Below are 72,089 nucleotides of genomic sequence, written 5' to 3' on the forward strand. Positions count from 1 at the left end.
TTTTGTGCTTGGTAAGAGTTGATGAAGGGGAAGACTTGATTGAATATTCAATTGATTTAAAAACATTTTTTTTTTGTTTTGCAAATTATTCTTAGTTTCATATTCCCCAAACCTCATCACGAACCGTTATTGGAAAAATTATTTTTGCCAGATATAATTTCCCAAACCTTTGACACTGGATTTGAATTGAATACTCGATGGAAGAATATGCAGAATACCATTCTCATAATTATAAGTTAGAAATGAATCTAATTACAGATATCTGTTATGAGTAAGTATGCATAGATGCAACTGTAATTGAGTTTGCTTATTACCATATGTATAATAGCAAGTAATATATGGGTATTTAGTTAAGAAATTTCAGTGAAAACGTAAATTATCAACAATTGAAATATGCAATATTCATGATGACAGTCAAAACAACAGCATTGAGTAAAAAGATTTATTCTGCGTGTGTGGTACCAATAACACAACTCCAATATCAATAATATCAGGACAATTCTTAAGTTTAAATACTAAAAAAAAAACAATATATGTATGTAATATACATGACTGATAAGAAATAAACAGTTAAAAACTATTTAACGTCACGAAATTGTAGAAGTCTATTTACTCGGATAATGCGCTTTGCTAATTTTCTCATTTAAATATTGGTTTTCAATAAATGTTAAAGTTAACAATTTGTTTTTAAATACCGTTTCGAATCCTTTAGGATTTAGTTCAGTGATATTGTATTATAGAAAAAAAAAATATATGACCAGAGATTAAAATCGCATAAATCTTTCATAATGTAGCCTAGTTTTTAAAATTTTCAACTTTAGTATTAGGCTTGCCAGGAATGGGTTATGTTAATTTATTAAGAGAGGGATTTAAAAAAATAATAACGCACTTAAAAAAAATCTATTTGGAAAACGTTTTACACGAAATATGCTAGAAGTGCTAGCAGCCAAACGTATTTTTCTTTTGTACATAAATATTTTCTATCATAATGCAATACAAAAATTTTTGCTGATTCTGACTTAGTTATAGGGACAATAATATCTTCAAAGTTTATGCATCTAAATAAGAAAAAGCGTTAATAAAGCTTTGTTCATGTGGAATCTCAATTATTTTGCAAATATTTTTTTTTAATTTCCAATGGCAGGCCAATTTAAAAGAACAAAAAGGATAAAATAACAAGAAAAACAAGGCAAAAAGAGATAAATAGAATAGAATGCATAGTGACATACTTAGCCCATACGGGCCCTAGCCTCCCAGTAGCGTCCACACACAGTAATGGAGATGAGTGCAGGACAGACGGAAATATAGGGCAAGTCCATGTCCTCCCCAAGGCGACGGAGCTTGCATTTAGGACAGTCAAAAATGTTTATACTAAAAAGATGTTTGGCCAGACAGTCATGGCCCGTTACAAGTCTAAAGAGAGCAGCTGCCTTAAACCTGGGCTGATTTGAGATAGTTAAAATATGGTTGAACCAGGTTTCGTGTATATTGCTTTTACGGAAATTCTCTGAGAGCATGCTCCGGAATTGATTTCGGACCAGTAATTTAAATGAGTGCAGAGAGATGGAGCAACGAGATGCTTGAGCAATAGTGGTTCCTTTCTTGGCCAAGAAATTAGCTTTTTCATTACCCCAAATCCCGTAATGTCCCGCAATCTTTTGCAAATATAGAAGCAAAGAGTTTCTGTTCTACAAACTGTCAGAAACTAGAAACTATCTCTACTTCAATGTTTTAAGACACTTGACCCTGACGTGTAATATCTCGGGTAGTTTTCTGAATAGTTACATGTCATACCAATTCCGTAAGAAAAAGTTTACTTTGAGGATATTGCATTAAAGTAATTGCCGAAGCTTACCTGATTAGTAAATAGTTTAAATTACTCATTAAAAATTCATTACGTCTGATGGTTTCGATCAAAATTACTTTTTTGACATATATTTTACCTATTATGTACTAAGCTTCGGACACGATCATGTTCTATGACGGTTGATCAAACTACTTTAAAATGGTAAGAAAAGAATTTTATTTTTCGCTCAGTAGCCTTGATTTTACCCTTTCTACCCGAATGGGATATATACGTCCAAAAAGATTAAACTTTATTCCCTAATGGATAAACAAATCCCAATTTTGCAGAGGAGATTTTCGGGAAAACGGGAAAAGTGGAAAACGTCAAACTCATATTATACTTATTTTAATATGTCAGCATTAACATAAACTGATTTTCATAGTTAAATTTTAATGCTACAAAAATCGGGTAGAAAGAGTTAAATGACTAGTTCTTATCAGTCATTCAATGATAAAATCATAAGAGTTCAGGTTATCAAATTATCAGTGCTCTTAGAATTCTTAAAAATTTTTAAATGTAGTAGAAATGTAAGAAAAGAAAATATATTTTAATAAATTTGTAGGCACCATCACGCCTAAATTTTCCAAATAAATATATATAGTTGTGAAATCCAAAAGGTTACACATCTTTAATATAAAGTAGTGAAAGCTGTTAAAAAGAATTGCGTTTTTATTATATTATTAACATTACTTTTTTAACTTGTAAAAGGATAGTACGAATTCTGCAGATATTTTCAAATGCTTAATTCGATGATACTAAACTAGATCCTGTCCCTACAGGGACTCCCACCAGTCCCAATTTCCCTACTTGGGACAGAGAAAGCCACTTTAGAAAATAAAAATTTCTTAAAGCAAATTTACTTCAGATTTGAATTTTTTAGAAGGAGAAAACTTCAATTCGACAGCACGTCATTCAACAGCAGGTAATTTTTATTTTGACTCTTGATTCGCACTGGAAAAAAGTAAATTGCGGCGATAAAAATAAGAATAGGGTTCATATTGTTTAGTTAGAGATGTCTCAAGTACTTAACGTCAGATCGAAATTCAAATGCGGCGTATATGTTTTTTTTTTTTTTTTTGAAAACAGCATACTTAATGATGCAAAGATCAACCCCTCATCCAACCCCTGGGATGAAGCAGGATCGGTTTCAAAATTGTCAGTTTCAAAAATTCAGAACCCCTTTTTTCGTAAATTTGGATTTTATGGGGAAATATTCCAATTTGACTTTACATTTTGGTTCCCAGATGGCACTGTATTCAACAAAAATAAAATATAAGAAAAAAAATTCGTATTTAAATGTCTCAATTCAGACATAAAAGGTTAAACAAAATATATATCACTTAGATAAACCGTATAAACTGTCCTTTTTATGAGAAAGCATATGGCAATATAAAATAGATATTGTGCAAATAATTGTGATATTATTTAATCTAAACAAATTCTCGTAAGAAGATTTAGATTCTAAGTAACATTTATGAAGCTTTGCGATAATAAGAATATAAAATATTGGTTATGAAACGACACGCTGTAAGATAAACTAAGTATTAAATATTTTAAACCAACAGATATAAACGATAAACGTTTCGCTTGACTTACTGGACGATTTAAATATCAAGCAATACCCAAGGGGTGTAATAGTTTCTGTAGTTTATCGATTTCATAATCAGTAAGTTATTAGAAATAGTAATTAAAGTCGGCTCTTTAAATATCAAGGGCTGGTCGTTATTATTGAAACGGTTCTAGAGGATTATCGAGCTTCAAGCTCGAAATCACTCTTAAGTACTTATAGAATACTATATACATTTTGATAGCTATTTGGAAAAGTGGCCTGGCTTAAGTGCTGATGAAATTTTTATTTTAAAACAGTAACTTCTTTTTCGGAAAAAGTCTAGAGTTACTTTTAATTATAATGTTAAAACATAATAGGAAGCTCTTATATATTGAAAAAAAAATAATATAACATTGATAAATTATATATTTTTTCATGTACATTCGGTATAAATAGACTTTTTAAGAGAATAAGCATATTGTTCTATGCAATCGTATCGCAATTTTAATAACCTCAAGAATCCTTATTGAAGAAAGTGTGATAAAAATTAGCCCAACTGGTTTGATATCCACCAAAACACTGAGCTTGACTCCGTAAGCAATAAATCATGTTTTAAAAATTTTTAACTCGCTCTTTCTCGAAAAATGATTAATCAGGTTTTAATATTTTTTGTGCTTTGAATACTTATTAGTTACCCCATAACTTAATTTTTTAAATTCATTTTTGTCAAGGACTCGAAAAGTAAATGTTTAATGCAAATATTATAAAGCACTCTACCAAGATAGCAGACAATCTTATTGCAAACATTGTATTTTCATTTCGTCTTGGTTGTCATAAAATAGTTGACTAATAAATCACTTTTAAAATTGGTATGCAAAGCTTGTTTTCTTAAAAATTGAATAAAGGCTTGCAAAAACCTTTACAAAAAAAATCAGCTTTTCGCTTTTATTTGTTTTAACTTGTTTTAACCTTTTTTTTCTCACTTTAGCTTCGTTCAGGCTCTCAAATGTAGCATTTTGTTTGCGTAGAAAACTTAATGATCCGAAGAACTTCCATTGATTGCCTGCGCAAATAAACCTTTTTTCAGTGATAGTAATAAAATATAAAATAAACCTTGAGAAAGTGAACTTATCCTTGATTTGAAAACGCCTTGTTCTCTTGATTTGCAAATGATGATTCATTCTTGAATTCAGACTGTTTTTCTATTCTTGTACCGTGAAGACAGATTCAATCTCGATATCAAAAGGTTGTTCATGAAAACTAATTGTGAACCTAATAGCGTGTAAACTATCATAGTTAAATTTAACATTAATTCAAACTTGCATTATTTACTTACTAAACATTTATAAGCCATCTTGGGTTTTGCAATATAGGTTTATGCTGTTATTAAAATCATCCTCACACTGCTATCTGGGTATACATACCTACAAATATTTCTCTTCACTCCGAATTGGAGCATAGGGTCTATCATAGCCTACTTTCTCAATCTATTTGTGACCAGATATTTTGCCTTTTTCCAAGGTTTTCCTATAGTTCTCAATTCCTTTACAATCGTCCTGAGCCCAATATTTTTAGGTCTTCTTTTTCCTACTGCCCTGATGATTTAAATCAAAAACTTGTTTTACTTTAAATTTTTATGGCTTACGTAGAACATGACCAATCCATTTCCATTTCGGTTTTTTAATTTCCAGATCAATCGATTTCTGGGTATACTGGGTATACGCTGTACTATTTTCAGCTAAATACTTATTGAAAGGATTTATTGAAAGTTACTTACACATTAGTTGAAATAGGAAATGAGAGTTTTAAGTATGGTAAAAAAAAATGCTGGTTCTCAAGCACGTTGATTCAAATTTATGTTTTAAGATGACTACATAAGTTTCTGAAACAAATATGAACTTGTATGTTTATTTGCGAGTCAACCGTAAAACAAACTTTTAATTACAGAATATGATTTAGAATCTCATGACATCTAATTTACTAAAGGGTGTGCAAGATAACGACAACTCTAATAAAAAGCAACATTAATTTCCGAAAAAAAAGAAAATTTTACTTTTTTCTATTATATTTCCATCTGATAGAAGCGATAGCTCAGTGGTTAAGACACTGAACTGTCAACGTACAGGACTAGGATTCGATCCCTAGCGTCGGCTTGCAGCCACCTCAACTACAGATAGATTGGTTCCAGATTGTCTGGAAAGTCATAGCAGTTGAAGAACGATACTATGGTGACAATGATGACGGACATGATGGTGACAGTGATCAATATTGTCACCATCATGTCCGTTAGTCACGGCATTATGGAGCCTTAACCTCTATGATACTTCTGGCTCTCAAGAATTTGTTACATGAATTCTTTAACATTTTTATTATTACATTACATTATACAAACTATTATTACTTAGCATAAAGTAATAAAAAATATAGGGTTTATGATTCGATCTAAGGTGTGCAAAAACTATATCATTGTTCAAAAACTGAATAAATTGTTAAGTAAGCCATTTATTTATTTAGCTTACTCAACTTAAATCTTATTGTACGAGATATTTATGTTTACAAACAAACAATAACGTAAAGCTTTTTTTCTTCTTAATCATTATAACAAACGCAGACGAATGTTATTCAAATATACAAACACTGTACAACAATATTCGCGACAATTATTTTTATGCAGGAAAACAATGCAGCTAGAAAAGCGGAATTTAATATACTGTAGATTAAACTAGACAATTACAATGAGAACATGTAAATGCATATTCATAAACATGTTAATAACTATTATAATTAGAAACATCTCTCCAATCTTGTAACATACGTATACATATATCTGTATTAAAGCCTCATCTTCAATTCATGAAGCCTTTTCAGTGATATTAATACAAGCAAATTTTTGATAAATAAATAAATAAAGTCATTCTGCGCTTATTAGAGAAAGGGATATTCTAGAATTATTCAACTGCTCAAACAAACATTTAAATTATTAAGTATTAGATGCGCATCAAACGCAGTATTATGCAGTATCATTGTAATTAAACAATCAGATAGTATATCTGTAAAATCTTGTCAATCCTTAAAATCCTGGTTTTAAAGTCATTTTGTGCTTTGAGTACTGAGAGGGAAATTATTGATATATTCAACTGTTTAAGCAAACATCTAAATTATAAAGCATTAAATACGCATCGCTAAGTATCATGCAGTACTATAATTAGACAATCAGATAGTAATGTTTTTTTTTTTAATTTTTTTAAAATTTTGTCAATCTTTAAAATCGTATTCTTTACGCCTATTACTGAACGAAAAATTCTAGAATTGTTTAACTTTTAAAGCAATTTTTGAAATTATAAAGCTTTAAATACGAATCCTTAAGTATTAGGAAGTATCATTGTCAGTATTTTTTTTTCTAATTTTCCTTAACTGCTTTTTCTAGCTTTATCCTACTATGGACTTTAAACTGATCGATTTTCTTTTCACAGAATTCTAACTTTTTTATTGATAATTGTGACTGTATAAAAAAAAAACTACTTATTTTTTTAAAGTATTTAAAGTGAAGAATGGAATTTTTCACCGTTACATCAATAATAGTATAAAAATTTGTTTGTGTCAAGTATATGAACGCACAGGCTTAAAGTTATCATCTAATATAGATTTGAATTTGCTTTTTGTGCATGCACAGGTTGAATTTTTGTTATTTCATGATTTAATAATTTTCTTTCCATTGAAAGGTTAGAGGGAAAATACTATTTAATAATTTTGATTTCCCGCTTTCACACTATACGAGAAATATTTTCACTTCCAAAAACACCAAGGTTAGTACTTGGCGAGCTTTGAGCATCAAGAAGAGCCAAATAAAACATCACGAGTAGTTTGTTTACAATCTGGCATAAGCTAGCAAGAGTCTGTTGTTATTTTAAAAGCTAATATTCATGAACATAGACAAAAGTTCACCGCTTAATATGTATGTATGATTTTTAATCTGTGTAATATGGATAATTATATTTTTGTTTTTAAATCTCTGAGCATTGAATTCACTGAGTTCATATTATATAATTCCATTCCTCTTCCATTCTGCTAAGACTAATTCGAATTACTCTAAATATTCTCTCTGTGATACGCGGATGTTTGATTTTATAAACTAGTATTTTTTTAAGAGTTAGTGTATACATGCATTCTAAGTTAATGAACCTTACCTTATATTGCATTGTAAAAATAACTTTACCGAGTCTTATGTGTATTTTATCTGAATGTTATTATAAGTTTTGATATTATTAAATGACAGATATGGTTGCCTGATACTTTACACCAAATAGTGTAAAAGAACATTGGTGTTAGTAAGAAACTAGATCCATGTGAGTTATCTTTGATCTTCTACTATACCACTTTGGTGAAAAGTAGTTGTCACCATTTTTTGGGGTGGAGATACATCAAAGTTTTTTGCAGTGTAGAAGTTACGAAATAATTGAATGCGTAGAAGTCTAAAAAACAAGTAATAATTGTTATTTGAGACTGCCATATACAGATTGTTCCGTAAATACCGCTCTTAATATACATTTTTTAGAAACCTCTTAAATGAAGATAGAAAATCATGCTCAGTTTATGCTGTCAATATTAATTTTAAGCGAGAAAGAACAGAAATATCATTAGAAGTTAACACATTATTAATGAAGACATTTCTGAAGATATCAGAACATGTTAGAGTCAGGATGTAACAGAGTATAATAGTATATTTAGTAGTATACAGAAGCCATAAACATAATTAATCAGACAGTCAAACTAGTTTTTATGCTTCTCACACTACTTTCGTCACTATTGATTTGATAGATTTCGATAATGTTTTTGTTTCTTCCACATTTACATTTCATTTTCTGATTCCTTATATGTGTATTTTCTTTACTCCATTTCTAACAAGTATACAAAAAAAATATTAATGGAGTTAATACAAAAAACCTGTGAAGTTTCAGTTTTGTTTTAACCCGTTAGATTTAAAAAAGAATAGTGCTCATCTTCATATTTAAATTTCAAGCGGAGGATTAATTGATTCATAGAATTATTGTAGATAATTAAAAAACATTATCTAATTATGCATAGTATTGAAAACCATGGTGCATAAAACAGCATTTAAAACAACTATATATATAAGTTTTGTTGTTTCGTAACAAAACGCGTCGCTCAAATAATAACAATAAAGTCATCCAATTATATATAGTATTGACAGCTATGGTGCATAAAACATGTAGCATTTAAAATATCTATCTATGTAAGTTTTGTAGTTACGCAATTAAGCTCGTCGCTCAAATAATAATAATAAAATAAATATGCTTCATAAATATTTCATTTTAACAATGAAATGCAGTGGAAAGGAAAATACTTGAAAAGGAATCAAATAATTGCAGCTATATGTCTGAAATGTATGAACAGTTGAATATTTAATTGATTATCTATTGAGGAAACTTTAATCTGTAACAGTAGATTAGAATAATGCTTTTATTTTATTTTCAATATTACACTTAAACTATGCCTCGTAAGAAAGAGGCAATTATATATTACGAATATTTATGAATATCTATGATATATTATGAACATTTGAATACTGCAAAATATAACACAAATCTTTCTCTTGTTTCACATAAATAGAAAGAGCCGCGATGGCTCAGGAGATAGTGCATTCGCCTTTCAATGAGGTGAACCGAGTTCGAATCCCCAAGGATGGCAGGTCGATGCGAGTTTCGCATTCGGCTTACAACCCCCACCCCGTGCTGACGTAAAATATCATCAGTGGTAGAGGGTTCATGGGTTAGAGTCCTTTTGCCGTCATGCTAACCGTGGGAGGTTCTCGTGGTCTTCCTCTTCATGTAACGCAGATGCGGGTAAGTTCCCTCAAAAAGTCCTCCACGAAGACAAATTTCCGAAAATACTTCATCCAGGAGTTCCTTTGTCTTCTGGATTGGATTCACAATTACAAGGCCACGGACTTGAACATTAGTAGTCATAAACCCAAAAAATTGAGTCGGCTGTTCAACGACGGTTATAAGGACAGGAAAATAAATAGAAAGCAAAACTTTTACTATTAATCATAAGGGAGTCTTGAAAATATGGAAAATTGTGATTCCTCATTTGAATCCCCAAAGCACTTTATTTAAGATGATTATTAAAACCATTTTACATAGTTTTTCCAAATTGTATGTAACTTCTTCATTTTCAGCAATTCTAATTGAATTGGCATCAAAGGAAAATTCCAGGAAATTTGTAATGAATCAACCTGTAAAGTTACTAAGTTACTAATTAATATGAAAATGAGATTAAAGAAAAAAGCGTAATATATCACTAATCTGCAAAAAGCCCTTGTCACTAAGCGACCTAAGTAAAATAGGTTTGATCACATAACTACTGAGAAAAGTTCTTTATTTATGATGCATGTCTTTTTTTTGTTCTCGCTACGGAGACATTGTAATTGATAATCCAATATATATACGCATAACATATCTTACGTGGCTCCCAAATTTTGGCTGTATTTCTTTTCCGCCGGTGGCAACGTTTGCTTTGTTTTGTTTACGTTACTATTTCCCTTACTCGGCGACGAAAAAAAAGGCTCATTACAACTTCCCAAATGGCAACGCTAGAAAATCGACCAATGATTGCCACTAAAAATATCACATGCCAAATCTAGCCAAGGTGGCTCAACATGTAGCGCTTTTAAAAACGAAAACGGAAATAACCAGAGAGCATCAGCTGCGGCAATCTCATACTATTAAACTAGGCAGAAATGAGTAGTCTTTGTCGATAGATCTCTATTTTAGTATTTTGTCGAAAGCGCTTTTTTTCACGAATTTATATATTACGAATTTATTTGACGATTTTTGATTTATATCACGAATTATACTATAGTACATTTCTAATAGGTTTAACGAATTACGTGCCATTTATTTGAATTCAAATTTATTTCAATGACTTAGTATTTACTAAAAAGATGCAATTTTTTTTTTAAAAAAAAAGTTTTTATATGGATTTGAATGATTGTTTTGAATTCCTAGAATTTTGTGCATTTGCAATGCACCTAAGTTAGTAGCGAGCGAAGCGAGCTTGGTTTGCGAATCAAACCATATAAGATTGCGTAGCAATTTTTGGGGGTTGGTGAGCGTTAGCGAGCAGGGGGCTCAGCCCACTTGTTACTATCGAATTTTTCTCAATTTAAAATTCTGGAAATTTGTGAAGTACTGTCTAGGAAAAAATTACGAAAGTACAAATTGTCCAATGCATCAAGCCTTCATATAAATTTTTCAAAACATATTAATAATATAAGAACTAAGACTCGTAGCTATATTGCCCAACCCTCATTATTTAATATGCGTATTAAATCCATTTTACTTAATGTTCCAAGATTGTGTATAAATTTTTACTTTCTCAATAATTCCATTTAAATTGCGACTTGTGGAAATTCCAGAAGTTCAGAAAGTATAGTCTTGGAGAAATTAATAAGGAACAAATTGATATGAAATTGTGTATTTAGAGAAAAATTAAAAGTAGGTGAGAATCATAGTACTACCCAAAGACCTTTTTCACTAAGCTGACCAAAACTGACCTGTCAATGAACTGAACAAAAAAAAAGCGTGACTCGCCCCAGTACTGCCCTTTATTTAATGAAGTGTATCTTTGTGTTGGTTTTGTTGCGGGGGATATAGTATCTTACTTATTAATTGGCTTCTAGCGGAAGTAAATTTCTAAGTGAAAGCAAGTTAAGTTCTAATTGAATTTGCTTCTAGTCGTAACTGTAAAAACTAATGAAAAATTCCTGAAAAAATCACTGAGTCAAAAATTTATGTAAAATAGTGACCAAAGAAATTATTTTTCCCTAAACTGCCCAAAGCCCTTTATTTAAGATGTTTATCTTTGTTTTTGGTATTGTTGAGGGAGAAGTTGTGTGTAATGGGGGAGAAAAGCATTAATTTTTCAATAATTGCAATTTGCAAAAGATTTTCAGAACAATTTCAGCTGCAGTCTAGAAAATCATATTTCTTTATTTAGGAGAAGAGAATGGAATGATAACACATAGCCAATCACAGAAGACTTCTGGTTAGTAATGCACAAAACAACCAATCAGAATTGAGAACGCATGTGCGTGAAAAGGTAATAATTTTAAATAATGCTGTCAAAAAATGCAAAATACAAACTGACCTCACATAAAACTCAGTGGACTTCGAATCAAATAATTAAGAAAATACTACTATTATGTTTATAAAAAGGAAGATTTATTAACTCAGCAAAAAAATTATAACATCGCCATTCCAAAAAAAAAAAAAAAAAAAAAAAAAAAAAAAAAAAAAAAAAACACACTTGTCACGTAAAGCTATTATTTATGCAAACGATTATATATGATTATTATGAAATAAACTTTATGCAAACGATTGTTTATGACTTCAATAGATAAAAGTGTCATTAACGCAATATTATCCAGTGTTTATTAATAATTTTGAGTGGCAATGTAAAAACATAGTTGTTGTAAAGTTTTTTTAAAATATTTGTTTTGATGGAACTCAGTTATTTATTTTAGAATTCCAATATATTTTAATAGCTCTGATAAATCGGGTAGAGTTATTGGAAGAACGAAAAACTCTCTCAAAAAACTATTTACATTCCAAATTATCAAAAAATATTGAACAGAGTTTACTTATATCTTTTATAAAAAATGTATCGCCGTGAATATCTTAGGCGATATCAACAGCGACATACCGCTGAACATAATTTAGCAGCACCAAAATTATCTGGAAAATAATCATAGTGCTATCAATACGAGACGGCGGAATGCGCGGCAAAGAAACGTTGAAGAGTCAAGACGTTTAAATGAAAACGAATATCTTGGTGAGTCTTTATCAGACATTATACCCCCTTTTTCCGTTGGAACATTTAGTGATGAATGTATAAACTGTGGCGCTCTTTCGTTTCCAGCAGAGCATGGCAGAACGAAATTTAATTACTGCCATCATGGCAAAGTTGAGCTCGCCAATCTGGAATATCCAGAGGTATTAAAAGATCTTTTACTTGGCAGCCATTCTGATGCAATTAACTTTAAACAGAATGTTCGATCGTACAACTTTGCATTTACAATGGCAGCTTTTTGCCCATCTCATGAAATTTCTTCTAAAGGGATCAGTTGTCTTACTTTTAAATGCGATGTCAATGTTACCGCGACAACAAGCTTGATCCCTCCTAATAATCAAAATCACAAGTTTGCTCAATTTTATATTAGTTTATAATATTGTTTGTTTTAAAATTGCTTTATATAAGTTTATAATGCTGTTAATAAGCACCTCTGACATTTTACAATCCTATCATATTCTCTCTATGTGATGTTGGCGCAGAAAAATTACCAGCTAATCTCCAGAAAAAGAACTTTAATTTTGTTCGGGAAGCAAACAAAAATGTAATTGCGTAGCAATTCTCGAGGGTTGGCGAGCGGTAGCGAGTAGGGGGCGGAGTCCTCTAGTGAATTAATAAAAATAACATTGAAATTGCTTTAAATTAATATAAATACTATTAAAAATGGCATTAAGTTTGTTTGTGGTGATTTCACCTTATAATTTTCTTTAAACTTATATGTATTCGATGCACAGATAATTTGATAAAATATTTCACTATCTATCTAAACCAGTTAAATTAATTCTGACAAACAGATAAAACTTATCAGCAAATTTCATATTTCCATTAAAACTTTTCTTTTCCTTAAATTCAAGTTTCTAAATCCTATGTGACGTGCTTACAAATTTACTATTTTTCTAGGATACACAATTTAATTTGACAATCCAGAAACATTAAAAATAATTACATTTATTGTTGAAACTTTTATGTCTAAAATGCATAAACAATGCTTAAAATGGACATAATTTGTCAAACTATTTCGCTCTTTATCCGATTTTGTTAAAGTAAAACAGACAAATGAAAACACACGTAGCTATTAGACACGCAGTTTATACTCTACGTACTTTATATTCACAAACTATTAGACACGTAGTTTATATACTCCGCACACACGTATACACTACACGTAGTTTTTAAATTAATAAGTTTCATTTACTTCTTTACTTTCATTTGCTGCAAGTATATAGAACTCATAAAATAAATTAAAAATACAGAGAAAACATTGAAAATAAGGAATAATGAAAGGAAGAGAAGAAAAATTATTAAAATAAAAAAAATTTTAAAATTATTCGAAAAAAATTTTTTATTTAAAAAAATATAAAAAAGACGGAAAACAAAATAATGAAAAGATATAAACTCATCATCAGCTCACATGATTACATCCGTATAAAGGAGTGCTTCCTAATAGTGTATCAATGTAGCCAAAGCAAAATATATCAGTGCAAAATAATTTAGAAATAAGATTGCCAGATTACAAAATATGAAAACAGAAAAGTAATTGGGAGAATCCTTTAAGGCACGTTCTTACTGAATTACTGAAGCGCGTATGTTTTATTAGTTACCTTGGATTGGTTTGAAAATGGATGTGCGCAAGGTAATAATATTATACTGAATAATTTAGAGTATATACATATATATATATTTATATATATATATAATATATATATATATATATATATATATATATATATATATATATATATATATATATATATATATATATATATATATATATATATATATATATATATATATATATATATATATATATATATATATATATATATATATATATATATATATATATATATATATATATATATATATATATATATATATATATATATATATATACTAGCGGACCCGACAAACGATGTCCTGTACACACGTCTTTAATTGGAAAATTTCAAATTTTTTTGAATAAGCTGTAACAATCTGGATCATTTTGATGCAAATTTTTATTAAAAAGTTATCATATTATCTAACGTCATTACATATATCTTATCACAATTCGACCAATCGATAACGTGTGAGTATGTGTATACTATCAGCGAAGTTAAATGTAGAGGTTGTTTTAAATCAAATCTTAAACTTATTTTAATTAAAAGTAAAAAAGTGAAAACTTAAACTATTTTATAACAGATATATTTTTTCAATTAAAAAAAACTTAAGTTATCGTAATGCCATTAGATGTACAATATTTTTGGTTAATCCTTCAGGAGCATACACAAACAAATTCGAGGGTTCTCCAACTCTGGAACACGCAACATATAATTGACCGTGAGAAAAGCACGGGTTTTCTAAATATAAGCCACAAATTGTCATTGTTTGACCTTGTGACTTAATTATAGTCATAGCAAATGCTAAGCGGATTGAAAATTGCAAACGTTTGAATGGTATAGGCGAATCTGAAGGAATCATTGGGATCCGCGGTAGAAGTACAACTTCACCTTGAAATTTTTCACTTAAAATAGTGGCTTCCAAAGTGTTACCCATGATTTTTTTAATGACCAGTCGCGTGCCATTACACAATTTCGGAGCATTCAAATTTCCAAGCAAAATTATAGGTGAACCAATCTTCAATCGCAAATTATGGGATGGCATTCCAGGTAAATCCAGTGAATTTAAAAACTCGGCTGGATAGTTGACAACTTCATCAGGATCAACAACAGTGTCAATCGATTTGAATGTAATTTCACTACCAGGCAATGATTGTTGTACTTTAAAATTGATTGCGTCAACATCTAAATTTGTTGCGGCTAAAATAGCTCGCTCACGTAGCCATGCATGATTAGTATAATTATGTGGCAAATCTGGAAGGATACTTTTTATTAACTCCTCTTTGGTAGGTACCATGTTGCAAAAACTCTGTGGGAATCGAATATATTGTGTATCTTTATACAATTGAATTTCACCATTGCCAATGTCTAACAGTTGTTCAGAGAATCTTGACGCTAATGGATCATTTTGAAGTTGAACACGCATATTAAGAGTAAGGCATAATTTACTGACTTTTCGCCACAGATTAGATTCTTTCAAACATGCGGTTATTTCGTCCGCATATATCGCATGTGGAATGAGGGGTAATGTTTGTCTGAAATCACCTGACAGCAGCAGTAGAGCACCACCAAAAAGCCGAGTATTATCTTTGATATCTTTTAGGGACCTGTCGAGAGCTTCAAGCGAATGCTTGTGGGCCATTGTACATTTATCTCAGATAATAATTTTACATTTTCTCAAAACTTCAGCCATGCCTGAATGCTTCTTTATGTTTCACATTGCTTCGGGATTGGTATGAATATTCAAAGGTAATTTAAGTGCTGAATGCGCTGTCCGTCCACCATCAAGTAAGGTTGCTGCAATGCCTGATGAAGCAATTGCCAATGCAATATGATTTTGAGATCGAATGAGCGCAAGTTTTAGTGAGATGAGGAGTGTTTTACCAGTGCCACCTGGTGCGTCCAGAAAAACAAATCCACCTTGCTGTGCTGCAATTGACACGTTAATTTGATCATATATATTTCGTTACTCAGCAGTAAGCAATCGTTCATTGTTAGCAACAAAAGTAGCCAGAGAAGTCATATCGAACTGGTGTTCACGTTGAACGTCGCTGTTGATGATATCTGCTGCTTGGTGGATTGGAGCTGGCATGCCAAAATTTATGAGTAGCATGTTCGAAATAAGAATACAAATATCCTCAATCATTATTAATGCCTCCTTATATATTTCTGCGGAGAATTCAATACTGAGATTTTGATTAGTAATTCTAATCTGATGCAAAATATCCTCACTCATTGAGTCTTTACATTTATTCCACAGAGCAGATGCTTCAGACGGAAAACACGCTGTCAATATTATTGAAAATAATTGACGAATTTGCTGTGGAGCTGATCTCAGTGCTGCATCTGCAAGTGTGAGGTCCCAATGATTATCATCCTCCAATAAATGTAACTCACGACACGCATCAAGGAAAGTGCCGTATAAAGTACCGTTGACTTTTCGCAAGTATTGGAAGGATGTCGGTCCAGGAACGTTAACCAATAACAAACGCAGAAAAAAGTATTCGCGTTGCTTAGGATGAACTATATATAATCGTCCTAAAGTATTTGTCATAACTATGTCGGCAAATCCTGGGACTGGAGTGCCTCGTTTCCGTGGTTCCCAACTTTTTGATTGTTTATTCCATGTAAAACATTTAGGAACATCAGTATACATTAATGTCTTTGCAAATTCACCAACAATATCTTGTCGATTACAAAAGTTGAAAAATTCAGCAAGAGTTGTTTTTGGAGCTGTTAAAGCTTGTTGTAGTGCATTCTGTTCTGTGAAATAAACACGCTGTCCATTTTCAAGATGCACAGCCAAATGTACAACAGCAGGATCCCTTTCATGTATAGGAAATGTAAAAATTCGCCAAATAGCTTCATTACTACTTATGTATCGTCCCATTTGATAATGTGTTATTTCGTCATTCTTATTTACATTTTGAACAGCAAATATAGCTTTATCACTGCCCTTATGAACGTACTTACAAATGTACTTGATAGACTTCACCGAACTGCATAACTCAACGTTTATGTGTGCTTTATAGGTTTTGCACAGCAATGGTGAGCATGGAACCACCCAGTGATTATCGATGTCAACTCTTACACCGTTTGATAGACGCAATTCATATAATTGACCACCATTGTCTACATCTCTACGACGGTAAGATGGATAACCATCGATATTGGTCATAGTGTCAGTTTGACATGGTTTAGGAAATCGTTTCGTACATTTTCCATTATCCATACATGGTGGCATCATGTTGAGAGTACCACATGGACCATGGATCATATTAGTAGTCACAATGTCAAACAATTTTTGATTAGCATTCGGATTTGGAATTTCCGCTGAAATAATTTCGTCAATTTCTTCTGGGCGTACTTTGTCCACCAACCAAATCAAAATATTCGCATGAGGTAAACCTCGTTTTTGCCATTCAACAGAATAAAGCCAACATCGTGTTTCACCAAATACCGAGTGATGTGTAATCAATTTCATCAGAGATTTCAATTTTTGTTTGAACACACGTGCAATGATATCATGGCGATGCATCAATGTTTGACCTGATAACAGCAAATTTTTAATTTCATCCCAGTTTGGATTACACGTAAATGTGATAAAAAGATCTGGTCGGCCTTATGCGCGTACGTAAGTCATGGCGTCTTGAATATATTCTTGCATATGACGCGGACTACCAATGTATGATGATGGAAGAATATATGCGGTACCTATGTTGTCGATATCATTCGTTGCATCTACGTTACCGATTATGGCGTCACGTAAATGAATGTACTCCTCAGAACGAAGTTTCGCTTGATTAAATTTTATATAACGCAATCTCTCACTTTTGATTTTTACATACATATCAACAATGTACTGATGAAATAGCTGTCTACATCGGAGAATGTTATTATCTTCATTTTCACGAATCATCAACCGGTATGCGTAGAAGTTCATCGCACTAACTTTCTCGATTAGTTCTTCACCTGTAAATAAAACTATTTATAAGATAAACAGAAATAATTGGTTCAAAAAAATTATAAAATAATCTATAAGTTGTGCCTGTTGTTGGATTCCTTTGTTTAATATTTAAATGATATCCATCTTCTCCTTCCCAAAATATCAACGGATATTGCAGTGCGTCGTAAGAACGATTATTGTCTTGAATTATTTATATTGTATTATCTCTGCGTTGTATGCGAATATCTCGACGTTCACATGGGTCACCAGCCATAACAACTGCAACTTTATTAACAGTTGGAACATTATATGTGCCTGCGTGCTCTCCATAGGGCACTTTGTCTGCTTAAATAAAAATGGCGTAGTTGTCGTTTTGCAGTCTGTTGGAAAGAGTCTTGAACAATCGTATCAATTGGTAAAGGTTTTGCAAGAACGTTTCCAAAATGTCCAGAATTTCTCGTTCCTCCATCTGCTTTATATGGTTGTATACGCATCGTGTATGAGTTTGTTGCTCCTCATCGCCCATAAAGTAAATTTGTAAGAATTTTGGATCGACATTAGGCATTGGAAGCCATGAACCAATTTGGTGGTACACTTGACCTTGAATCTTAAATGTAGATTCAAAATTACGACCATCCTCATTATGAATAATTTTTGTTGCTCCAAATGACGTCATTTGAAAGCAAGAATTGAATTTACGAATTTTCCGCAAAAACAATTTCGATTGAGATGCGGTTCCAGCTAATAATGTTTTCAAAGGTTCCGGTGGTGGATTTAACGGTGGAAGTGAAATTTTCCCAGATGCGCAACATAAGCCAGCTGATCACCTTTGTACTTTAAAGCATGACAATATTGACACTTGTTGTCCATACTACCGATTAAGATTAATGCATGTGACGAATAGTCTATTTCAGGGTCATATTCAAACGCAAGACGATTAAGTGATGCTCGTATCAATGCTCGATTATCTTGCATTCGCCGTTGGTTACGTTCTCTGTTTTCGTTGGTCGCTCGTTGGCGTGTCTCTCGTTGTCTTAATGCACTTGCACAAAGACGTTGATTGCGTTACTCTGAATTTTCATTTTCACGCGAAGATGCAACTTGATTTCTTGAATTCACATTATCCGTCAAGTGTTCTTCAACTGTTCTATTCAATCGACGATCATGGACAAATTGTGCGTTTCGAGTACGTCGACCATTATTTCTTGCTCTTCCGCGAAGACGTGGCATTTCTTTGTAAAACAAAATACTATGAAATAGTACATAAAAAATATGAGTAATTTATTGAAAATGATATTTTAATTAAGTAACAGGACTGAAAAGATTTATTGTACCAAATTTTAGATAAAAAATTTGAAATTTTATTTTTTTTGCTTTTTTTTATTTACTGTTTCAAATAAGAAATTTTAAATAAAAACAATTGAAAAAGTTTTATATGAAATCAATTAGCTTCACAAATAAATTTATAGGTTACAGTTGTTGTTAACCAACGCGCGTATAAATTCAATCTAAAATTATAAAAAATACTCACTTCAATTCCGCACTGAATCTACAAAATGTGTAGTTTTTTACATTTTTAAAATGCACACTTCAAAACTCTTCAAACATAATAATAACACGAAATTACAAATTCCATTCAACGACTCTTTTTCCTGCTCCCTATTAAATAATATGTGTATCAAAGCAAATTAAAAAAATATTTACAGAAAAACAAAAGCTTTATGACTTTTATTATTTTTATGCTAGTGAGAACCAAAACAATATGGAAATGAATGAGGGAAAACTGGATCCTACCACGTGATTTCCCGGCCAATAAAAATGTAGCGTTAAACGTTGAATGCTTTCTTGTTGGAAGTCGCATAAGAAGTAGAATTTTTCCCTCTCAATAAAAAAATTAATTAAAAAAACAATTGAAATTAGACCGAATTGTGAATCTAAACCATTCTCGAATCCTTCTGAAGGTACACAGAAAATTTCATTTAAATCGGTCCAGCCGTTTAGGAGTAGTTCAGTAACGAACACAAGCATATATATATATATATATATATATATATATATATATATATATATATATATATATATATATATATATATATATATATATATATATATATACTAGCTGTACCCTGCGTGCGTTGCAACGCTTTCAGTTTGAATTTAAATTTTGTATTTAAGTGTGTAAATGAGATTTGAGGATTTGTGATTATGATTTGAATAGAGAATTTTATTTAATGGTGAAAAAACCAGTGATAGTCTCAACTGTTAATTCTCCAGGATATCGTTAGTGCATTTTCAAACAGACATGTATGGTGATGCACACCGACCATGAAACATATTTTGGATGATAATCTGAAATAATTCTGGATCAATGGCGTCATGAATATTTCTGCTGATATGAGCTGACCAATTTGTCCTGGTGTGAGTTTTTCAATAAGCCAAATCATGTGGCAATTCTCTTTTTCTGCCGTTCAATAAAATGCATCAAACACCGTGTCTCTCTAAAAACATGACTTTTCGCAATAAAACCAAGTTTAGAGCTTAATATTTGTTTAAACTCACTTGTGATAATGCATCATGAAGATCCGATGATGTTTGCCTAAGTTACTAAAGCTCTTTAATTTTAGCTCAAGCAGGATTGCATGTGAATGTAATAAATAACTTTAGCTGTCCATATGCGCACCGATGCTTGTAGCAGCACCGAATGAAGTCATTTGGAAACACGAATGTACTGACCTATATTCGCCAAGAAAAGTTTCTATTGATTTGCTTGACCCGATAACAACGTTGATAATGGCTCGGCTGGCGACGTTAAATCTGGTAGTTACACTTTGCCTCCAGAACAGCAAATTCCAGCTGTTTCATTCTTAAATTTGAGAGCACTACAAAACATACATAATTGATCCATTTTTCCGATGATGACGCTTGGGTGAAAGACTATAGTTGGTTGTCGGATCATAGTGAAATGCACTGAGATTCAAATCAGAGTATTGGCAGCGTCTGAATAGCGAAGTGCGCTCTTGATTGATTTTTATTCTTGCATCCCGTTGCTCTGATGTTTCCAAGGAACAGGCTTGAGTAGTGCGTAGTTGATTTGTTAACAGTGTTCTTTCCTGTTTCTCAGACGTTTCTAAGGAACGGGCTAAAGCATTGTGTGCAAATATTCTCTTTCAAACAAAAAGAAATGTAGAAGTTGACAGTGGTCGCAAATTTACTAATTCGAAAATTCACGTATTTATTTTAAATAATAAAAAAGCAATAAAAATGAAATAAATTAAATAAGAAATATAATAATGATAAAATTTAAAACAAAAATCTATTTTTGGTAAAAATATACTTGTGGGTGCCCCTTGACGAAATTGGTAACTTATGTTTATCACCATGTTTATCACCTGTTGTTTATCACCTGTTTATCACCTGTTTATCACCTGTTATGTTTATCACCTGTTTGCGCGGAACACCGCGGTAACAGGAATGGCTGCCAAAACATAATGATATCTTAATAATACATTGGAAAATTTCAGTAAGACATCGGCCAAAACTTTATAAAATTGCAATGAACCCAATGTAAGCAAAATTAATAAACCCAATAAAATGCATTTTGAATCGAAATAAAAATTAATGGAGTAAGCACAGAAAGAAAAGGAAAAAAAACATCTCACTTATTCATTAAGCTTGAATTTCCTCAGTTTTAGGTGCACAGAATTCTCTAATAGCAGTTAGATACTGTCTAAATTTATCATGAATAGAATCTGTGTTCCTCCATCGCCACATAAATTCGGCGAAATACGAATTGAAAATGGCGTCTGTGGTATCGGAATGGCGGTGACATTTTTTTCTAAAGTCCTTTTTTTATGACTGCCCACATACCTTCGATCCTATTGATCAGAAGCAAAAGTAACCAGCCGGTATCCAACATAGAACTAACGGACTTCTGAAATTACATATACCGTTGAACATTTAAAAATAACGCTGAAATTTAAACAAATCAGAATCACGATTGGGATTCAACATCGGCCAGCTTGGAGATCAACCGCTATCACAACTTGGTGAGAGTCAAGGGTCACCCTCAAATATAGTCTACTCCTATTTTTTAAATGAAATAATTAAAATGAATGTGAATTCGCAAACTTTGTAATAATAAACAATCTAATAGTTTTCAAATGACAACTGTCAGCAATGAAAAATTGCATACTGAATTGAGCTAAAATTGCATACTAAATATAAATAATTATTAAAAGCGTGCAAGATGAATAAAATTTGCTTTTGCCTTGATTTTTATTAAACAGTTTTCACAATACTAAATCCGTGATACGACCAATAATTACGAAACTTATTCTCGTTGATTTTACGTGCTTGTGCTCACCTGAAATAAAGAACCGAATTATGATTAAATATTAAAGTATATGTAATTTACTTTTCTAAAAGAATAGAGCTATAAGATAGAAAATATCACTGTTGTTATCTTCAAGATATTTGAAAACTGATTCGTGTACAGCAAAATTTAAAACAATGGCTAACTTTTAACCAATCAGAAAATTCCATTTCGATTTTCGCTGATACCGCTGGAACGGTTTGTGGCAGAATGTTCTATTGTGAATCTAAACCATTCTCGAATCCTTCTGAAGGTACACAGAAATTTTCATTTTAATCAGTCCAGCCGTTTAGGAGGAGTTCAGTGACATAGTGACATACACACGAACAGTCGAAATATATATATAAAGATATATATATATATATATATATATATATATATATATATATATATATATATATATATATAACATTAACTCTGACGAAAGTCTCTTGTCAGCAAAATTTCGTACAAGACTTTTTCTTTTAAATTCAAGTTTCAGACACTACGTGTGACGTGCTTACAAATTTATTATTTCTCTAAGACGCGTAATTTATTTTGACAAGCCCAAACCATTAAAAACAACTCTATTCAATGTTACAACTTTTATGTCTAAATATATAAGCCTACTCTTTTTATTGTAATCTAAAATATATATATGACTTCCATTTCATTTCTGCAAACAGTTTTGTTCCTGCAGTGGAATGAAGACGGGCTTTTTATATCTAAAAGGATTTTCTCGTTTCTCAGAAGAATTGAATTGTATTTCTCCAGAAATAGTATAGAAGTAATGGGATTTTATATAGGCTTTGACATAAAATTCTTAGGCAGAAAAAAGAATAGGATAAAATAAAGTGATTTTTAAAATTAGAGTTTCCAGACACATTTTTTTTTTTTTTGCTTTAACTAAAAGTATGATCCATAAATTGGGTAATATTGTTTGCGTGATACAATGTATACTAGTTGGTGTTTCAAAAATAGAGTTAACTTGTACCGAATATTAAATTTCATTTTTTTATTAAATTGGATTTACATTAATAGGAGAGGTAGAGCTAGTGAAATGATGAAAAATACCGCTGAAGGTTATAAGATATTTTTGCGCATTGTGGTGTTATCTAGAAAAAATGCCGCAAACATGAGAAGTACTTAACTGGAAAACTACTAACTTGAATGCAAAGCTAAAAATTTCTATTCATTTATTGTTTAACACTATCTTAACAGATTTTTTTTATCAATGATCTACATCATATAGTATTTGACCCTTTGACGCAGAATTTATATAAACTTATTTTTCATGTTTCTTTTTATTACTTTGTATTAATTTAGGTCATAATAAAATAAGTAAAAATATTATATTTAGTATTTAATATTATAATAATTTCTGGTTTAGAAATACTGCATGAAGCACAGGTGCCTTTCTCCGCGTTAAAGCTATAATCTTTCAAACACGATTCACTTCCAAACAGTAATTTTTCAAATATGCTGTTATTTTGATATAAGAGAAAAATTAATTCATCATCGAAACGTTGAACATTTGTAGTCGTAAACCCAAAAATTGGGTCGACTGTTCAACGGCGGTCATAAAATAAAATTAAAAAAAATTCATCATCGAAATTTCTTTCATTTGCAAAAACAATTATGGATAAATTTTTGAATTTGAATGAGAAGAAAATTACGAACTACTTTTTTTGGAATTGATATAGGAAAGTTATTTTAGCAAAAATTATAATTCTGATATTCTAACAAATTTCTTTTAGTAACTGTTAGACAGTTTTTTTAATAATTAAAAGATACCAAAATACAATTTTAAATGTAATTAGAGCACCAGAAAAAATATATAAAAATGCCATCTGTGCACCAAAGGGTTAGAAGTAAGTTAATACGTAGGATGTGTTCCTTAAAAAATAAGTTATATCTATCTATCTATCTGTCTATCTATCTATCTATCTATCTATCTGTCTTATCTATCTAATCTATCTATCTAATCTATCTATCTAATCTATCTATCTAATCTATCTATCTAATCTATCTATCTAATCTATCTATCTAATCTATCTATCTAATCTATCTATCTAATCTATCTATCTAATCTATCTATCTAATCTATCTATCTAATCTATCTATCTAATCTATCTATCTAATCTATCTATCTAATCTATCTATCTAATCTATCTATCTAATCTATCTATCTAATCTATCTATCTAATCTATCTATCTAATCTATCTATCTAATCTATCCATCTAATCTATCCATCTAATCTATCCATCTAATCTATCCATCTAATCTATCCATCTAATCTATCTATCTAATCTATCTATCTAATCTATCTATCTAATCTATCTATCTAATCTATCTATCTATCTATCTATCTATCTATCTATCTATCTATCTATCTATCTATCTATCTAATCTATCTATCTAATCTATCTATCTAATCTATCTATCTAATCTATCTATCTAATCTATCTATCTAATCTATCTATTGACAACGTGATCAGAATTTGTCGAATTACGTAAGGAAGGCAAATGAAATAAAAACCAAAAGTTTGATTGCCTGTTGAAACTTAGTATTGTTAATAACTAACTGACATCTATTTAAAACAGTTTTTGAGAACATGGTACTTTGGTTTGCATGATACAAATTCCTACTTGGTCAGAAACTTAATTTTTTTTTCAATAATAAGATGCACACGTTCTAAATTTCAATCCTGGAACTAAAAATCATTAGAAAGGAAATAAATAAAATTTTAGTTCTATTTTCTTAGTAAGAAACACAGAATAGCTGAATTTTGTCCGTTCATCCAAATCCTTCAGCAATCCATTGACTTTAAATGTTTTAGCTATATTTTATGGCATTCATGCCGATTCAGACTTAAAACTGTACACTAGTATCATTGTATCATTTTTTGTCAGCTGATTCGGTATAAGATTGAACGATTCTTATTGGACATTAAGTGTATCTAATCAGCCCGAATACAATTCGCATATTATAATTTCATGTCACTATTATAAGATAAAACCTGCCAATTACACTACACTTTCACAAATAATTAATTCTGAAGATGAACTCAATCAAAGAAATGTACATTATTTCTTGTCGGCATTAAGAACATATCAGTCTGAGTCTTAATCATTCCGAGATTTGTGTATGAGTTAAGTTTTATTTCAGTTTTAAGATCAACCATGCTGGTTACAGTGGAATGGCATGATTATTTTTATTTAGGAACAAGATTAACTGTAAATAAGCTTAATTGTTTGCTGGTAAATGAGTTTAATTCAGTCCAGGATGTGTACATTATAGCACAGTTACTACCGGCATTAAGGTCATTTCATTCTAGAAAAAGCTCATTTGTTCAAATTGTTTTTCATTAAACTACTTTTCTTTTGACATTAAAAGCAACGCAGTATTAGAATAGTATTAAAAACCTAGTTTCTTTAATCGAGATATAAATCTGAAGTTAGAAACACTACATTGTTAAAAGCGTTAGGTTTTCATGGAATAATGCATAGTAAACCTTCAAGAAAAAGTATAAAGTAATGAAGATCCCAAAATTTAACATAAAGATACTATAATTTACTCCGAAAATCTACACTTTAAAGTTTCAAATGAGCAGGGGAGGTGCCAAAGCTTCTACGATCCAACTTAATGGATCCACATTAAATTTTAACGGAAATAGTAGTAATATACACTGTTTTCTAAAAATAGAATTAGATTAAAGTTTGATGTTATTATCAAATCCTGACAAATTATTATTGTTATTGTTAAAATTATAATTGTTATTGGCAAATCCTAACCTATTTTCATTTTTTATTTTGCCTCGAGGTAAACAGGTGAAAGGATCGCTATGTGTTTTTATATAAGATAGCATCTAATACACTTTAAATATACAAAAAAACATTTGTAATTTATTAGTTTAATTTAAAATAAAAAAATACATTTCTGAATCTAAGAAAAACAGCTTATTGTTAAAATAGTTTTGAGGGTGTCGGTTATATAGATATCCACATAATATTAATAAATTGTTAAACTAAATTACTTTTTTTTGTGTTCATTGGAAAATGAGTATTTGAATACATTCAAAATGGGGATATTCCAATGAAATTAAATTTAAATTCAAGTTAAATTTGTCGGGAAAATTTTCTTTATATAAAAAAATAATTCATGCAAATGTTTTCTTGCATAATGTTGTGACATAAAATTATAATAATTCATCATTTTTTTAAAAATATGCTATGAGGCTCGCATTAATCTTACATAAACCACAATTTTGTATCGAGATTGAATTTAAAAACAAAACTCACCATTGAAAAATGCTGCGTTTAAAAATCTTAACATAAAGGGAAAAAGGCTCAAAAGCCTGTTTGTCAGTAAAAGCTTAGAAATTTTATCTTTTGCAAAGGTTTATGTGTTCTTTATTCATTCTTTGAATAAATAATATGAGATTATATATCAGCAATATTGATTATTATTTAAATAAATAGGATATAACTGAAATAAAAATCAGATGAAATTTTAAAAATAAGCATGTCAGCATAAAAAGTACTTCTTCAAGGGACATACTGCCCTGCTAATATGGAGTCTTTATGTAGTCAGTGGTTCTACCAAACACTTACTGTGCACCGAGGCTCCATAATGGAAGAGAAAATATGAAGAAAAACATAATGCTTCAGAAAAATCACAGATTCATCATTGTAAATAGTAACATTAATCATTGTAAATTGTAACATTAATCATTGTAAATAGTAACATTTATCATTGTAAATAGTAACAATGATCGTAAACATTAATCTTTGCAAATAATATTGATCATCAACTGCCATTCCCCAATCATTTGCTCAACTTTTTTTATTGATAAATTGATTTTCTGATTGTTTTGCGCATTTACTAAAATGCTGATTTCTTAATAAACAAGAATAAGCTAATTCCTTAATTAACCAAAATAATCAATTGTCCATTGATTTATTTATTCAAATTTTACCACATTGTTTCCACCCATGTGCTTTCGATCATTTTTTTCACTCGCTGTATAAAAAATAAAAATGTTTGAAAGTATAATTATTACTTTTAAAAATAAAATTGAATAAAAAGATAATTACATGTAAAAGAAACAAACTAAATACCTTGAAAAATCTAAAAGAAACTACCTCACATAAAATACATTAAAAAATGTAAGATCGCCCTAATAACGAATATATTTCATGATTTACACCAGTAAATTATTTATTTAAATTCAAAATTCTCTATTTTAAAACTAATACAGATATTTAAAACTAGTAGTAGAAATTTTATCAGCGAGATAAAAATTTATGCCACATTCACCCACTCAAAAAGAATTTTCATTCTTCAGAACATTTTGTATTTTCAATTTATTCTAGAAGTACTGGTTTTGTTATTACTTTTTTCCCCAGGAACACATTTAAAATATTCAGAAATCACTTCATACCATGATTCGTTTTAAAGATTCATATCTTTCTACCGGCACATCTTGGTACTTAATTAATTTATTTCACTTTGTATGAATAATTTATCTCTCTCAAATCTGTGTAATTTATCTCATCAACCAAGGTTGAATGTCTTAAACATAAGTTCTAACTACTTGCATTCCGCTTAAAATGTTTTCTAACTATGATTAATTTCTGCTTTTAGGCAGGATAGTTGAGATACACTGAGATATTTATTTTAATGCATATCAGCATTATTCATTCATATAAAAGATTCATTTGGTTAACAAGATATCAAAATGTATGCAAATGCTTTTAAGTCTATATATTTTGAAAATATGTTTGGTTTAATTTGAAGAAATTGTATTAAACTTTCATACTATTTTTGCTTAAAGAAGTTTCCATTTGTGAAATAGAATGTAATACTTAGTTGTTATTTTTTATTTTATTCAATTTTATTTTTAAATAAGAATTTACCATTAAAATGTGTAATCGAAAGTCAAATAAATGCAGATATTTCTACTTCTCTCGTTCTTAATGTGGAGATTTCGTTTATGTTTAATTTAATTTATTATCATTATTTTTCAAGCCAAAATGTTCTGCATTTTTAAACTGACTCGGGAAACAGACTCCAAATAAATTCTTTCGGGTATAATAATGGCATTTATAATTTATCTCTTAATTTTTTTATGTGAAAAATTGCATGCTTGATCTTTTGGACAAACCGTTGCTTGAGCTTACGTGAGCCACTTTTCAATTTAAGACTACCAATCTGAAAACTTTCATTATAGTGAGTATTGCATCAAAGCATGGGTTTACTTCAATTACTCTCTATACGCAGCCCAATAAGTGACTCAGGTTTGAATCCCAACGATGGCTGGTCGATATGAATTCGGCATCTGGCTTGCACCGACCACAGCGCTGACGTGAAATATCCTCAGTGGTATACTGATCATGGGTTAGAGTCCCCTTAACGCCATGTATTTGCATGCCGTTGAAAGTTTCAGTTAGTTCCATCAAAAAGGTTTGGGTTAGTTCCATTTTTCAATGCTTGAGCTAGAAGTTCCCTTGTCTTCTGGATGGAGTTCAAAATTACAAGGATAAGGGGTTGAACGTTGATAGTCGCTAATTCAGAATAGGGTAAGCTCTATGTGATACCACAATAGACATTACATATTTATTTTTACTTAAGCTTACTTTTATTAATAGAATTACATTTAAAATAAATCAAAGACTTAATCTTTTAATATGAGAAGAAAATATTTATTCTTCTTTTGTAGATCAAAGTAACGGATACTTTTTATTTCATTACTAATGCAGACTTATTAATTCACTGTCGCCTCTAATCGAAAACAAAAATCTATTTATAACTTTTTATTCCAATTTTCTAGCCGAAAATATGTCTCAGTTGCACGGTTGTAATAATTCTCATAAATTTATACCCAATATTGTTATGCTGGTTGGCTTTGTTTTGGCTATGTTATATTTTGAGAAATCGCCAATTTTGGATCTCCTACCCATACTTTCTATGTCCGTTAGGAATAATTATATTCACTTTTAATTTCGAAATTGTGGAGACTGGGAGTGCCCTCTTCAGCCTCCCCAGTCTCAATTTCCAACCGTCAGAAATGATATTCTGGCTGCATGATCTCTCAATAAGAGGATATTCTGATTTCATCCCTTTAAGGGATTTCCTTTTTTTTTTTTTTTTTTGGGATGAAGAAATGGCCATTCTCTATTACCAATCATGCTTAATTTATTCTTTCCTGGAGACTGTTAATTGTTTAATTCATTCATTAATGGCCAAAATGAACAATCATGAAGTTATTTTCCACTATACGAATATTGGCGGCTACTGACGGAGAACAAAATTCAGCCATACTCTACAATGGCAACTATAAAATAAAATGAAACAACACTTTATGAAAAATTTTAAAAGTTCTAAAATAAAACTTTGTGACTTGAATTATGCACACAATGTGATATAAATTAAACCAGCAATGAGATTACCAGATTACAATCATGTTAGCTAGTTATGGGGGTGAAAAAGTATAAAATAAATGTATATATATTAAAAAATGTATATATATTAAAAAATGTATTATTAAAATGAGAGTGAGAAAGTATTTACTTTTATTGTTGATGTCCCTGGTGATTAATTTAAATTGCAAAGTTTGATGATAAAAGTTCAGTTAACAATTTCAAATGGAAAAGTAAAGCATCATCAGATGATTGTAACAAGTTATTGAGTAGCGATAATATCTAAATTGTTCACATACATGGTTTTATTGGAATATTTGCCTGGTCTTTTTTGCATCGTTTATCAAAAAACACCGAATTTAATACTGTAGAAAAGTTCTAAGTGGTAATATAATTAATGAAGGAAACCATAACGACAAAAAAATTTTTTATATATAAAATGTTTATGTTAAAAGTCAACTTAAAATTACGATTAAAATCTCTTCCTTACTTCCTCATTGGAGCGGTAACCCCGTGTGGGCCTTGGCCTTCCAAAGAATTGTATTCCAAACTCCCTTACCAACGAATTGTATTCCAATCTTTGGCCTTCCATCCGGTTACTTTGAGGGTACTCAAGTCTCTTTCCAAGTTGTCTACTCATTTGATGATTGTTAAAAAACATAAAATTTTTATATATATTCACGAAATGGGATTTCCCTGCTCAAAAGCAGGGTGACAAAAACTGTACTACAAAAAAACTGATCGTAAGCTGGATGACAAGTAAGCTTTACTGTAAAAATAACTGGTCATGTCTCTATGCAGGGTGCAGGATGCAAAAATGTCCATGCTGAGTAAGAAAAAAGCGGAAAAAAAACTGACTGTAAAAAAAATCTGAACTGAAAGCTGTAAAAGAACTAGTCATGTCGCTATCCAGGGTAAGAAGAAAACAATTCTGTAAAAAAATCTTATGTCGCTATATAGCATGAGAAAAAAGTTAAACTGTAAAAAGAAAGATATATGATGCTGTTAAGCCACACTGTAAAAACTGATGATCCTGTCACTGTGCAAGGGTGAGAAAAAAAGTATTTTCATGTTGCTGTTCCGAGCGAGAAGAAAACTTACCTATAAAAATTAACCGGTCGTGTTGCTATGAAGAATAAGAAGAAAGCTACGCTGTAAACAAACTATTTTTTTTTCCCAATGGCGATACAGACATTATCCTAACGCCGTACAGAGATCAAAAGAAAAGAAAAATACAAATACAGAAAGAGATGAAATATACGAAATACAAAAACAAAAGCAAAACATCAAACACAAAAATTAAATCAAGAATTTAAATTGAACAAAAGGTCTCTGGCCACCCAGTATCGGGAGTAGATGCAGTTCTTTGTGAGAGCTGAACAGTTGAGGAGATGTTCAGCATTCATCGTCGCTCCACTGCGGCAGAGGGGGCAGGCAGGATTATCCACTATTTTAAGACGGAAAATATGAGCGTATGAGCAATCGCGCTTGGTAGCAAGACGAAAGGTAAACAAACCGTAATATTACAAGAAAATCTCAAGGAAAAATGGATCCGTTAAAGGTTTCTATAGTAAATCTTATACCTATTTTACGAAGTTTTACAGCAAACTTTACTCGAAACGTTTATGGTATTCCAGTTTCTCAGAGATTTTCCAAAAATGCTACAGTTTATTTTTTTTCCGTTTAATTATGGTTGTCTTTTAAAACTAGTCTATATTGATATCCTAATGGTAGACAATAATAGTTAGATATTGTTAATAAAAATATACTGATATGCTGAGAGAGTATAATATGGTACTGTAATCACTGTATTTTGCAGTAATATTTATCTCATTCAGTTGAAAAAGTACAGTACAATCACACAGTACAGTACGGTACGGTACAGTCACAATGTTATGAAGCAACATCATTAAATTATTAAGCTATTATTTTATTGTTGTTGTTTGAACTATTTGTGCAATAAACAAAAGTCAAAAAAATACTACACTGGTTATCATAAATTAAGGAAAAATCACAAAAATAGCGATAACTCTTTCAAAAGTAAGCCAAACCGTGCAAAATTTGCATATGTTGTCCACTAAGAGTAGCTGAGTAAAATTGCAATATGCAAATTAGTGGCGCTGCACTCGGCTTACGTCATCTGCCTGGAGCATAAAAGTCCAAGTTTGAGAGAAAGCACACAAATTTTACTGTGATTGCGACATTGAAAATCTGAGATAGCCAATTCGTAATAATGACCTCTAGGCATCATTTGCCTGAAGAACTACGATGGAGAGCCATCGGGAGACTAGAGGCAGGGCAGAGTCAATCAGAAGTGGCCAGATGGCTAAATGTGAGTCCATCTGTGGTTCATAGACTTTGGAGGCAATTTCAAACCACAGATTCGGCATCTAGGAGGTTCAGTCAAGGACGGCCAACTGTTACGACCAGTGCCGATGACTGATATTTGACATTAAGTGCACGCAGGAATAGAACCGCTACTCCGACACATCTTAGATCCTCTCTTGCTGCAGCCACCGGAAGGTTGGTGTCAACGTCAACTGTGCGCAGAAGGCTCCACGAAGGTGGTCTGTATGCGAGACGACCAGCCATTTGCGTGCCGCTCACATCACGCCATAGGAGAGTCCGTTTGCAGTGGGCCCGACAACATGTCCACTGGACGTCAGATCAATGGAGGCCTGTTCTCTTTACGGATGAGTCCAGGTTTAGTCTAGAAAGTGACAGTAGACGTTATTTGATATGGAGAGAACCTGGGACCCGTTATCATCCATCAAACATCCGTGAAAGAGATGCATACGGAAGAGGCAGTGTCTGTGTTTGGGGAGGCATATCCTTAGGAGGGCGCACATACCTCCATGTCTTTCCAAGGGGAACCGTGAATGCTCAGGTTTATCGAGACAACATCCTTGATGCTTATGTGCGCCCATATGCCGGGGCAATTGGTGATTGCTTCCTGTTACAGGACGATAATGCAAGACCACACAGAGCTCGCATTGTTGATGATTATCTTCAACAGGAAACAATTACTCGCATGGAGTGGCCAGCTCGATCCCCGGACTTGAATCCTATCGAGCACGTTTGGGATGCTCTAGGGAGGCGTGTATCTGCCATCAATCCGCCCCCTCAGACCCTTGCCACGCTTGCAACTGCTTTACAAGAGCAATGGCTCTCACTTCCTATTGAACTGATAGACCGCATAATTGAAAGCATCACACATCGCTGTTTGTGCTGTATTGCTTCTAGAGGCAATCATATTCCATATTAAAGGTACTTTTTCTATTGCAAACCGATACTTCCAATTTGTTTATTTTATACATGTGCTAATTTCTATACTACTATTAATGTCTGATAATTTCTTTTTATGTTGTTTAATACCTTACTATGTGTTGTATATTGTGGGTAAGTTTCATAAAATTCCATGTGTAATTTCTTGAGTTATCGCGATTTTTGTGAATTTTCCTTAATTTATGATAACCAGTGTATTTGCATCAATTACATTAACGCCATAACTATTAATAATAGTTATCTGGATAAATTAAAAATATTTATATTAATAATATGCATTGCTTTCTATAATGTCTTCAAAAAATATCATGACATAAGATTTGAAACTTTTGTTATTGGTAATATATAAATGGTTAAGAAGAAAAAAATATGAAACAGAATATGAAAAAAATAATAAATATATAAAACGCAATAAATTTTATCCATACCTTCTTATCTTTTTAATGTCGATGCATTTATCTCAAACACAGCATTATGTTTACAAAATCAAATTTCTAAAGAAAATAACCATTTTATAAACTCATTTAAAAAGAATATTTTTTTTTCCTTTCCTAAAATAAATTTCAATATCGCAAACATGTTCAAACAAACTCATAACTTATTTTTATATAAGATATTAACGAGGTTCTTTATTAAAGGTACTACTTATATTAAAATGTGTTTACCAATATCTATAAATTTTAAAATAAGTCCTGAAAAAACTGTTTTTAAAGTTACTAAGTAAAACAGTTCTTGTTGTTATTTATAAAACATAACTTTTTATTAAAGCTTTATTTCCGGCTTCTATAGAGTTTTAAGTTTATAAATAAAAACCGCAACAATATATATCTCAAGGAAAAAATATTAAAATGACGCAAATGTTGAATTCTGAAGGTTAAATGTTAAATTTTGAACGCATGACCTTTCTAAAATATTAAATCTTTGTGACACTTGATATTTCAAAAACGCGTGGGGGTTTTAACCCTTTTAAGCATATAGTAGTTAGTATATTACCTATTTGTGTGAAACATGAGCAATTATAAATTGTTATTTTAAAATTCGCGTTTTATTTTTATTGTATACTTCTGAGAACATATTTTTGATTTTGTTAGGAATCATATAAATAGCTATTTATATCTTCATGTCTTTAAGATATTATTTCAAAAAATTTTATTTGTTACATTGTATATTTAAATTTACTTCTATAGTTGTAAAACATTTCTTAGAAAAGAAACACTTATTTTTCTGCGAAAAGGCTTCATTGTTTCGTTTAAAATTTAACTGCACATATTTTAATCATTCTCTTCTAAACAAAAATCTTTAATGGTACGTTGCAAAAAAAATTTTGATAATAACATAGAAAAATAAAACAGACACCCTAATAATTTTCTCTTATTGAGATTTTCACGTACTAGGAATCAGTCTTAGTTGTTCGAGATCGTAATCTTGCGCATGCTAATTATTTAGCACGCGATTAATTAGCACAGATATGAAATAAAAGCAATCATGATTTTGGAAATAATAGTACATTTCTTTGACTGATGTGGATTTTTTGGCCCTCATTTTTTGAGAACCAGCAATCCCATACGCCATACTGTAGACATAAGAGTGCCATAATGTGGAATATATGATTCTAAATACACTCTATTTCAAAAATATCGACGCACCAAGAACGCACTAAGACGCGCAAAATCGACGCTCGATCAGGCTGGAATGATGCCGACTGAGGACGTATAGTCTTTAGCGACAACTCCCGTTTCCAACTGTGTCCTGACGATCATCGAAGACGTGTTTGGAGACGCACTGGGCAGAGGGGGCATCCTGCCTTTACTATTGCACGCCACACCGGCCCTCAACAAGGCATTATGGTCTGGGTGCCATTTCCTTTGACAGCCGGACCCCTTTGGTCGTCATTAGAGGTACACTTACTGCACAGCGGTACGTCGACGACATCCTAAGACCTGTTTTGCCATCGTTCCTTTTGCAGCGCCCTGGGCTGGTTTATCAGCAGGACAATGCCAGACCACATACGGCACGAGTTGCTATGAACTGTCTGCAAGCTTGTCAAACTCTTCCTTGGCCTGGCAGATCACCAGATCTCTCTCCCATCGAGCATGTCAAGGATATGATGGGAAGGCGATTGCATCTGGCATGGAATGTTGATGACCTCGTTCGACAATTGGAAAGAATTTGGCAGGAAATACCGCAAGAGACCCTCCGGGAGCTTTATCGGTCTATGCCACGCCGTGTGGCAGCTTCTATCCAGGCTAGAGACGGGTGAACACCTTATTGAACTTGTTACTGTAACTGTGCAAAATTTCTCGAAAATAACTCTCTAAAATTTTAATAATTTACTATTCTGTACATCCACCAATTTTCATTTCGATCGGACGACTCCTTCTTGGTGCGTCGATTTTTTTGTTATAGCGTGTAGTTTAGATAGGAAGGAGAAGGGTAGCTCCTCTTTATCGCATTTATCGTAATTAGCTTTTATCGTATTTTTTTAATTGTTCTAGAAAAACTGAAATTTTGGATTAAGCTATTTAAATTTGCATAGATCAAACAAATTTAAATTTTATTTTTATAATCAGTATATCAAACAATGAAAAAAAGGTAAGAATTTTTTTAAGCGCAATTAAACTAATTATGTGCATTTATTTTACTCGCTTCATAATTTCCGAACGTATGGTGAAATATGCAAAAAGTCAAATTTACATTTAGAGGCCTAAACTTTTAACCGTTCTCCTTCTTATTTAATTCAGTCTAAATTTTCTATATCGGGGGCTATTCTCGCATGTATCAAGTCAAGAGTTCAATTTGGTTTAAAAAAGGGCACGAAAATAATATTGCTTAAACATATTCAAGAGTTTTTGAAGTGACTTCTCTTGATGATGAAACTGATTGCTAATTGTGTTTTCAATTTTTGTCATGTCTTACGGCAACAATCGGTCCCTCATCCACAGACAGGCGATAAATTTGTAGACAAGAATTCGAATGAGCGATCAAGATCCTGATTGGAAAGTTTTTCACTGATAAATATGTTTCACCAATCGGGTCCACATTCTCCTATTAGCATTTCCGCACCAAGTCAGAACGGTCCATAAAGCGACTCCAAACTTTTGTAATATCTATGTGCCCTGGATGATTGAAGCAAAATCATCCAAAAGTAGCCTTCCGAGGGATTAATATTCGGTCCGTGGAACAGACACTTTGCAGATGACATGAAATTCTGAAAATGGCCATTGCTCCACTAATAGGTCATCTTTGTTTTGTGAGCCAGAACAGTGTCCTGCTGAAACACCTGACTTGAATTGCGATGTGCTATTGTGCTCAAGAAAGTACCGCGGATCAATGGATTCTCATCGGTATACTTCTTAGTTGATTTTGACCTCCTCCTTCTAAGAAAACGAGATTTTTTTTTGCTGTTGCTCAAATACCTCCTCAAACCATGACCAACCACGGCTTTCGAAGCAGATTAATGATGACATAGGTACTGGGAATATCAAACGACAATATCCTTACATTTTGATGGTTTTGTGCTTGTTTAATTGTGAGCGAATTCTTGTCTAGGGAAAAAATCCGATTCCATGGCTAATACGCGCCTCTGAGCTTCAGCTGACGACATCTTTGGAATCAAACGCGTAAGGATCTGGATTTCTTTCAGTTTCTTCCCTTTTTATTGAGCTCACATTTCACCTTTCCCATTCTTAAAACTCACCAAACGTGTAGGAGGGAAACAAAACAGATTTTAAACATAAAAGGGAATTAAAAAATGAAAAAAGGGAATATTAACTAGGTTGAAAAGAAAAACCTTCATTGTCGAGAATCGAAACTCAAGGTAGATTACATTCTAAGCACTTTGGGTCGGGTCGCATGTCACAAAATATGGAATCGATATTCTTAAGAATGAAACAAGAAGAATATCAAGCATCATGATTTGCTGATGTGACAGGGATATAAAGAATTTCGTCATAATCGAAATTAAATTTATGTCCAATGCTCCAATAATGTGCGGCAATAGATGATACCGCGAATTCCAAATGATGGATATTTCGTGTTCTTTTTTTCAAAATTGCACCTGTTTATTGGCGTTGCAGAAAAATAATTTGATATTCATTCTAACAGCTCTCAATTGCATTTTCGAATTCATGTTATGTGATTTTTTATTGTTTTGTATGCTTGACTTGACTTGTCATTTTGGTCACTTAAAAATCATAAGTTCTGAATATCGCTAGTGCATTTGCCAGATTCCTTTTCCAACAAAAGCTACACCGAGGAAACTTAACATGCTTTCAAATTTGGATAAAGAAAATACGACAGATATTCCCGGCATCAAGAATTTGATAAATTGTCTATTACTGCACATTGTTAGAATCTTGGACATAAATTTAATTTCGATAATGCCAATTTTTTTAATCAATATAACATTAGCGCATCATGATGTTAAGAACTTTTTTTGCTCATATCTGTTTAGACACATTGTTTCTCTTCCCATCCCATAAATAGCACTTGGAAATGCCCCGATTTGCTTCTAGGCTTAAGGCGATTGTAACTTTTTAATTTATGAAGCAAATAAAATATTTACATTATGAAAAAAAACACTTAACTTTTCCGCTTCGGACTTTTTAGGATGTAATATCCCTTTTAGGATGTAATGACCCTTTATAAACCAAACCTTTCTAATTTCTCTGAATTTTACAACAATGTATTTAACACTATATGAATTTAACACTATATGTATTTAACTCTATTTCCATGAATTTAACACTATGAATAATGCACTTTTACGTGAAAAAAACAACTTCAATAAACAATATTCGAACCACAGCTTATAATATCTCTCAATTTGTTTTAGCACTACATTTATATCTATGGTATATTATCAACAAAGAGTTATTTATTTTTAATTTCGTTGAATTTCATTTCAAAATAATTCATTACTTGATTTTTTAAATTGATATTTTTAAGTAGAATAATAAGATTTATTAACACTTTCTGAAATCAAAATGTTTTTCAAGGGCAAAATATTTGTTTACCTTCGTTTATTAATATTTATCTACCAATGTTAAAGGTAAATACCCTTGTAAATTAAAATATTTGATTTTAAATTATATTTGTCTCTACAAGGAAGTAGGATATATAATTATTGACTATTTCAGTTCACATTTATATTAGTTTTATTTGTTTTTTGATTATTTTTCATTTAAAAACTTTAATTATACTTCCTTTAGATTCATAAATTTTTAGTTATCTTAATCACATTGATTAACATATCTTTATTTACAGTAGAGATTTTTGTCTCAACAAATATTTCTCATTCTGTAGTCCCAATAAAATCAAGTTTCAACGTCGATGATTTTTTTAACTATTCTCTTTTATACAAACAAAATAAGCAAAACAAAGCAGACGAAAATATAATAAGCAAAACTTTAATTGATTTTTTGTTTGATTAATAAAGAGTTTAATTAACGCTTTATACATTTACCTTTACTGAGAATACATTAAACTGAAGTACTTTCTATTAGCAATATTGCACATCAAACACAACGAAATTAAAAAGAAATTGTCATAAACTAAGGCTGACATGAAAACAAAGGATAGCAAATTAACCAATTAAACAATCTATAGTTCCTGCATTGAAAGCTAACCCAATAAAGGACGATACACAAATTATCATTGGGATGGTAAACTGAATAGCAATTATTTAAACATGCAGTATAAAATGAGAAACGATTCATTTTTCATGCATATTTGTATTCATATAAAGAATATATTATCAATGGAAGTATTTGAATTATTGTTTAATAATAAAATTTTATTTAAGCAATAATTAATAGTATAATAGTAGCATTTCTTGTAAAAATAAAGCAAATACTTTGTTTGATACATTATGACAGAAAAATAATTTACACTTTTGTGGTCTGAATTTTTACTTTATAAACTATTTCTTAAAGATAACTAATTTATATCAATATAAGCTAAGCAAAATAGATATTGTTTATTCTCTCAAATTCATGAACTCTCTTGCATTCAATCACCACTTCTGTAATATTATTTTTATTCAAAGGGAATCTATTTGCTTAGTGAAATTGGTTTTGTATGAAAGCAAAATCATTGAAATAGAGGATATAGTCATTTATTCATTTTCACTTTTTCTTTCAATTCTACTAAGTCAAAAAAATATATCAAATCAATTTTGATGAATAAGAAAAATTTATCCGGAAAGCAAAATTATTCAATTTCAATATTTTTGCTGAGGTTTGAAGTTATTAAAGTTTGAAAACAACTGAATATCCACAAATAAAATAAACAATATAAAATAGAAGTGTTTCTCACAGACAAAAATGACATTACTCTATTTCAAAAGCAACAATAATACAGCATTTTTTCGAAACCATCTTACTTGTTCTCTCAGATGTATCTAACTACAATCAATGATTAAATATGTCCAGATAAATTAAGTATGTCCAGACATATCTAATTCAATTTCACTTTATTTACTCTCTTGAGACTATTTGAGATTTTAATTTGTGACGCCAGGCATGCTGTGTAGTCGCCAAAGGAATCAACGGGATGACAAACACACGATCGGCAACCTTGTATCTTCCCCAGTATTTAAGAAGCTTCGAACTCTACTCGGTGCACACACTCATACTTAATTTCACTTTTCTGTTTTCTAGCTTGTTATGTTTCAGTTGTTAATAAATGTTTAGTTGATTTTTGTCATAGTTGTCATCAACTTAATATGAGAGGGTTCCTCCCCCTCAATTGGTGACTCGGACGTGATCACCAATTCGTCGAATACTACTCTCCCCAAATTGGTGACCTTCGGACGTGATGTGAACATGCCTACCTTGGCAGTAACGCCCACTTTGATATGAACACGCCTACCTAGACAGTAACGCCTACTTAGATGGATGATCCACATTGAACAGCTGACCTGCTACTTGTGACTGCGACATTATCCACCTCCTCGCACTGTTGCTACTCAGTCTCGTCTCGATCATACACAACGTCGGCTTGCATACTTGTGATTACTCGACTGCTAACGGCAACAGAGGAGCAACTACGACCGTGAAGTTAATACAACTCTCACATTCAACACTCAAAAATTAAGGTGATCTTAATACAGCTCTCCCGGCTTCTCACAAAACAGCAATGTATCAACTAGTGGTATCCGTTCATCGAATTCTATCACAGATACAATTCTAGTGGGGGAGTACTGTAGCGTATCTACCACTACAAAATTGCAACTACAATTCACTAGCATATAAGACATGTTAACTCGGCTCTATGTCGGGGTACCTTTTCATAGATGAAGGTTGACATGGTCGAATACTACTCTCCCCACAAATTAAAAGTAATCCCTCATATTTTAATTTAATTTTAGTTTCACGTAAATTCTTTCTCATAACTATACTAATTATTATCTACTGTACTCTAAGTACTTAATTTATGGCTATGAATTTAGTTCCATATTTAAAAAATAATATTTTTGGTGAAGATGGAAATCTCAGAGTGTGGTTGGAGGTCTGTATGGTATAGTGGACTAGTTGAAGATAGTGATGAAAACAGAAAAAAATGAAAATAACTCTTGAAAATGAAAACGGGATCATAACTAATATAAAGCTTTTATTTCAGTATAATTTGCAGAGCTCGAGATGCAAAAATTAAATATTATCCATAAGAATCTTCAGTTGTATAAATTTTGCATAATAATATTAATAAGGACATGCCATGGGAGACAAATCCCTAACGGCCTGCCTAAACAAAAGCCAAATTAAAAGTGAATACCATTGTTTCTAACGGACACAGAAAGTATTGGTAGGAGATCCGCAATTGGCGAATTATCAAAATATACCATAGCCAAAACAAAGCCAAGCAGCATATCAATATTGGGTTTTAAAAAATACCTTGGCGATCATGAGTCGCCAACAAATTTATGAGAATTATTACAACCATGCAACTGAAACATTTAGCAGTTGGAAATTAGAATAAAAAGTCATAAATAGATTTTTGTTTTCGATTAGGCGCAGCAGTGAATTAATAAATCTGCCTAGTAATGAAATAAAAAGTATCCGTTACATTGATCTATAAGAGAAGAAAAAATATTTCATGTTAGTTTTAAAAGATTAAGTCTTTGATTTACTTTAAATATAATTCTTTTAATAAAAATAAGCTTAAGTAATAAAAGATATTTAAAAGGATAGGAAATAAATATGTAATGCCAATTGTGGCATCACAATAATGTTATTAGACAACGTTACCCGTCTCGTTGCATTTTCCAAATCTTGAGTATAGTATTATTTAACTTTTGCGATATCTGTCTCCTGAGTTAGGTTTCAAACTAGAAGGATAAGGGTGTAAAAATCTCTATCCAACATTTATAGAGGGAAAACTTAAAATAAAGCAAAGCGATTTATTTGTGAGCATTCCTGAATACGTTAGTATGATAACACGAACTTTCATAGATTGTCATTTTATTAATGATGAAAATTATTAAATAATTATAATTGTGAAACACTTGCGTGTTTATTGAAACAATCGAACGATTGGTTAACTTCATTGACTGAGATTGCTTCCGTTTTAACCTAAACGCGTAGTTCTTCATATTGTTTATGAGAAGAAGCTGATTCTTACCGAAACGCATATCTTTATTTTTTTAATTTATATTACTTACGAACTGATGACGCGTGGTTTTTCTTTAGTTTGCTCCCTCGAATCTTTGGTGATTGTATTTTATTTTAATAATCTGTTTACAGAATGGCTCACAACTTAAATTCAATAATTCTTTATATTATCAAAAATCTGGTGGTGTGACAAGCATAACAAATCATATTATATAACATATCAAATAAACATTACATAACATATCAAATCATTAAATTTAATTATTTCAATGAAATATTAGAAAAATTTCACTCCATCCTCTCTTAAATTTCATTTTGAGATCTTCCATGTGTATTTAATTTAATTCAATTGCATGCATCGACTTAAATTTTTGAGATAGATTTTAAAATGTATATATTTAAGGTAGTTATTAAGGAACACCATGTGTGCTTTAAATAATACTAATGCTTATTTAATGATGAGTGCGTAAATATTTTATTAATAATCACAACAGTATGCCAGTAATTTCATAACTACAACAACCAACAGTGACACCGGCCAAAGGGGTACTTAGTTGTTAGTTGTACTTTACACTTTTTTTAGATTAGATACACAGTCAGTTACATTAATGAGACCATTGCATAAATATTGAAGGGCCAACCGCAGAACACATGTGCCAGCACTTTGCAGTAAACTACATATTGAAAGAACGTCGAAAATCAAAGAAGGAAATTTTGAAATTCTTGACACACAAAAAATACAGAAACTGAAAAAAAAAATTAACTGACATCGAAAATATTGTATTTATCACCTTTCCGTGTAATTATTGGCTTCTTTACAAAAATTGAAGCATTTCAAACAGCGTAATTTCCATGACATTTCAACGTACTGGCTACCACAGCAGGCGCCATGAAACTGTGAAAGCATCCATGCTGACTATTATTGATCAGCAATCAGCAACTAAGCTAGAATTTGCATGTCAGTATCACAACTCGGCCTCTAGTGAGTCATCCCACAGTTGCTCTTCATATCAATCACGTTTTATACTTCAACTAACAGATGCACTTTGACATATATGGTGCAAAATATCAGAAAGCAAACAAGATTGCAACTAAGACCGAAAGGGTAGAAACCGAATGAGAGATAATATTATAGTTCGGAGAACGCTACGGCATTATCTAGACACACTCATCATTGCAGAATGCACGACATATAAGCAGACGTACTCCTTTAACATTCCGTACTATGCTTATATTCCTTCATGCAATTTTCCTTCCTCGATGCGATATCATCTACTTCAATAACAAAAAGACGTAGTAGACATCCAACACTATAGGTGAGGGGTCTAACGCTTGCCTTTTTGAATTTAAAATTTTACCTAGGACAAAAAACATTTCAGATGAAAAACAAATGTGTCCACCTCCATCGGACTATTTGAGTAATCTCTCAACCCAGAGCAACTGCGCAGAATACTGCAGTCAGCATATCTGGAATCCCTCCAACTTCCAGAACCTAAAAAAAACTAAAAACTAAACTCAGTGGCGCGACAGCCCATAGAGGGTCAAGGCCTACTGTGCCCATCTCAGTTTTATTGACCTTGGGCTCTGGGGTGCAGGAGCAGATGTTCCGGTCAGGTGGTCAACCGAACGCGGAACCCCCAGTGTTTAGTTCCCAAGCATGCTTGTTCCAGAACCTAAAATATGCCTAATATATGTTTCACCCCGGTATATTAGTTTTTACAGCTATTAGTTTTTGTTAGTTTTCGCAGGTGGTAATTTATGAAAAAAGTGCGTTTGTCTAGAATATTTGAAATATCAAACACATACTTTTGTATTGTTCAAATTAGGTAATATAATGATTATTTTCTAGTCCAGTAAATAATGCTCCGTACCAGAAAAATCTAATTTTTCATTCTATCACAAACAATATATTCGAACACTTTTGTATTGTTCAGAGTAGAACTAAAACGAAATATGTAAAAAATGCCCCGATAATGTTTAATATCATTTCATCTATTTTATGGAACCAACCTAACTGGATATATTGAACAAGCCAAGTTATATTCAGCATTCCATAAATCTGCAGACATCAAAACTTAAGATCAGAATTGCTTCAAAACTGAAAATATCACTAATGTAACTACAATATAACTACGATTCCTAATAATAGCTCAGTATGAAGTTTTTTCGAATAGATCACTTTCAAATTATTTTTAAATTTATCAAAACATTTTTTGAAATTTAAGAGATGAAGGTATAATAACATTAAGAATACAAAAAGATAACTGAGAAAATTAATTACAAAAAATAACCCAGCGCATCATAAAATACAATTAAAAAATTCGTACCAGTCACCCTCGTAACCTTCACTAAATAAGTAGGAGCAACTTTATACATTATATCATTTATTGTTGAACATACCAAGCATAAGAGGTATATTTTTTCATTACTTCCCTGCTAAAAGTTAATGGTGATCTGGTGAATGACAAAGAATTCTTAAAATAGTTGTATGGTGCTTTTTGCAAAGAACAGATACTCCATTAAAATGTATTACCTGATGTAAATAACATTGCATATCCATATTCAAATATTGTATGATTTCCAAAGAATATTAAGTATATATAATGCATTGAAATAATGATGATAAAAGGAAAGCTTTAAATAGTAAATTATAAATGTGCAATTGTTGTTGATAATCATACATCAACGCCACATATGGGCAATATTATTATTATTGGCTCAAAAGCATATTTCAGATTGCAGATCATCACTAATTTTGGATAGTCGTCAAATTTTTTTAACATTGTTGAGGTTTTATTTAAATGTTTTATAACATAACTGTTAATATATTATAAAAAAGTCAAGTTACAGTTATGTCCCAAAGCTTTTCCTAAATTAAAGTTTTTGATAAATAGAACAACAATTTTATCATATTTATTACAGTCAAGTGTCTCTGTTAAAAGTAAATAAATTACTTTGACAGAAATACGCTAAAATTTCAGAAGTTATATCTAATCTTTTGTATTGGCTAGAGTAGCAAATAAGACACTGTATGTTAGAAACGCACCCATCCAGCTCAACGCCAAAGATCTGTCTACTTTACAAATCTTCCAAATAGTTAAAAAAGGTTTTCTTTCCAAATAGCCTTGAGATTTTCTCCCGCGTAAAGAGTTTTTTTTTAGTAAAGCCATTCTACAATCACTTCCAGATTCAGAAATTAAAATTCCAGGAAACAAAGCAAAAATCACTCTCGAGAAGGTGTGCAATTCTATTAACAAATTTACTTTATAATATCCATGAGTCAGATATTTGTTGATTACCATGAACAGCAAAAATGAACTTGATGTTAGACTCAGAAATATTTCGAAGCCGAAGACATTATCTATTAAACAAACAATGTCTACAATGTCCTCAAACTGCTGAACATAGATGTTCACTGAATCGTTTACTTCCAAACTAGTTTTTAAATTGTCAAACGCCTTTTTCAAAATGTAACACAAAAATGTGTAATACAATAAGAATGCAACAACAAAACTTATATGAGTAAGTACATAAATTGGCCTAGAGCTCCACAATACATAACTAAGTACTTGATACCAAACGCCTTCGTACCCTAGGGAGAATGTTGTATTTCTGAAAAAATTGTAGGCAAGGCTTGCACACATTGTACCATTTATTAATAAACATATGCAAGACACGTAGCGTATTTTCTTGAAAATTCCATCGCTAAAAGTATGGGCTGGCAATTTGCTGATCCTTTTTAAAATTGTTGTAAACTGATTCTCTCGGAGAAAGACTGACACTCTGAGATAAGAAAGTAACGCGGTAGCAAATAATAACGGATATCCATTCATAAAGTTAGTTCGAATTTCATGCAATACTGTGAATATATAGTTCAAGAGCAGTATAAGGACAAAAAATAATTTAAAAGCGTTTAATCCAACCCTTTTAAGACGACCAAAAGGTTTTCCTTTAGTAGGTGATATATTAAAACCAAACATGAGCAACAATGTTATAAGTGGTCGAAAAGCATAGTTTAGGTTATTGGTATTCCTGTTGCTCGCATAAGCGATATATGTCACTGATGAGTTTTTTCTGTACATAACTGAAATAAAATAAAATCTTGTAATTTATAGATACAACGTAGTTACACAAAATGTAAAAATGAATTCATTAATCCTGGAAAACCGTATATAATATCATATTATTCTTTGTATTGAAACAATCACTATATCCAAGTGTTTAAATAGTGTGCAGAATTTAAAATGTAAACAGGATATTATAAAAGATGAAAAATTCTTTTTAAAAAAGTAATTAATCCATTTCTTTGCACATGATTTATATATCACTGAGAATCGTTTTTACACATAACTGAAATGCTATAAAATCCTGTTATTTATAGATACAATAGAATCATGTAAATTTGACAGTTATTAATGTTAAGAGCCCTTTTATTTAATCTTTGTAATTCTTGTCATTTGGATGAGCATTGTATCTAAGCGATAAACTTTTCACACAAATTTTTTTATACATAAATTGCAATTTCTGATGTTTGAAAAGGCGTTACATATCAAATGATGTTTTTTTTTTCTTTTAAAAGAGATAAATAAAACGTCTTGTATTATAAAAATGAGACATTGAACATTATTACGCGAAATATAGAACTTGCATTTTGAATAATAGAAAAACCCTATTTCTAATTGGCATAGGTCTTATTCCAATTATTATTGGCGTTATTCTAACCCAATTTCACACTGCTTGGCTAGGCGTTATATCTCCCTTGTGATTTTTTACACATGAGTTCTATAAAATTATTTTATAAAAATTTGACAATCATCGTTACTAGATCAAAACATCCAGATTCAAACAGTTGATATGATACACTTCAGTTCAACTGGAAACAATCCGTTCACTTGATAAACTTTTGAATTTTCTGGTATTAGGATGATTTTTGATTCAGTATTCGCTATACTTCTTCATACAGATATGTATTTTTATTATGTCTCCCAAAGTATCCTTACGCACAATTTATTGCAATAAGAATTATCTTTCAACAACAGACAATTATTCTGTATTTATAAACACTGTTAGCCTTTATATTGTAGAAATATTAACATTTTGATTTATCATATGAACAAGAAAGGTGAAGCAAGCAGTTTTCAACAAAAGTTTTCTTGGCTACAAAAGACAAAACAATTGTCTGCAAATGTCCATTTTTAGTAGTTTATTTACATATTTGGTATTAATAGTGTCTAATGAGTTATAATCATTAATACTTTGATCTCTACTTGAAGGAACCAATAAACTAAATGGTTTTCTTGTGAATTATCTGTCAAAAAGAGTAGTATTGTTTGAAAAATAACTCCAAAATTTTAAGATCTGTTAAAAAACCAGTAAGGCAGTTATAATTATATTTGATCTGCTCTATAAGAATGAGTCATAACCGTTACTAAATTGGAATTGAAAAGACTGAAAAGGAAACTTTTCGTGCAGTTCATAAAAAATTAATTCAGCGTTCTCGTTTAATGTTTCTGTCCCATTTGCAACTATTATTTTAAACCATTAGAGAACAAAGAAACACCAGGTAATGACTTTGCTAAAAAACTAATTTTTCCAAAAAATTGCATATTTTAAATTTGTACCTGGCATATCAGTGTACGACAAAAAATGCTTTTACTCGAAAATGGTCTTATAATCCAATATAGAAGGGCGTAATCTATTGAATATCGGTACAACGTGCAAACAGCAAAACATTCTTAAGAATACGAACCATTGTCAAGTGTAGATAATGAATGAATAATCACATTCATATGCACAGAAGGTTTCTTTCAATTGATTTTTTTCACTAAATAGTTGATGAATTTATTCAACTATTAAATATTCATCATTTTCAGAAGTATTTAACTGAGTTTCAAACAATGAAAACTGATATAGTATTCTATTAGTTTGACAACGCTATTTTTATTAAAATTGGTGATTTTTTTTCTAAAAATATCGGATAAATGGTTCCTTTGGGAAAAGAAATGCCTCATTCGTGTATATATATATATATATATATATATATATAATTAAGGATAAATATACATTTAAAACTGTAAATAAATAGATAACCTTCGAAATGACCACCTTTTATGTAAGATTATACTGAGAAAAGTAGAAAAAAATACTTTATAAATTTCACAAAATTGGCGGGACTACAATAATTATTTATGCTAACAAGATTTCATTCTATGATACATTATGAAAACAATTTATTACGCACTATTAATAAATATTATGTTCTATATTTATGCATCTAAACAATACTAATATGTAAGGAACTTAAAGAGATTCAATTAATTTTTCCTCAATTAAAATAAATATTTCCTCTTAATATAAGTACATAACAAACCTATTTAATGGTAAATATTATGAAGTCGTATTGTTTAAAGTAGAAAATAAAACACAAAATGTTAAAAATGATCCTACCAAATTAATAATCAAAGATCTGCTTACATTGCCTATTTTCCATATGGTTAGAGATCAATGTGTGAATTTATAATTAGTTGCATAATTTATTTTTGTAAGAAAATTTCCTTTCTTAATAAGAGCTGTTCTGCAGCATTACCCTTCACAGTTCGTCATAGATGCTGAAAATAAGAACACCGAAATTCTGGTCAAACGGTAGCTGGTTATTATCCAAGTTTTGTTTAAATACTCCATTTGATTAGTGAAATCTGTATTTACTATCATAAGCATTGAAAGTATTGTAAATGCCATGTTTAAAATCATCTATTGTGTCAACAGTATCTATAATTTCTTCATATTGGCGAGCATGTGATATAAAAGCACTATTATCTTTTAAACTATCCTTCAATTCCGCAAATAGTTTCGTTAAAATCCAGCGTAACAAACAATGATGTAACAATACTCCAGCAGTGAAACCAACTTGAATAAATAAATAAATCTTTCTTAGAAACTATGATAGTCTATCAAGATCAAGTTTGGGAAACTATTGTATATATCAAAACTCACTATTACAGGGAAAGACCCGCCAATTAAAGCAAATATGCTTGACAATACTCTACAATATAAACATATCGTTTTAAATAAATCCTTAGATAAAATACTTCATATTGATTGGTCGAGACTTCTCGATAATTCGCAAGCTGATTTTTGCTGAAAATAACTGATATTCTAAAAAAAAACGTTCAAAGATAAAGTCATCAAATGCGGTAATCCAGCCATTCGCTTTGTTTTTATAGTGTTGAATACCAAGTAAGCTAAGCTGAATAGCGCTAGTAGGAGACCTACATATTTGTATATGTTTTGAACAATATGACCCACAGTTTGTTTTCGTGCTTTGCCTTTTTCAACTAATGTGTCAGCACCTCACATGAGTATAAATGTAAATAAAGGCTTCAAAGCACTTTCCAAAGTTCTGTTTCGTAAAGTGTCGGATGTGTTATACTCAAATATTGGTATTGTGATTATCCCATGTGTACTTTTGAGGTAAATACGAGCCATGCAACAGGGAAGAAGCAAGTTGAGCTAAGTCGTGAATAAAGTTCAAGAAATTGTTTTGTTTTTTTTCACGCACTGATTGCACTATTTATACATCTAGTATAATTGGTGTCTCAAGGACAAACTTCATGATGTGATGAACAGAATTGCCACTCTTATAATTCGCACATAAGTTAAGGCGTATCTAGAACTCATTGTAGTTCCTTTAATTATTAGCAGTTGTTCTATTGCTTTCGTTTGTTATACTCCGTTTTGATCTCTATCATATATTCACAAACAATATCACCACTCTTTACTACTCACACATTAGTTAGGGGGCATCTATGGCTCGTTGTAGTTCTTTTGATCATTGTAGTTGGTTCTCTTGCTTTCACTGGTTATATACCATTTTGATCTCTGTTTTAAGTTGATAAACAGCATAATTATTCTTTTTTTCCGATACACAAGTTAAGGAGTATCTAAAGCTCATTGTAGTTCCTTTCTTCATTATAATCTGTTCTCTGGCTTTCCTTCGTTATACACTATTTTGATCTTTGTTTTTTGTGTATATGCTGATAAACATCATTATTAGTCTTTTTATTCCCACATAAGTTAAAGAATATCTGTAGCTTATTTTAGTTCCTTTCTTCATTGTAATTTAGTCTCTGGGTTTTCATTTGCTACACACTATTTCGATCTTGGCTATATGTACACACGTTGATAAACATTATTTCCACAGTTTTTATTCACACATACGTTAAGGAGTATCTATAGCTCATTGTAGTTCGCTCTCTTGCTTCGTTTGATCGAAAAAATGATACATAAAGCATATACCCCTAGAAAAATTTATGACATACATAAAGCTCTACCCCTAGAAAAATTTATGCAGAAAGTGTAGAAAGTAGACCGGCCTGAAATGTCAACACAGCTATTTTTATTCACTCACAAATTAGTCGAAATAATACGGAATTGTCTGTATTTTAAACCCTGCTACCATGAACAGCCCTAATGTCATAAGGCAATCAGATATTGGTATCTACGATACAATGCCTACTACTTGAAAGTATTGACGTCGATGGATTTACGATTGATTCCGGTTTAATTTACGACTGATATCATGGATATTCGACCTATAACTGAATGAAATTCAGATTCCTTTCCCACCTTAGCATTAAGATCTCCAATAATTAGTTTTCTATCATGCCGTGGACAGTCATTAAAAATCTTATCAAGTTCTTCATAAAAGGTTTCTTTTTCATCATCTGACTTGTATTTAGTGGGTGCATGAGCACAAATTATACTTTAGTGGAAAAACTGTCCTCTGATCCTAATCACACAGAGTCGAGGAGAAACAGTAATGAAGTTCATAACCAGATGCTTAATACTTTTACTATGAAAGTTATTGGTCGACACAGTCTGCATGATATAATGAATGATAATGGCTTGAGGTTAATTGATTTTCCCGCCTCCCATAATTTGATCATTGGGAATACTTGCTTTTCCCATAAAAAGATTCACAAAGCTACTTGGAGAGCGCCAGATGGATCATTTGCTAATCAGATAGATCATGTACTTATTGAAGCTAGACATTATTCTAATTTATTAGATGTTCGAACTTACAGAAGTGCCAATGTTGATTCAGATCATTTTTTGGTAATTGCAAAAGTGTGAGAAAGAATATCCGTGGTAAAAAATAAAAAAGGTACAGTTTAGAAGGAGTTCAACTGTGACAAACTTAACGTAAAGGATATAAAAATGAAATCTATCAATGATGTTGAAGCTGCTCTTACTAACATGCACTGGGAGAATGATTTTGTTGAGTCAATATGGCTACAGTTGAAGGAAAAAATTTGTAATACTGCTGACAACATTATTGACAAGAAGGAAAAGGTTCAAATAAAGATTGGTTTGATGATGAGTACGTTGCAGCATCCAGTACTAAAAACATTGCTTATAAGAAAATGATTCAAAAGAATACAAGATTTAATGCTGATGAATATAGACGATTAAGGAGAGAGGAAAAGCGAATACATAATAGCAAGAAAAAAGCTTTTGTAGAGGAAAACCTAAGAGATATTGAGTTCCTGAAGACAATAAATGAAAGCCGAGCTTTCTACAGACGAATTAATAGAAGTCGAATGGACTTTAAACAAACATCTAACCTCTGAAAAAGTAAAGAGGGTTTGATTCTGACAGACAAGCAGGCTGTACTCAGCAGATGGAGTGAACATTTCCAAGAAATGTTCAGTAAACATGATCAATCCTATTGCTCTGGGAACGTTTTTGAAAATCAGAATAATGAAGATATACCTCCACTTGAACTGGGCTATAAAAAAGTTAAAAAAAACAACAAAGCAACTGGGCACGACAGGATAGCAGCTGAGCTGTTAAAATGTCATCGTCCAGTATTTCTGAAACTAATTTATAATCTTATTACTGGTATTTGGAATGCTGAAATTTTACCTTTTGACTGGAGCACTGCCATTATTTGCCCAATATATAAAAAAGGTGATACCATGGTTTGTTCTAACTACAGAGGTATAAGTTTGCTATCTACTACCTACAAAATCTTGTCAAACATTTTATTTCAGAGACTTATACAATGTATAGACCGTCACATTGGAAACTACCAATGTGGTTTTCGCAAGGGAAAATCTACTAAAGATCAAATATTTGCACTTAGACAAATTTTAGAGAGGACCAGGCAATTTTGTATTACCACGCATCATCTCTTTATTGATTTCAAAGAAGCCTTTGACAGTATTAATAGAAATCGCTTGTATGAAGCCCTGGTTGAGTTTCAAGTACAACCAAAACTAATTAGACTTGTAGAAGCAAGCATGTCAAACACCGTATGCAGAGTCAAACTTTTGGGATCTTTATCTGAAGAAATTGAAGTAAATAATGGAGTCAGACAGGGAAACTCCTTATCCTGTCTTCTTTTTAATGTTGCTCTAGAGAAAGATATAAGAGATGCTGAAATCAATATCAGAGGCAACATATTTTCAAAATCTATTCAAATATTGGCGTATGCGGATGATTTAGACATCATTGCAAGAACTGTTCCTGCATTAAAAGAAGCTTTCCTTTCTTTGTAGCTTGCTGCTAGGAATATGGGACTAATCATCAGTACCGATAAGACCATATACATGCCTGTACTTGCTAAATTAAATTCTAGTGAATCCTATCTGTAGATTGGTTCCCACAGGTTTCAGACTGTTTAGAATTTTACTTACCTTGGTTCAATAGTTACTGCCGACAATAACATAGTCAATGAGATTCGGAGTCGTCTAATTTGTTCAAATAAAGCCTTTTATGGTTTAAAACGTTTTTTCAAATCCTCTCTTTTATCAAAAAATACAAAACTTTTACTCTATAAAACATTAATTAGGCCAATGCTTACCTATGGCTCTGACACCTGGAGCAGAACTCAAGCTGGTGAAAATAAAATTGCCATTTTTAAGAGAAAAGTTTTGAGGGTCATCCTTGGTGGGATAAAAATAAATAATTCCTGGAGAACACGATATAATACTGAACTGTATAAAATCTACAGAGAGCCAGATATTGTGAAATTCATTAAAATAAATTGAATGAACTGGGCAGCTCACATTTTCAGAAGGAATGATGACTCAAATTTAAAGAAAATCCTATTACACAAACCCCTAACGAACAGGAAAAGAGGTAGATCCAGGCTGAGATGGCTGGATTTAGTTGAGACTGATTTCCTTACTCTAAAGGAGAAAAATTGACGAACAAGTGTCAAAAGTAGAGAGAAGTAGATTCGAATTCAAAGGAAGGCACTGGCCCATCCTGGGCTGTCTAGCCAGATATGATAATGATGATCATGAATATTCTCGAATTTCATTTCAGCCGTTTTTTCCTTGACGTTTAGGCGGTACATTATTTTTTTTGTCCGTGGTGGTCACCTTTGTGACCAAGCCTCATGAAACGGTTGATTATCTTGGAAACAGTTTGTTGAGGTACATTAGGCAGACAATTTCGTGCGGTCGTTTCTGTTGGCGGAAAAGCTCCTGACATCATGAATAAACAGAATTAGTAAACAATATATTGATATGAATTTATTCGTGGATATAATTACATTTATTCGATATTTTAACACTACACTGATGTTTTTTAAGATTTAGTGCCACTGCCCGGTATACCCTACACTGATGTTTTTTAGGGCTAAGTGCCACTGCCCGGTATACCCTACACTGATGTTTTTTTGAGGTTAAGTGCCACTGCCCGGTATACCCTACACTGATATTTTTTTAAAGTCAAGTGCCATTGCCCGGTATATATTTGCCCGATACTCCAAACACTGATGTTCCATCTAATCTATCGTCAGTAAGTATTAAAATATAAAATAAATATAAATATATCAAATAAATATAATAATATTAAGAAATAAATTAATATAAAATTGGATATGACAAATATTTCGGACATTCACCAAAGCGACTATGTCATTGCTGACATTCACCAGTGAGAATCTGAAATAAGGGTATTTAGCAAATATTTCGGACATACACCAAGCGACTACGTGAATATTGACATTCACCGGTGAATGTCGACATTCTCCAGATTTCGGTGTTTCACCGTAACATTATCAAGTAAACACTTCACTTTTCGGCTTCAGATTTTTTAGGTTAGTTTATTTTATGAACAGATCCTTTCTAATTTATATGAATTTAACAAAATATGTATTTAACACTATATGCATTTAACACTATACGTATTTAATTCTATTTCTATTAATTTAACACTATATGAATAATACACTTTCATTTGAAAAAAAAAAAAACAACCCCGATAAACAATTTTTGAAAACGAGCTTATAATTTCTCTCAATTTGTTTTGGAACTACATTTAAACGTATGATATAATATCAATAAGGATTTAATTAATTTAGTTTTAATTTTTATTGAATTTCATTTCAAAATAATTCATTACTAGATGTTTCAAATTAATATTTTTAACTATAATAATAAGATTTATTAAAACTTTCTGAAATCAAAATGTTTCTCAAGGGCAAAATATTTACTTATATCTCTTTATTAATTATCCAACTATGTTTAAAGTAACTACTCTTGTAAATTAAAATATTTGATTTAAATTAAATTTGTCTCAACATCGAAATAGAATATATAATTATTGAATATTCGAGTTTACACTTATATTATATATATATTTCATCTGAAAACTTTAATTTTACTTCCCTTAGATTCACAAATTTTTAGTTATCTTAATCACATTTATTAACATATCTTTATTTACAATAAATTTATTTTTGTCTCAACAATTATTCTTCATTCTGTAGTCATAATGAAATTAAATTTCAACTTCGATGATTTTTTTTAATTATTCTCTTTTATATAAACAAAATAAGCAAAACAAAGCAGACGAAAATCTAATAAGCAAAACTTTAATTGATTTTTTGTTTGATTAAAGAGTTTTAATTAACCCTTTATAGATTTACCTTTACTGATAATAAATTAAACTGAAGTACTTTCTTTTAGCAACATTGCACATCAAGCACAACGAAATAAAAAAAATTGTCATAAACTAAGACTGACATAAAAACAAAGGATAGCAAATAAACCAATTAAACAATCCATAATTCATGCATTGAAAGCTAACCCAATAAAGGGCGATACACAAATTATCATTGGGATGGTAAACTGAATAGCAATTATTTAAACATGCAATTATTTAAAATGAGAAAAGATTCATTTCTTCATACATATTTGTATTCATTTAAAGAATATATTATCAATGGAAGTATTTGAATTATTGTTTAATAATAAAATTTGATTTAAGCAATATTTAATAGTATAATAGTAACATGTATTGTAAAAATAAAACAAATACTTTGTATGATATATAATGACAGAAAAATAATTTACACTTTTGTGGTCTGAATTTTTACTTTAAAAACAATTTCTTAAAGATAACAAATTTATATCAATATTGGCTAAACAAAATAGCTATTGTTTATTCTCACATTCAAGAACGCTCTTGCATTCAATCACCACTTCTGTAATATTATTTTTATTCAAGGGGAATCTATTTACTTAGTGAAATTGGTTTTGTATGAAAGCAAAATCATTGAAATAGAGGATATAGTTATTTATTCATTTTCACTTCTTCTTTCAATTCTACTAAGTCAAAAAAATTTATCAAATCAATTTTGATGAATAAGAACATTTTTTCCGGAAAGCAAAATTATTCAATTTCAATATTTTTGCTGAGGTTTGAAGTTATTAAAGTTTGAGAACAACTGAATATCCACAAATAAAATAAATGATATAAAATAGAAGTGTTTCTCACAGACGAAAATGACATCACTCTATTTTAAAACCAAAAGTAATGCAGCATTTTTTCGAAACAGTCTGACTTGTTTTCCCAGACGTATCGAACTACAATTAATAATTAAATATGTCCAGATAAATTAAATATGTCCAGACATATTCAATATAATTTCACTTTATTTCCTCTCTTGAGACTAATTCACATTCTAATTAAAAATAATCCCTCATATTATAATCTGATTTTAGCTTCATGTAAATTCGTTCTCGTAACTATACTAATTATTATCTACTGTATTCCAAGTAATTAATTTATTGCTATGAATTTAATTTCAAATTTGGAAAAAAATAATAATGTTCCGTATCAACGTTACCCTAATCATTGCATTTTCCAAATCTTGACTTAACTTGTGTGATATCTAGCTCCTAAGTTATGTTTAAATCTAGAAGGATAAGGGTGTAAAAACCTCAATCCATAAGGTATACAGGTTAATCCTAAAATAAAGCAAGAAGATTTATGCGTGAACGTTCCCTAATACATTAACATGATAACAAGAACTTTCATTGATTGTCATTTTTTTAATGATGAAATTTATAAAATATTCCAAGTAATTAATTTATTGCTATGAATTTAATTCCAAATTTTGAGAAAAATAATAATGCTTTGTATCAACGTTACCCTGATCATTGCATTTTCCAAATCTTGACTTAACTTGTGTGATATCTAGCTCCTAAGTTATGTTTAAATCTAGAAGGATAAGGGTGTAAAAACCTCAATCCATAAGGTATACAGGTTAATCCTAAAATAAAGCAAGAAGATTTATGCGTGAACGTTCGTTAATACATTAACATGATAACAAGAACTTTCATTAAATGTCATTTTTTTAATGATGAAAATTATTAAATAATTAAAATAGTGAAACACTTGCGTGTTTATTGAAACAATTGAACAATTGGTTAACTTCATTGACAGGGATTGCTTCCGTTTTAACCTAATTGCGTAGTTCTTCTTATTGTTTGAGAAGAAACTAACTATTACCTAAACGCGTAGTTCTTCATATTGTTTATGAGAAGAAGCTGATTCTTACCGAAACGCATATCTTTATTTTTTAAATTTATATTACTTACTAACTGATGAAGCGTAGTTTTTCTTCAGTTTGTTCCCCCCGAAGCTTTGATGATTGTATTTTATTTTAACAATCTGTATACAGGCAAGCTCACTACCTGAGTTTTTACATCTATTATATTATCTTAAGTCCAGTGGTTCGGAAGGTGCTACAAACATAACAAATGATTTACATTACATAATATATTAAAATCCAGAATTAAGAAACTTATGCTAGTTGCCTAGTTAACAAAATAATAAGATAAATTATTTTTAGGAATTTAGTGTAATTAATATATTAATATTGTGAGTAGCCTTGTAGTTGCTGTCGGTTTGGGATGTTTATGAGAAAAAAAAAGCTAAACATTTGTATTTGACAATAATATGCTGTACTGTACTAAGATCAATAAGATTAAATAAAGTATTAGCTGTAGATTTAAACTTCGAAAGCTCAATTTTGGTTTGAAACGAGTATCATTGTGACTTTGAAATTTCTCCATTCAATAAAACTATTATTTTTAAAGGAAGCGACTAATAAATTCTTCAAATTAAATTTATTAGATCAGATGTTTTTACTTGTTTTTTTTTATTTTAAAAGTAAAAATGAAGAAGTGATTGACACAATGTACGTAACTTATGAAAATAATAATAGCTAAGGTTTCAAATCTTACTAAGACTTTTTAAGCTTAATATACATGCACGAAAATTTTTTAAACATGATAAATCCTGTTATACATATTAGTAAGTTTCATAAGTGTAATCATCTTTACACGCGTAGTTTTTCTTTAGCTTGCATTAATAGCTGTTGCTGTAGACTAATGAGGCGGGGATCATTCTTCTTTAAATGTGTAGTTTTGATTAACTTATTATTCCTAATTGCTGACTTAAAAGGGGAAGTGTATTCATCCTTACACGCGTAGTTTTTCTTTAGCTTGCATTATTAGCTGTTGACTAATGAGGCGGGGATGATTCTTTTTTAAATGTGTAGTTTTTATTAACTTATTATTCCTAATTGCTGACTTAAAAGGGGAAGTGTATTCACCCTTACACACATAGTTTGTCATAAGCTTGTATTATTAGCTAATAACTAATGAGGTGGGGATCATTCTTCTTTAAATGTGTAGTGCTAACTTGTTATTTCAAATTGCTGATATAACTGGCTGTTGACTAATTATTTTTCCCTGAACGCTTAGTTTTTCCATACTTTCTTATTCCTAATTCATTAATCAGAGAAAGTTCCTTCTTCCGAAAGCGTACTTTTTCCTTATTTTGCATTCTGAAGAAGCATTCTGAATTCCTTATTTTGCATTTCCTTATTTTGCATTCTCATCTTTGAGACGATGCTCTTAATTCCCTAAATGCGTAATTTCGCATTACTATACATGGTGTTATAAGAATTTAAAATAAATATTTATAAAAACAGTTATTAAAATGTGTAACTTAAAACAAAGTACAATTATTTCAACTTAATTCATTTCAAATATATTTTATTGACAAAATAAGACAACAATATAATCCAACACGTATTTTTAAGCATCTCAAAAGTTTTCAATGTAAAAGTTTTCAGCTAATATTCATCAACCCATATTCAATCTAATGAACATACCACTCTTTCTTTATTTACTTTTTCCAAGCCTATATTTTCTTTAAAAGTGAGAAAAGAAATTTCTTCGTTATAGAGAGTAGTAGCTTTCAGATTCTTAAAAAGTGAAATAAAAGACAAACACCGCCATCCAATAATCTTGGGAAGTCATTTGTTTAGGCAAAATTTCTCTGATTTCTCCCTACGGGTTAAACAGATAGTTCTTTTACTAGTTTAAATTTTTTCCCGTTCATAAATAGTTGTCGTAAACAAATAAAATTTGAAAGCAGAATCTCTTTTCTCACTTCAAAGTAAACTTTTTATGATTTAACATAATGTAACATCTGTTGGCTCTTTAAACCGGGAAACTCTGTAGAAAAACGGAGTGGAGTTGATAAGTTTTTAATTTTTTTTTAAAAGAAAAACAATAAAAGAACATTAAAAGACTGTTTTTTTTATTTAAAAATAATTTTAAACATCAGAATAAATTGAATATGAGCTGTTTTAAGCCGACGCATTGAAAAGATTTGCCAACTTATATTAGTTTCAATACTGATTTTTAATCAAAAAAATGTGTTCATATTTCGTAAAGAAACATTTTTAAGCATGATAGATATTCAAACATTTATATCTCCTTCTTAAAACAAGTATACTTATTTAGAAAAAATTGTTCTTAATTAGTTTCTAATAATTGTATCTAAATTTGTATCGAATAATAAAATATTGTATCTAAATTTTCGTAATTAAATTTTATGTATTTTAAATTGATTTTTTAGCTAATAATTTACATCATTGTGCGTTATTTTTTGAAGAAAAAAAATAGTAATTTATATATTTTTTTATTTCAGTGATTTATATTTTTATTCATATAGTGATTTATTTCATTCTAGTACGTAGTCCTTAACTCACATTATTGCAATTACTCATTTTAAAATGATCTAGAGACTGTACCTAAAAACATGAATTAGGAATGCCAAACTAATTATCAATAAGGAAAACGAAGCAAAAGCACTATATTTGTCGAATGCCTAGGAAGACAAGGCTAAAAACGTTAAAGCTTGTCTGATTGCTAGAGAGAAAAATATTATAGAAAGGCCTCCAAGTTTCTTCAAACAATCAAATACTTTCTAATGATTATCATCTAACCTACATCATTTCAGATTCTACAGATTTCAACGAAATATTAGAAAAATTTCACTCCATCCTCTCTTAAATTTCATTTTGAGATCTTCCATGTGTATTTAATTTAATTCAATGCATGCATTGACTTAAATTTTTGAGATAGATTTTAAAATGTATATATTTAAGGTAGTTATTAAGGAACACCATGTGTGCTTTAAATAATACTAATGGTTATTTAATGATGAGTGCGTAAATATTTTATTAATAATCACAACAGTATGTTAGTATTTTCAAAGCTATAGCAACAAACAGTGACACCGGCCAAAGGGGTACTTAGTTGTACTTTACACTTTTTTTAGATTAGATACACAGTCAGTTACATTAATGAGACCATTGCATAAATATTGAAGGGCCAACCGCAGAACACATGTGCCAGCACTTCGCAGTAACCTATATATTGAAAGAACGTCGAAAATCAAAGAAGGAAATTTTGAAATTCTTGACACACAAAAAATACAGAAACTGAAAAAAATTTAACTGACATCGAAAATATTGTATTTATCACCTTTCCGTGTAATTATTGGCTTCTTTACAAAAATTGAAGCATTTCAAACAGCGTAATTTCCCTGACATTTCAACGTACTGGCTACCACAGCAGGCGCCATGAAACTATGAAAGCACCCATGCTGACTATTGTTGATCAGCAATCAGCAACTAAGCTAGAATTTGCATGTCAGTATCACAACTTCGTCTCCAGTGATTCATCCCACAGTTGCTCTTCATATCAATCACGTTTTATACTTCATCCAGCAGATGCACTTTGATATATATGGTGTAAAATATCAGAAAGTAAACAAGATTACAACAAAGGCCGAAAGAGAGAGAGACAATATTATAGTTCGGAGAATGCTACGGCATTATGTGGACACACTCATTATTTTGAAGTGCATGTTATATGAACAGACGTACTCCTTTATCATTCCATACTATGTTTATATACCATCATGCAATTTTCCTTTTTCGACGCGATATCTTCTACTTCTATAACAAAAAGACGTAGTAGACACCCAACACTATACGTGAGTGGTCTAACGCTTACCCTTTTAGAGTTTAAAATTCTACCTTCGACACAAAACATTTCAGATGAAAAACAAATGTATCCACCTCCATCGGACTATATGAGCAATCTCTCAACCTAGAGCAACTGAACAAATACTGGAGTCAGCATATCTGGAATCCCTCAAACTTCCAGAACCTAAAAAAAACTGAAAACTCAACTCAGTGGCGCGACAGCCTATAGAGGGCGAAGGCTACTGTGCCCATCTCAGTTTTCTTGCCCTTTGGGCTCTGGGGTGCAGGAGCAGATGTTCCGGTCAGGTGGTCAGTCGAACGCGGAACCCCCAGTGTTTAGTTCCCAGGCATGCTTGGTCCAGAACCTAAAATATGCCTAACATATGTTTCACCCCGGTCTATTAGTTTTCACAGGTATTAGTTTTTGTTAGTTTTCGCAGGTGGTAATTTATGAAAAAAGTACGTTTGTCTAGAATATTTGGAATATTAAACATATACTTTTGCATTGTTCAAATTTGGTAATATAATGATTATTTTCTAGTCCAGTAAATAATGCTCCGTACCAGATAAATCTAGTATTACGTTCTATCACAAACAATATATTCGAACACTTTTGCATTGTTCAGAGTAGAACTAAAACGCTATATGTAAAAAATGCCCCGTTAAAGCTCAATATCACTTCATCTATTTTATGGAACCAACCTAACTGTATATATTGATTGTTGTTGTTAATTTGCGTCGCTCTAGAGCTGCGCAATGGGCTATTGGCGACGGTCTAGGAAACATCCCGGAGGATGATCCGAAGACACAATTTTGATCCTCTGCGGAGAGGATGGCACCCCCGCTTTGGCAGCCCGACGACCTGCGAGCGAAGTCAAGCACTTTACGGCAGCACAGTTTAACGAGGACCAATACAGTACACCCTCAGTCCCTACGCAGACTGATCCAAGTGGTCACACACCCGCACACTGACCGCAGTCACTGATGCTTGACTTCGGTGATCTGCTGGGAACCATGTCTTAACGATCTGTCCACTGCGGGACCTGGATATATTGAACAAGCCAAGTTATATTCAGCATTCCATTAATCTACAAACATCAAAACTTAAGATCAGAAATTTTTCAAAACTGAAAATATCGCTAATGTAACTACAATATAACTACGATTCCAAATAATAGCTCAGTATGAAATTGTTTCGAATAGATCACTTTCAAATTATTTTTAAATTTATCAAAACATTTTTTGAAACGTAAGACATGAAGGTATAATAACAATAAAAATACAAAAAGAACGTTAAGAATACAATTAACATTAAGAATACAAAAAGAAAACTGAGATAATTAATTACAAAAAAATAACCCTGCGCATCATAAAATACAATTAAAAAATTCATACTAGTCACCCTCGTAACCTTTACTAAATCAGTTGGCATAACTTTACACATTATACCATTTCTTGTTAAACATACCTAGCATAAGAGGTATATTTTTCATTTTCTTCCCTGCTAAAAGTTAATGGTGTTCTGGTGAGTGATAAAGAATTCTTAAAATAGTTGTATGGTGCTTTTTGCAAAGAACAGATACTCCATTAAAATGTATTACCTGATGCAAATAACATTGCATATCCATATTCAAAGTTTGTATGAATTCCAAAGAATATTAAGTATATATAATGCATTGAAATAATCATGATAAAAAGAAAGTTTTAAACAGTAAATTATAAATGTGCAATTATTGTTGATAATCATACAACAACGCCACATATGGGCAATGTCATTATTATTGGTTCAAAGGCATATTTCAGATTGCAGATCGTCATTAAGTTTGGATAGTCGTCGCATTTTTTTAACAATGCTGAGATTTTATTTAAATATTTTGTAGCATAACTGTTAATATATTATAAAAAATTGACGTTACAATTATGTCTTAAAGCTTTTCCTAAATTAAAGCTTTTGCTAAATAGAACAGTAATTTTATCATATTTAATACAGTCTCTGTTAAAAGTAAATAAATTACTTTGACAGAAATACGCTAAAACTTCAGAAGCTGTAACTAAGCTTTTGTATTGTCCAGAGTAGCAAATAAAACACTGTATGTTAGAAACGCACCCATCCAGCTCAACGCCAAAGATCTGTCAACTTTACAAATCTTCCAAATTGTTAAAAAAGGTTTTCTTTCCAAATAACCTTGAGTTCTTCTCCCGCGTAACGAGTTTTTGTTTAGCAGAGCCATTCTACAATCACTTCCAGATTCAGAAACTAAAATTCCAGGAAACAAGGCAAAAATCACCCTCGAGAAGGTGTGCAATTCTATTAACAAATCTACTTTATAATTTCCCTGAGACAGATATTTGTTGATTACCATGAACAACAAAAATGAGCTTGATGTTAGACTCAGAAAAATTTCGAAGCCGAAAACATTGTCTACTAAACAAACAATGTCTACAATGTCCTCAAACTGCTGAGCATAGATGTTCACTGAATCGTTTACTTCCAAACTAGTTTCCAAATTGTCAAACGCCTTTTTCAAAATGTAACACAAAAATGTGTAATACATTAAGAATGTAACAACAAAACTTATATGAGTAAGTACATACAATGGCCTAGAGCTCCACAATACATAACTAAGTACTTGATACCAAACGCCTTCATACCCAAGGGAGAATGTTGTATTTCTAAAAAAATTGTAGGCAAGGCTTGCACACACTGTACCATTTATTAATAAACAAATGCAGAATATGTAGCGTATTTTCTTGAAAATTCCATCGCTAAAAGTATGTGCTGGTAATTTGCTGATCCTTTTTAAAATTGTTGTAAACTGATTCTCTCGGAGAAAGACTGACACTCTGAGATAAGAAAGTAACGCGGTAGCAAGTAATAACGGATATCCATTCTCAAAGTTGGTTCGAATTTCATGCAATACTGTGAATATATAGTTCAAGATCAGTATAAGGACAAAAAATAATTGAAGAGCATTTAATCCTACCCTTTTAAGACGACTAAAAGATTTTCCTTTAGTAGGTGATATATTAAAACCATACATAAGCAACGATGTTATAAGTGGTCGAAAAGCATAGTTTAGTCTGTTGGTATTCCTGTTGCTCGCATAAGCGATATATGTCACTGATGAGCTTTTTCTGTTCATATTTGAAATAAAATAAAATCTTATAATTTATAGATACAACTTAGTTATACAAAATGTAAAAAAACTATTTTGTATAACACTGGTAAACCTTATTTAATTACTTTATTATTCTTGGTATGGGGACAGGCACTATATCCAAGTGATTAAATAGTGTGCAGAATTCAAAATGTAAAAAAAGTTAACATTAAATATTAAAAAGTGATTATTAATATTAAAAAAATTTTAAATTTCCATTTAAAAATGTAATTAAACCATTTCGTTGCACCTATCACTGAGAATCGCTTTTACACATAACTGAATTGCTGTAAAATCCTGCTATTTATAGATACAATAGAATCATGAAAAATTTGACAGTTATTAATGTTAAGAGCCCTTTTATTTAATTTTTGTAATTCTTGTCATTTGGACGAGCATTGTATCTAAGCGATGAACTTTTCACACAAATTTTTTTTATACATAAATTGCAATTTCTGATGTTCGAAAAGGCGTTATATATCAAATGATGTTTGTTTGCTTTTTTTTAATAGTCATAAATAAAACGCCTTGTATTATAAAAATGAAACATTGAACATTAGTACACGAAATATAGAACTTGCATTTTGAATAGTAGAAAAACCTATTTCTGATTGGCATAGGTCTTATTCCAATTATTATTGGCGTTTTTCTATCCCAATTTCACACTGCTTTGCTAGGCGTTATATCTCCCATGCGATTTTTTACACGTGAATTCTAAAAAATTATTTTATAAAAATTTGACAATCATCATTACTATATCAAAACATCCAGATTCAAACAGTTGATATGATACACTTCAGTTCAACTGGAAACAATCCGTTCACTTGATAAACTTTTGAATTTTCTGGTATTAGGATGATTTTTGATTCAGTATTCGCTATACTTCTTCATACAGATATGTATTTTTATTATGTCTCCCAAAGTATCCTTACGCACAATTTATTGCAATAAGAATTATCTTTCAACAACAGACAATTATTCTGTATTTATAAACACTGTTAGCCTTTATATTGTAGAAATATTAACATTTTGATTTATCATATGAACAAGAAATGTGAAGCAGGCAGTTTTCAACAAAAATTTTCTTGGCTACAAAAGACGAAACAATTGTCTGTAATTGTCCATTTTTAGTAGTTTATTTACATGTTTGGTATTAATAGAGTCTAATGAATTATAATCATTAATACTTTGATCTTTACTTAAAGGAAGCAATAAACTAAATGGTTTTCTTGTGAATTATCTGTCAAAAAGAGTAGTATTGTTGGAAAAATAACTCCAAACTTTTAAGATCTGTTAAAAATCCAGTATAAGGCAGTTATAATTATATTTGATCTGCTCTATAAAAATGAGTCATAACCGTTACTAAATTGGAATCGAAAAGATTGAAAATGAAATTTTTCGTGCAGTTCATCAAAAATTATTTCAACGTTCTTGTTTAATGTTTCTGTCCCATTTGCGACTATTATTTTGATCCATTAGAGAACAATGAAACACCAGGTAATGACTTTGTAAAAAAGCTTATTTTCCCAAAAAAATGCATAATTTAAATTTGTACCTGGCATGACAGTGTACGATAAAAAATGCTCTCCTCGAAAATGGTTTTATACTTCAATATAGAAGGGCATAATCTATTGAATATCGGTACAATGTGCAAACAGCAAAACATTCTTAAGAATACGAACCATTGACAAGAGTAGATAATGAACGAATAATCACATTCATAATATTCCATTATCCACAAAAGGTTTCTTTCAATTGATTTTTTTCACTAAATAGTTGATGAATTTATTCAACTTTTAAATATTCATCATATTCAGATATATTTAACTGAGTTTCAAACAGTGAAAATTGATATGGTATTCTATTAGTTTGACAACGGTTTTTTTTATTAAAATTGGTGATTTTTTTTCTGAAAAGATCGGATAAATGGCTCCTTTGGGGAAAGAAATGCCTCATAAAAATTTATGCAGAAAGTGTAGAAAGTAGACCGGCCTGAAATGCCAACACAGCTATTTTTATTCACTCACAAATTAGTCGAAATAATACGGAATTGTCTGTATTTTAAACCCTGCTACCATGAACAGCCCTAATGTGATGAGGCAATCAGATATTGGTATCTACGATACAATGCCTACTACTTGAAAGTATTAACGTCGATGGATTTACGATTGATTCCGGTTCAATTTACGACTGATATCATGGATATTCTCGAATTTCATTTTACTCGTTTTTTCCTTGACGTTTAGACGGTACATTATTTTTCTTGTCCGTGGTGGTCACCCTTGTGACCAAGCCTCTTAAAACGGTTGATTATCTTTTAAACAGTTTGTTGAGGTACACATTAGGCAGACAATTTCGTGTGGCCGTTTCTGTTGACGGCAAAGCTCCTGAGATCATAAATAAACAGAATTAGTAAACAATATCAAACCAATATATATATATATATATATATATATATATATATATATATATATATATATATATATATATATATATTGGAAACTTTAATTTTACTTCCTTTAGATTCACAAATTTTTAGTTATTTTAATCACATTTATTAACATATCTTTATTTACAATCAATTTATTTTTGTTTCAACAATTATTCTTCATTTTGCAGTCATAACAGAATTAAATTTCAACTGGATGATTTTTTTTAATTATTCTCTTTTATACAAACAAGATAAGCAATGCAAAGCAGAAGAAAATGTAATAAGCAAAACTTAAATTGATTTTTTGTTTGATTAGAGAGCATAATTACCTCAACCCTTTATGCACTTACCTTTCCTGATACTACCTTAAACTAAAGTACTTTCTTTTAGCAATATTGCACATCAAACACAACGAAATAAAAAAAAATTGTCATAAACTAAGGCTGACATAAAAACAAAGGATAGCAAATAAACGAATTAAACAATCTATAGTTCCTGCATTGGAAAGCCAACCCAATAAAGGACGATACACAAATTATCATTGGGATGGTAAACTCAATAACGATTATTTAAGCATGTTATCTAAAATGAGAAAAGATTCATTTGTTCATACATATTTGTAATCATATAAAGAATATATTATCAATGGAAGTATTTGAATTATTGTTTAATAATAAAATTTGATTTAAGCAATATTTAATAGTATAATAGTAGCATGTATTGTAAAAATAAAGCAAATACTTTGTATGATATATAATGAGAGAAAAATAATTTACACTTTTGTGGTCTGAATTTTTACTTTATAAACAATTTCTTAAAGATAACAAATTTATATCAATATTGGCTAAACAAAATAGATATTGTTTATTCTCTCACATTCATGAAAGCTCTTGCATTCAATCACCACTTCTGTAATATTATTTTTATTCAAAGGGAATCTATTTACTTAGTGAAATTGGTTTCGATGAAAGCAAAATCATTGAAATACAGAATATAGTTATTTATTCATTTTCACTTTTCCTTTCAATTCTACTAAGTCAAAAAAAATGTATCAAATCAATTTTGATAAATAAGAAAAAATACATCTGGAGAGAAAAATTATTCAATTTCAATATTTTTGCTGAGGTTTGAAGTTATTAAAGTTTGAGGACAACTGAATATCCACAAATGAAATAAATGATATAAAATAGAAGTGTTTTTCACAGACAAAAAGGACATTACTCTATTCCAAAACCAACAGCAATACAGCATTTTTTCGAAGCAGTCTGACTTGTTTTCCCAGACGTATGGAACTACAATTAATAATTAAATATGTCCAGATAAATAATTTATGTCCAGGCATATCTATTTCAATTTCACTTTATTTACTCTCTTGAGACTATTAGAGATTTTAGCTAAAAATAATCCCTCATATTTTAATTTAATTTTAGCTTCACGTAAATTCTTTCTCATTACTATAATAATTATTTAATCTAAATACTTAATTTATTACTATAAATTTAATTCCATATTTAAAAAAAATTATTTATGTTCTTTATTAACGTTACCCAGCTCATTGCATTTTCCAAATCTTGACTATAGTATTACTTAACTTTTGTGATATCTTTGATGATTCTTTGACAAAGCTTTGACGGTTGTATTTGATTTTAACAATCTGTTTACAGGAAGGCTCACAACTTAAATTCTAACATCCTTTATACTATCTTAGGTCTAGTAATTTGGAAGGTGCTTAAATTTCGATATTAAGAAACGTATACTAGTTGCCTTGATAACAAAATAATAAGATGAATTACATTTAGAAATTTAGTTTAATTAATATATTAATATTGAAAGTAACTTTGTTGCTGTCGGTTTGGGATGTTTATGAGCCAAAAAAAACTCAAACATTTGTGTATAATATGATGTACTATAATATGCCGTACTGTACTAAGATCAATAAGATTCGATAAAGTATCAGCAGCAGAGTTAAGCGTAAAACACGATTTTGATGTTGAAAAGAATGACTTTGTGCCTCTGAAATTATTCCATTCAATATAACTATTATTTTTAACGAAACCAATGCTTCAAATTAACTTTATTACATCAGATGTTTTTACTTGTTTTTTTTTTCTATTTAAAAAATAAAAATGCAAAAGTTATTATTCACAATGTACGTAAACTTATGAAAATAATAATAGTTAAGGTTTTAAATTTTCCTGAGATTTTTTAAGCTTAATATATATATATATAGGAAAAATTTTTTTAACATGATAAATCCTGTTATATATTTGTAAGTAACTTTTTCATTTGATAAATTGTTTTTTTTTTTCGCTGGTAAGATCTGAAATATTGCCTGAACATCGCAGGCACAGCTTGAACCATTGTTTATATAGAAGGCGTTACCATCATAGCAAAAGTAGCATTTCCTATGTGATAGCTTTTGTGATTACTTTAGAGTTGACTGATTAGTGGAATATGGTTTTTTCTTTAAATGTGTAGCTTTTCTTATCTTTTTATTCCTAACTGTTAATTTAAGAGGGAAAGTTAACTTAACTTTAAACACGTAGTTTTTATTTAGTTTGCTTTCTTAACTGTTAGCTAATCCAGGGGAGTTCATTCTTCTTTAAATGTGTAGTTTTGATTAACTTGTTATTCCTAATTGCTGCCTTATGCGGGCAAGTGTATTCTTCTCTAAGTGCATAATTCTTTAGTTCGGATAATTAGTTGTTGAGTAATGAACGGAAGCTCATTTTTCCCTTAACGCTTAGTTTTTCAATACTTTCTTATTCTCAATTAAATAACGAGAGAAAGTTCATTTTTCCGAAAATGCAGTTTTTTGTTTACTTTGCAGTCCTTACAGCTGACTATGAGATGATGCTCTTTATTCCCTAAACGCGTAATTTTGAATTACTATACATGATATTATAATAATTTTAAATAAATATTCATGAAAACTGTTAATAAAATGCATAACTTAAAATAAAAATACAATTGTTTCAATTTAACTAATTTGAAATATATTTTATTGACAAAACTAAGATATCGTTCAAAACATATTTTTAAACATCGTAAAAATTTTCAATGTCAAAGTTTTGAACTAGCACACATCAACCGATATTCAATCTGATGAACATACCACTCTTTCCTTATTTACTTTTTAAAAGCCTATATTTTCTTTAAAAGTGAGAAGAAAAATTTCTTCGTTACAGAGAGCAGTAGCTATCAGAATCTTGAAAAGTGAAATAAAAGACAAACACAGCCAGCCAATAATCTTGGGAGGTCATTTGCTTTGGCAGAATTTCTCTGATTTCTCCCTAAAGGTAAAACAGATGGTTCTTTTACTAGTTTAAATTTTTTCTTTCATAAATAGCTATCTTAAACAAATAAAACCTGATAGCAGAAACTCTTTTCTCACTTCAAAATAAACTTTTTATGGTTTAACATAATGTAACATCTGTTGGTTTTGTAAACCAGGAAACTCTGTAGTTAGAAGCGGAGTGAAGTTGATCAGTTTTTAAAAAAAAATTATCTTAAAAAAAGCAACTATAAAAGACCATCCATTTAAAAACCATTTTTTTATTTTAAAATAATTTTTAACCTTATGAATATATTGAATATAAGCTGTTTTATATACACTTGTTGAAAAAATTTGTCCACTTATACCAGCTTCAATCGAAAAATCTGTTTATATTATGTGAAGGAGCATTTTTAAGAATTATTATTTATTATTCTTACCTTTATATCTCTTTCTTAAAAAATAATTAAATTATTATTTAGAAAATATAGTATACCTAAATTTTTTTGTAATTCAATTTAATGTGTTTTAAATTGTTATTAGCTATTAATTTATATCATTGTGTTATTTTTTTAAGAAAGTTAGTAGTTTATATTTTATTTCGATCTCGTACATAGTCTTTAATTCACACCATTGCATTTACTTATTTAAAAATGATCTAGCGACTATGCTTAAAAATATGAATTATGAATGCCAAATTAATGATCAATGACGAAAGCACAGCAAAATCACTATATTTGTCGAAACCCTTGGAAGACAAGGCTAAAAACATAAAGCTTATCTGATTCGCTAAAGAGAAAATCATTATAAAAATGCCTCCAAGTTTCATCAAGCAATCAAATATGTTCCAATGATTATCACCTAACCTACCGCATTTCTGATTCGACAGATTTTGCGAAAATATTCTAAAAATCAATTCAAAAAATCACCCCATCCTCTCTTAAATTCCATTTTGAGTTCTTCCATATGTATTTGATTTAATTCCATGTGTGTTTTGATTTTTTATTACAAAGATTCTAAGATGCATGTATATAGGGTTGTTATTACGGAACACTATGCGTGTTCTAAATAAAACTAAGGCTTATTTAATGATGAGTGCTTAAATATTTTATTAATAATTTGTGTCATAAATTCGACAATAGCATGTTAGTAATTTCATAGCTATAGCAACCAACAATGACAGCTGCCAAAGGGGTACTTAGTTGTTACTCTTAACACTTTTTTTAGGTTACATACAAAGTCAGTTACATTAATGAGACAACCGCAGCAATATGAAAGGGCCAATCACAGAACACATGTGCCAGCACTTCGTAGTAAACTATATATTGTAAGAACATCGGAAAAAAGGAAAATTTTGCAATTCTTGACAACAAAAAAAAATACAGAAACTGAAAAAATTTAGCTGGCATCGAAAACATTGTATTTATTACCTTTCCGTGTATTATTGATTCTTTACAAACCTGGAAGCATTTCAAACAGTATTATCTCCATTTCAACGTATTGGCTACCACAGCAGTTGCCTGGAGCTTGTAAAAGCACTTATGCTGACTATTGTGAATCAGCAGTCAGCAACTAAGCTGGAATTTGTATGTTTGTATCACAACTGAGCCTTTAGTGAGTCCTCACACATTTGTTCTTCATATCTATCACGTTTTATACTCCATTCGGCAGACACACGTTGATGTATATGGTGTAAAATATCAGAAAACAAGCAACATTTAAACGAAGGCTAAAAGAGTCACAACCGAATGGGAGAGAGATGGAGAGAATATTATAGTACAGAGAATATTACGGCATTTCCTGGACGCAATCAGCATTGCGAAATGCACGACATATAAACAGATGTACGCATTCATCATTCCGTACTATGTTTAGATCCCGTCAGGCAAAATTTCCTTTTTCACTTGATACCATCTACTTCAATAAAAGACGCAGTCTACATCCAACAGTATGTGGTTTAACACCTGACAGCGTGAGTTTACCCTTGGCCAAAAAATTTTCAGATGAAAAACAAATGTATCCACCTCAATCGGGCTGGAATTTCTCTTACTTCCACAGCCTGAAATATGTCTATGTTTCACACCTATCTGTTTAATGAAATATGATTTTTGTTAGTTTTCTCAGGTGATAACATCAAAGTTATTTATGAGAAAAATACGTTGGTCTAGAAAATTTAAGATATTTTACATATACTTTTGTATTGTTCAAACTAAGTAATATAATGATTGTTTTCTAGTCCAGTAAATAATTCTCCGCACCAGAAAAAATGTACTTTTTCGTTCTATCACACACAATATATTCGAATGCTTTTGCATTGTTCAGAGTAGAACTGAAATGCTATATGTAAGAAATGCCTCTATAAAACTCAATATCATTTCGTCTATTTTATCCAAACAAAACTAAAGCCAGCCTAACTGGATTATAATATAGAACAAGCTAATTTATATTCAACATTCCCTAAATCCTATTGACTATTGCAAACATCAAAACTTAAGTTCAGAATTATTTCAAAGCAGAAAATATCACCAACTAACGTAACTACAATATAATTACGATTTACAATAATAGCTCGTTATGAAATGTTTCAGAATAGATCACTTTCAAATTATTTTTCAGTTTATCAACAACATTTTCTTGAAATGTAAGTCATGAAGGTATAGTAGCATTAGGAATACAAAAAGAAAACTAAGACAAGTAATTACATAAAATAACCTCGCGCCTCATAAAACACGATTAAAAAATTCATACCAGTCAACCTGGTAACCCACAGGAAAGGTACCTTTAGTAAATCAGTAGGAGTAACTTAACATATTAAACAATTTATTATTAAACACACTCAGCATAAGAGGTATATTTTTTTATTACTTCACTGCTAAGAGTTACTCGTGTTCTGGTGAATTACAAAGAATTTTTAAAATGATTTCATGGTGCTTTTTATGCAAAGCAGATACTCTACTAAACTGTATACCTCATATAAATAACATTGCTGATACATATTCAAAGTATGTATGATTTCCAAATCATATTAAGTATATGGGTCATTCTCACGAAAACTGCCATTTTTCAGTTCATAAAATCCCAAAAAAGTAAAGTGAATAA

General features: G+C 30.7%; 2 protein-coding genes across 2 annotated transcripts; both read right to left on the reverse strand.

Moving 5' to 3' along the window:
• Positions 1 to 14,477: 14,477 nt before the first annotated feature.
• LOC147809628 (ATP-dependent DNA helicase PIF1-like) lies at positions 14,478 to 15,506 on the reverse strand. The gene has a single exon (XM_087162892.1). The coding sequence runs from the start codon at positions 15,504 to 15,506 to the stop codon at positions 14,478 to 14,480; it is 1,029 nt and encodes a 342-aa protein (XP_087019018.1).
• A 324-nt stretch (positions 15,507 to 15,830) lies between these two features.
• LOC147809629 (uncharacterized) lies at positions 15,831 to 17,402 on the reverse strand. The gene has a single exon (XM_087162893.1). It carries the CDS (start codon positions 17,400 to 17,402, stop codon positions 15,831 to 15,833), a length of 1,572 nt encoding a protein of 523 aa, XP_087019019.1.
• Positions 17,403 to 72,089: the final 54,687 nt, after the last annotated feature.

Source organism: Parasteatoda tepidariorum, chromosome 5, assembly GCF_982258835.1.
Source record: "Parasteatoda tepidariorum strain Cologne lab strain chromosome 5, Ptep-v5.0, whole genome shotgun sequence".
NCBI lineage: Eukaryota > Metazoa > Arthropoda > Arachnida > Araneae > Theridiidae > Parasteatoda > Parasteatoda tepidariorum.

Bases quoted from the DNA above. Each gene is read 5' to 3' on its own strand.
- LOC147809628 (XM_087162892.1), bottom strand. From the start codon at position 15,506: ATGGCCCACAAGCATTCGCTTGAAGCTCTCGACAGGTCCCTAAAAGAT.
- LOC147809629 (XM_087162893.1), bottom strand. From the start codon at position 17,402: ATGCATCGCCATGATATCATTGCACGTGTGTTCAAACAAAAATTGAAA.